The sequence below is a fragment of the Hyperoodon ampullatus genome (genome assembly GCF_949752795.1).
Source record: "Hyperoodon ampullatus genome assembly, chromosome: 3".
Taxonomy (NCBI): domain Eukaryota; kingdom Metazoa; phylum Chordata; class Mammalia; order Artiodactyla; family Ziphiidae; genus Hyperoodon; species Hyperoodon ampullatus.
This window is the reverse complement of record NC_136916.1, coordinates 63,730,710-63,791,657: the sequence shown is the minus strand read 5'-3', so window position 1 is coordinate 63,791,657 and position 60,948 is coordinate 63,730,710. Positions and strand designations below refer to the sequence as shown.

General features: G+C 47.4%; 1 protein-coding gene across 2 annotated transcripts; it reads right to left on the bottom strand.

Annotated features, from left to right (window-relative positions):
- Positions 1–8,007: 8,007 nt before the first annotated feature.
- On the bottom strand, positions 8,008–56,652 carry ARID3B (AT-rich interaction domain 3B; the record flags this gene model as incomplete). Of its 2 annotated transcripts, none has more annotated exons than XM_079701153.1 (8): positions 8,008–8,171; positions 10,877–10,978; positions 12,387–12,641; positions 12,760–13,040; positions 14,291–14,474; positions 27,131–27,203; positions 27,411–27,482; positions 56,083–56,652. In XM_079701153.1, the coding sequence occupies 8 exons, from the start codon at positions 56,650–56,652 to the stop codon at positions 8,008–8,010; spliced, it is 1,701 nt and encodes a 566-aa protein (XP_079557279.1). The 2 variants fall into 2 exon arrangements, with proteins under 2 accessions (XP_079557279.1, XP_079557278.1); XM_079701152.1 differs by having other exon boundaries at positions 10,877–10,975.
- Between the last annotated feature and the right edge of the window lie 4,296 nt (positions 56,653–60,948).

Here is a 60,948-nt window from a genome sequence, read left to right as displayed (position 1 = left end):
GGGGGCACAGGGAGTCAGGATGTCTGGGTTCCTGGGCCTGGCGTCAGAGATTGAAGGAGAGTGGCCTTCAGAGCTGAAAAGTCCTGTGCTCGAGTCAGCTTCTCCACCAACCAACTAGGTGAGCATGAGCAAGTCTGCCTTCTCTAAGCCTCAGTTTCCTCATCTGAAAAATGGGGGTACTGACAGTACCTTCCTCAAAGGAAGATGTGAGGATTACACGAGACAGTGCATGGAGCACAGTGCCTGTTTCCAGTCCCCCTAAGCTTCCTGATACCTGGGGTCCAGTTTGGGTGAGTCAGTATTAAAGCCATAAAACCAGAGAGATGTGCCCAAGACCAACTGTGTATGGGGCTTCAGTCACAAAGTCTATCCATTGTTCCACCAACAAGGCATTGTCTGCACTTCTTATTAAGTTCAGGAAACAATTTGATTTAATGTGCAGCCACCAATGATAGACAGTGTAGCAATGCCCACGACCAGGAGCTTGAATACTTAGTGCTTGGATCCTATTTCACTCTGACCAAGGGCCTCATGTTTATGACCCTGCGTGGAGGAGTTGGATGGGGTGGGGGATCCTGTCTTTTGCCTCAGCTGCTCTCTGGGGATCCCGAGGGAAGGGGGGCAGATCCATCAGTGGACCCTCAGGCTGGGAACTGTGTCCACAGGGAACAGGAGCGGGTGCAGCTCCGAGCATCAAGGGCTCCAGTGCCGGGAGGACAGAAGCCTCCATCTGCCTCTCAACTCCTGAAGGTAGCATTTGGGGATTCTCCAGAGGGACAGGCAGAGTGACCCCTGCCTCCCTGTGGGACCAAGTCCCAGTTTCTCTCTCTGCCTTCGTCTCCCCATCCGCAAGTTGGAGGGGGAAACAGAGGCTCAAAGGGTCCCTCCAGCTTGGACCTTTGCTGGTTCTCCTGGATTCCTCAGCTGCCCACCCTTCCCTGGCAGAGCTGGAGCTACCGCATATCTGGTACCTGTCCTGCCTCTGCGCCCTCTGTGGGGGTCAGCCTCTGCCTCATCTGCTTCCAGATCGTAGCCACAGCCCTGGAACCAGAGGAGAGGAGCATCTGAGAAGCAGCCAGGGGCAGTGCCCAGGCTGGGGAAGAAAGGTGGCGTGGAGACTGAGGCCCAGAGCCACGAGGGAACAGATTCACAGCCTCGCTCTGCAGCACAAGAGATTGAGGTCAGCCCCTGGCCCAGCCCCGGGGAGCCGGGCAGTCCTGGCACAGAGGGCCTGGATCGATAGGCCTCAGGAAACCAAGCGGGGACAAAGACTCTTGGGGAGAGGGGAGGCCCCTGTAGCTATGCCTTTAGCCCCCAAGGCCAAAGTCTCTGTCAGGTCTATTGTAGGTGGCTGCAGTAAGAGGCTGTCCTTGTCCCCCACCTGCCACGGGGCCTGAAATGCTCACGCCGGCACAAGGTTCCTGATTCTCAGTGGTTGAGGCCACCTGGCTCTTTCCCAGGGGGACCCTGTGGCTCAGAGTAGAGCTGGGCAGGGAGTGGCCAAGTGGGGATGCTGGGGTCCTTGTGGGGCTTGGTTGGCCCAGTCATTGCCCCAGTGCCAGCAGAGTGATGGCTGGGACCCTCTGTCTTACTGGTGAAGGCCTGAGGCACTGGGCTTCAGGCTTTTCAAAGTGAGTTTTCATTTACTTGCGCTTCATTCAAATCATTCTACAGTTTCCATTTCACAGACAGGAAACTGCCCAGAGAAGGGGAGTAACTTGCCCTAGGTCACACAGCAAAACAGCAGCTAAGCCCCCTGGTTCCCTAACCTGTCCCAGAAAGGTGGTTTCTCATTTCACACTGCCTATTCTGAGCTTGATAGCAGGACCATCTTCAATGGCCACAGGCCAGGCCGGCTTAGGGTTGACATCCCCCTCAAGGTCAACTGGCCATTTTTCTTTTTCTGAACTTCCCTCCCCACCCTCTTCTGTGCTTCCTTCCCCTACAGAGCTCTGTCAGCTGGGCCACATCCCCCCAGAACCATCCTCGATGCTGTCACTGAACGCTCCCCCCATCTACTGCCTTAAGTGAAGCAGGGTTTTGCAGAGGGGGACTCTGGCAGGGTGATGGGACAGAACATCTTTGGGATTGTTTCTCCAGCATCGTCCTCCACAAAATGTTCTCTGCCCTCCCTCCCATATACAGGCTACTGTGGGGGCTGCCAAGTTCTCAACTGATTGGTCCAGCACTGGGTGCTGAACCCAACTGAACCAATGGTCTCCTTCCTGGGGTCACTGGACTTCAGACAAAAGAGTAATCTTCCCAGGGCTGAAAACTGGACACATAAAACTGGGGAGCTGTCAACTGCCCTGCTTTTCCTCTGAGGAAAAAGGTGTATTTCACTAACAGCAAATGGAGCTGACGATTCCCAGAAAGTGAAATTGGGATGGAGAGATTTTGGTTCAGCCCAGGGGGTCTCATGCATGCAGAAGACATAAACTTGACCTTTGGGATGGTCATCTCACCTTGCTCTGTAGCTCAGGCATCAGGCTGAGCTGGTCTTCAGGAGGGGAGGAATACCTTCCACGGGCAGGGATTCTGGGTTCCAGACCCTTCCTGAGGCCAGCCCCAGGTCCCATTGCCCTTGGGCTCCTCCACATACCCTGGTGTCGGAGAATAAATACCCCTCCTGTCTGCTCATATGGGCCTGAGCGACTTGGGTCCCTTACGAGGGAATGCCTCCAAACCAGATGGCTGCCCCCCCTGTCCCAAAGGCTCTCCCGGTAGGCAGAGCATTGCCCTCCACTGGCTTATCTCAGACCCGGCTCCGGTTTGTTCCCCTGGCACAGAAGGCCACCCCACCACCCCTTTGCCTTCTTGTGTGTCCCTGTGTCCCAGCTGCTGACAGGGTTTGTACTCACTGTCTCCAAGCGCAGCGGGGGCTCCCACTCTTCCCAGTCCTGCTGGTCTGGTCGGTTCCTTCTCCCCTTCCTTCCGGTGGTGATTACAAACCTTCTCTTTCATTAAGTCCCAAGCCACCAACTCCCCCTCCTTTCCGGGCAGTAACCGGCACATTTCACAGGGAGGCGGGCAGAGACGCTGTCGGCGCCAGACCGACCCTCCAAGCGCCGCTCGGCCCCAGGCCCTTCCCAGCCGCCCCCCCACCCCACGCTCGCCCCATTGGCTGCGCGGAGGGCACATGCCTAGCCCTGGCCAATGAGGTGGGGGAAGCTGCGGCTCGTGGCTGGGAAAGCTGGTCCCGGAGATGCTCAGGTCCCTCAGATGACCTCCACTGCTGTGCGAGGCTTGGGGGGTCGGGTGGGGCAAGAGCCGAGACGTGGGATAATCAGACTCCCCTCCCCGCGTCCTCTGCTTCCCTCTCGTAACCGCGCTGGGTTACCCCTGCCCTAACTGAAAAGAGGCATCTGCGGGAGCAGTTGGACAGCTGCGTTAGAGTCCGTTCCCAGCCCTGCCATTCACTACGTATGTGACCTCGTGCACATTTCTGCTCTTCAGTTTCTTCATCTGTAAAATGAACAAAGTCACTGCCTCACAGGTCTATGGGTGCAGTGTTAAATGAGACACTGAGCACAGAGTGCTTTGCCTCGCTCGTGGTTAGGGCAGATTCTGGACTCCGTAGCCACCGACTGCTCTTCTCACAGCTCTGGGACCTCATGCTAGTTACTCAACCTCTCTGCGCCTCCAAACTCATATAAATGTGTAGAGGAGCAAACGAGTTAATTAATGCAAAGAACTTAAACCACACCTGGCATACACGTGTTCAGTAATTGGTAATTTTCACAGCCTCCTTATTACCATCAGTGCCATCCCATGTCCTGGGGCACACGTTCAGAGTTCCTCTGGGGTACAAACCTGGGAGCAGAATTGCTGGGCCCCAGGGCATGGGCACGTTCCACTTTACTAGGTACAGCCAAAGTGTTTTCCAGAGTTAGGCTAATTTACACTCCCCTCAGCAATCTGTGAGAGTTCCCATTGCTCCCTATCCTCGCCAAGGCCTGGTATTTTAAGAATACAGTTTGTGCCAATCTGATGGTGTGGAATGGATTTTTGTGCATTTCCCTGATTACTAATGAGGACCATTTTATTTCCTCTTCTGCAAAACACCTGTTCATGACTTTGCCCTCTCTCCTCAATCCTTCTTTTTGCTTTTGTCTTAACAATAAGCATTTTTTAAAAAAAGAAATTCTGACTAGTTGTGTGTTACAAGCATCTCCTCCCAGTTTGTCTTATCTTATGGTATCTTTTGATGAACTTTTTTCGGAGGGTCTAGTTTGAGGAATTCTTCCTTTTCTCGAGGTCTCAGATATTCTCCTATATTTTTTTCTATTAATTTAGAGTGGGATGGAATTGCAGTGGCTCAGTGCCTTGTTCTTCGCAGATTCTCCACCTCTATCAGGAGGCTTATTCAGCTGCCACTTCTCCCTCAGCGTCCCCTCACATCCACTCCATACTTCTATCTCAAATGTCTCTGGACCCTGCTTCTCCTCATCTCTGGGCCTCCTCCTATACCAGGCCCACTGAATCTCCATGGGGCAGCCCCCTGGTGAGTCGCAGGCGGTTGTGACATGTGATCCCAACTATTGGTTAGTAATTAAAGTACTAAAGGGTTGGTTATTTCTTTCAAAAGATTTTAAAAAGTCAGTGAGAGGTTCGACTGTCCCAGTGTCACCCTCAATTTCTAGCACTTCAAAATGGCAGAGAGAACCCCCCCACCCATGCCTCAGAGGTTGCAGACAAGTGAGGTGTATATTGTTATGGATGGAGGGGGGCAATCACAAACCCACCCAGTGCTTTACCTCTCTGCCCATTTCTTTTGGTTTTGCCAAAACCAGGTTGTGCCCCTACGATGCGCATCATGGCAGAGAAAAAGGCTGAGCAGTCTGGGTATAGGCCTGTTTCAGTGGCAGTGTCCCAGGGTGTCCATGCCTAGAATGTCTCCCAGCTCCAGATCACCCTTCTAGAAAAGCCTCTTTCTAAGCCTATGTCCTCCTTAAAACATGTCAGCAGGGTCCCGATGCTCAGAGGATGGTGCCCAAATTCCTTAGCCTGGGCTCCATCCTGGCCCCAGCCACACTTTTTTCCAGCACCCCCCCAACCCTAGGCACTGCCCACAGTTCCCCAATGCCAGGTCCTTTGATGCCACCGAGCTTCCACATGTATCACTTCCTCTGCTCTTCCTCACATCTCCAGTTGGCCACCTCATTCTTCTAGCTGAAATGTCCGCCACTGGGAAGCCTTCCAGATTCCCTAGTGAGCTGTTCCAGCATTTATCTACCCCACTGGTCCCAGTCATGCTGTATTCTAAAGACTCGTTTTTTGTCTACAGTCGTGTGTGCCTCCCAGACAAGAGTGTGAGCTCTGTGAGCGTGGGTACTGTACTTATTCAGCAGGAGCTCAAAGAGGGCTTGCTCATGTAGGAGACCCCTGGCCCTGTGCCTGCTGGGACCCTGACGTGACACCAGGGGAGTCCGTTTTGGTGATCATGCAATATCAGCGGTGCCCGGCTAATACAGAAGACAGGCTGAGAGTAAGCGCTTTGGGAAAACGATGGGTGAGCAGCGAAGAAGAGAAGGGTTAGGAAAAGTCAAGGGATCAGAGGAGTAATTCACTTAGCCCCTTTTATTCTGAAGGTCCTCGCCTCTTCCCTAGTACCGTCAAATGAGTCACTGAAAGCGCCCGCGAGACCTGCTTGTGTGAAGAGGTAGAGGTTTATTGAAATATAAACATTCGAGAACATGTAAGATAGAAAATGACCACAACATATACAGACACTTGCTGCAAGAGGACTTCTGAGGTATTTATCCACTGCCTAGGCTACCCATGTGCTATCACATTTTTTCCTGGTTAAATACAAGTAAGATGGGGAGGGGGAGGGGACGGAGTGGCCCTGGCCAATGGCTGCCATGTGACCTCAGGGCCGCACCGTCAGGAGAGCTCCTCTTGGCCCAGGCCCCCATTCTGGGGGCACCTGCCGGCGCTCCCACCCTCGGGCTTTCAGGCTGAGACCCTGCTGTTGCCCTTGAGGGCAGCGAGAGCTTGCTGAGAGGGCAAGCTGGGCAAGCTGCCTGAGGAAAGGGAGAGGATCCAACAACCAGGAAGACACAGTGCACCACCCCTGTGTCCTCCAGGTGGGAAGAGTCCATCCTTTGTGACCAAAGCCCTGAGAAAGACACACTGGCCAAATGTCTGCGACGCCTTCAAGTGGGCCCAGCGCCAGCCAACTGGGCTCCTCCCTGACACAGACCTCAGATGCCCTTCTCTGCCAGGCCCTGCGCCGGCCTGGTGAGGCCAGGAGAGGGTCAGCCCCCAATGGATGGGGCTGTGTATGTGAGTATGTGTGAGTGTGAGACAGTGTGGAGGGCTAGGGAAGGGAGAGAAGATGCAGTCAGTGCAGCTGCACCTCACTGGGCTGAGGTATGTGTTTTGTGCTCAAGCGTATGATTTCCCTTTCCTTTCCTAGACGGACTGAACGTTAGTTGTGTATGGGCTTGTGCCACCATGGTCTCCCACCGCCACAGCACGATGATGTCACAGCGGGTGGAGTTCCACTGAACACTGCAGAGCTTACTCGATTGAGAGGCGAGCCTTGTGTGAGAATCACCTCTTCTTTATGACACAGGAACAGCCCACTCCACCCCAGGGTCCAAGAGGAGAGACAGAGCTCTTTCAGCATCTCCTCACCCTCTGGGGCAGCTCGACTTCTCTAAGGCCCATGGCCTCCACAGCCCACTCCTGCCCTGAGGTGGGAATGTTGAGTGAGGGAAGATGCCGTGCCCCCACCCTGGCGAGCTGGGCGCTGGGGTTTGGGACTGCCCTGCTCTGGTGGGAAATGGGTCAAGGGCCATCTCGAGAACCGGTGTGGTTTCACGATCCAACCTGTGTGACAGCGGGCCTCTCCGTTCCACCTCCTGCCACTGTGATCCCTGAGTCATCTCTCCTGCTGCCTCGCTCGCACCCTCACTGGGGTCTTAGGGAAGGGCCGGAGGGGCTGGGGTACCAAATCATTTGCTCGGCTTTGGGGGTGATCTGCTTTCATTTCTTTGGTGCTACAATAACAACAATAAAAATTTTAAAGTAAAAAAAAAACACAAAAGTCAGCAAACACATATAAAAAAGATTTCAGAGATGCAAATACTTCCTGAAGAATCAAACATCAACAGTTACAAATCTGAGGTATTTCAATGAACCTGACATTGGCAGGTTTGGGCCCCACGAGAAGAAGAGGGGCCCAAGGGACAAGTGGGCTGTTTCCTGGGAGAGCTGGCCAACAGGGATGAGTGGGGGCATGAGGTCTGGCAGGGTCAGAAAAGGGTCAGTGGAGTGGGTGCCAGGGCCTGCCTGGGCAGCCCCTGAGGCTCTGCCTCTCCCTCAGCAGATGCCCAGCAGGCCCTGGGTCCTGAGGACTGCCCTCATGATCCCTGTCTTGGGACCATTAAAAGGGGGATATGGGGCCCTGAGGACTGCTTCAAGACTTGAATTTGAGAGACCCACACCCCAAGAACCAAACATGGGAGGCAAGGTGGGTTGGGAGGACCCCATGCCATGCTCAGCAGAGAAGGGCCACAAAGACATGCTCTTGGCTCCTAGCAGCCCCACACTGGAGTCAAAGATTGGGGGACTGAGCAGGGGAAGAGACCAGTGACCCTGGGGTCATGGCAGAAGGCAGGGGAAGGGAAATAAATTAAAGGGGAAGGGATGTGGAGGGCCTCCAGCCCTGTGTCAGCTTACAGATTGTCAATACACTGTGCCCGGGGTTGGGAGGTGGCCTGGGAGCCCTGGAGGAAGCTGGACGCCCACAGACCCCGCCCAGTTCTCCAGGACAATCCCTGATTGGACAACGCTGCCCTGTCAGGCCCCTCCAGCCTCTCCTTGCCTCTAGAGTACAGCAGGACCTGATGGAGCCTGGACAGACGGACAGGTCCAAACTCTCAACACCTGGCCAAATGGTGTTTGATGTGGGCTCCATGAGATGAGGTAAATTCTGTGCATCAGCTTCCTCCACTCTCGATGGGAGGGTGGAGGGAGTTGGGAGCTGGGTCCTGCCCCTCAGAGGGACCAGCTGGTGGAGGGCTCTGCACTTGGGGTGCCCCGGGACGAGGTAGGACTTGGCGAGCAGTGAGAACTGCTGCTGCTGCTGGCGCTGCTGCCGATGCTCTGGGGAGCGGATCCTGCGATGAGGTGGACCACAGGTTTCTGGGCAAACAGCACACCTGAGCAAGTGGGGGCGGGGAGAAGGAAGTGTGAGCACATGGGAAGAGGAAGGACAGGTTCAGGGGTTCAGTTCATCCCACTGTATCTATTGCCGCCCAACTCTGGGCGAGGAGGCTCCACGCTGGACGCTGCGCTAGGTGCCGACACTGCCCTGCCTGCAGGTGCTTACAGGCTGGTGAGGGGGACAGACAGAGTCATTTTGCTGAAATGTCACAAAGGCTCTAAGTGAAGTGTACCCAGTGTGTTGTGGGGGAAAAAGGTGGCTTTGGAGGGCAGGGGAAAGTGGGTCAGGAGAAGCTCCGGCGGGAGAGCATGCCTGGACTTTTTAGAAAAAGTGGCCACATGACGAGGAGGAGACGGTGTGGCAGGCAGAGGCAATCTGAGAGAACAAAGAACAGAGAGAGGTGGCGAACGTGCTGGAGGCTGGTGCAGCAATGTGGTAGGCCCGGGGGGAGCTGAAGGCAGGCACGCGGCACAGGTGGCTGGAGAGGTGGCAGGGCGAGGAAATGGAGGCCTGCGTGTCTCTAGGCTGCCGGGGTCTTACCCTGTGGGGCTTGTGAAGCCCCTGAAGTTTTAAGAAGGGGAAGAAGGGGACGGACATCACGAGACGGGCATTTCCGAGCTCTCTGTGGGCTGGGAGGATGTGGGTGGATGGAAGCCTGGAAGTCAGAGCTACTCTAACAGGGGAGAAGAGAGGTCTGAACCAGGGCCATGCAGCAGGGATGCAGCAGAGCAGTGGCGACTGCTGAGCTCTGGGGGGTGATGGGCTTGAGGGGCTCTCAGGAGTGACTTCCAGGCTCCGGGCCTGGGTGACTGCACAGCCACTGAGAAAGGACACAGGTGGGACAGGATTGAGGCAGGTGAGGTTTGGGGAGCCTTCAACTCTCTTCTGACTGCTCCCCATGCTGAGGGAGAGGAGGCATATCCTCCTCTCTCCTGAGGGAGGATGAGAGGAGATGGAGAGCCAGGCACTGATCTCCCTCTTCCCTGCTTTCCGCACAGACCCACTCCCAACCCCCAAACCTCCTCGACCACACGGCACCACCAGAAGTCAAAGGGCATCCAGGCCCTACCCGCCGGCTCGCCCAATCTCCTTGAGGGCTCTGTGTTAGGCAGAGACCTTTGAACGTGGCATGGTCTCTGAAGCGCTGACTCTGTGGTGAGTGGCTCGGCAGCTTGGCGTCCCTGCTTCTCTGCAGGCTGCTTCCAGGAACTCTGCCCCTTCCCTGGCCCCAAGCATGATGCCCCCAGCAAGTAGCCCGGCAGAGATCCAGAGTGGCCCTGGCCCCAGTCCCCAGAGCAGGAGCACTCAAAGCATGCCCTGTGGAAATGCCCCCGGTTTCGATAGAAGGTGCAGCTCTAACCCCCCTCCACTGGGCACCTCCCCATGCCCTCTCTAAAACAGGTGGTTGATGCCCAGGCTCCCAGCAGGAGGCCACTGGCCAGTGTGCCCGTGCTCTGGGGCCCCCACTCATCAAGCTGTGCTTAACAAGAGTCAGCTGGAGGGACCTGCTTGGTGGTACAGTGGTCAAGAATCCGCCTGCCAATGCAGGGGACACAGGTTCAATCCCTACTCCGGGAAGATCCCACATACCGCGGAGCAACTAAGCCCATGCACCACAACTACTGAAGCCTGTGTGCTGCAACTACTGAAGCCCGCGCGCTGCAACTAGAGCCTGTGCTCCGCAACAAGAGAAGCCACCGCAATGAGAAGCCCGCGCACTGCAACGAAGAGTAGCCCCCGCTCGCTGCAACTAGAGAAAGCCCGTGTGCAGCAACAAAGACCCAATGCAGCCAAAAAAAACACAAACCAGTCAGCTGGCTTTATCCCCAAACTCATCTCTACACTAACGAAATGGGAGTGGGAAACGGATTGCTGTTTCTATGAAAACTACGTTGAACACCTTGGAAAGTCTTCGTAAAGGTGCTAAACCAACCAACCAACAAAAAACTGTTGCCAAATTAGATTTAGGAAGAGACAATTGTAAAAGACTGGGGGGAAAATCATGAAAATATAGGCTGATTCTGCTGCACTCAAGATTCCTTTGCCCGTGTCAGTTCTTGGACCATGACAGATGATGTTCAGGAAGAGAAGAGCTGAACCAGTCAAAGAAAGGAGACCCATGCATTGAAAGACTGGAATGGTGGACACTGATTTAACTTATAATACAACGTTAAAGGTGTGAATAGTTGATTATGATTCTTTACGTTAAATGACTTTTTCAAATAACGAGCCAACCATTGGTCGAAAAAGGGTTAGACAAGGGGTCTCCATCAAAGGTGGTGGTGGTGGGGCTTCCCTGGTGGTGCAGTGGTTGAGAGTCCACCTGCCGATGCAGGGGACAGGGGTTTGTGCCCCGGTCCAGGAGGACCCCACATGCCGCGGAGCGGCTGGGCCCATGAGCCATGGACACTGAGTCTGCGCATCCGGAGCCTGTGCTCCGCAACGGGAGAGGCCACAACAGTGAGAGGCCCGTGTACCGCAAAAAAAAAAAAAAAAAAAAAATGGTGGAGGGGGATCTGTCATCCTATTAGCAATCCTCAGCCCTCCTTGTCCGGAAGAACTACTTTACCTTTGGAACCCTGAAAGGAAGCCACCCCTGGGAAGGGGTTCAGACAGGAGGGTGACAAGGGGGTCTTGCAGGGAGCTGTACTAAGGCTGGCTGCCACCCTGCCGCCTCCTTCAGAGTGCCAAGAGCCTCACCTGCATAAGTGGTGCCGTCGATGTCCACAGACATGTTGATGCTCCCAATGCTGCTCGTGGTCAGGTTCACTGCTGCAGCCGAGGCCTCTGCTCTGTCCTCTGCTGGGGACAAGGGAGATAGCAGGTCCGGTCAAGCCCTCCAGCATTTCTGTCGTTCCCTCCAAGGCTCTTCCACCCTCCCGGCCTGGCCACAGCAGGCTGAGGCCTCCCAGAGTTAGAAAGCACCTGGATAACATTCTGCCGAGTGTAAGGTGTGGCAGGAGAACCAGGCTGGTAAACGTCCTACGGCTTGCTTTCTCCACTGAACCACTTCATCTTCCCAACTCCCTCTGCTCTCAGAGAAGAGGCATCACATAGGCAAGGAGGCTGACCTCAGCTCGCAGTTGCGCACTGATGCTTTCAACACGATTCAGCAAACCCTGAGCACCCACTATTCACCGGGTGGGGCGTCAGAGGTCACTAAGACCCAGCCCCTTCCTCTGAGGATTCACCTTGCCTCCTCCACCCCTTAACCAGGCTGGCAGGTCCTCAAGGAGAGGGCCTACCTGCCCAGCACCTGGCACTCCCTCTCAATCTGAGCCCTCCGTGGTTTGTGGAAGGCTGCAGGCGCTGGCACACAGGGCCTCTGCCTGGCTCACCTGAGACTCTGCCCTTTCAGGATGTTGAGAGCCAAGAATTCTTCCAGATGAGCTGCCTCATCTATTAGCCTCTGGCTTGTGCAGGGCCAGGGGCACCTGGCCTGAGTGGGTAAAGAGGGCAGAGCCCTGCTGTCCGGGCTGTCACCTCCAGTTCCCTTCGGCTCCTCGCCAGGGGGGAGTGGGACAGGGAGGGGCTGCCTGGGAACACGCACAGCTCTCTTCACACCTGATTTCTTCCCAACACGAGCCTGCTCGTGTTTGTTCTGAGATAGAGTCAAGAATGGCAAAGAAGAAAGGGGAGCAAGGGGAACAAGGGATGTGGAGTGTGTGGTTGGCGGGGGGCGGGGAGAAGGTGGGGCGCCTGAAAAATGTGGCGGGGAAGGGAAAAGATGCCAGTTATGCTGCCGAACTTGTATTTCCTCCTCCCCTCTCTCCCGGGGGCCACTGGCAGCCTGGCCTGAGGCAGCTCTGGCCCCTCACTGAGCCTCCGGAAAGGAGGTGCTGTCTTTCTCCCAGACGGTGAGGCACTGGGGTGAAGGGTGAGCCCTTTAATTGAGACAGATCAAAAGGCAGGAGGGGACAGGGAAGATGCGGCAGCTGTCCCTCAAGGCCTCCTGCTCCTCCTTGAACAACTGCTTTTCCTCTGCTAGAGAACAGGGCACGCCTGAGGCAACTGCAGGTCCCCTGCAAAATGCCTTCAGCTTTGGTGAACTGAGACCTCTGTGGCCACCAAAGCCTCAGGTGGCTCTTTGGCCTCTAGATCCTTCTGGGGGCCAGGGGGGGCAGAACCTGGAGGGGCTCCACCCCAGTCCCCGGGATGTAAACGGGCCCTCGAATGGAGCCGGGGTTTGGCGCCTGGGCCCGGCGCTCACCCCTGCCGTTGATCCTGATCTTCATGGGCAGCTGCCGTGCCATGCTGAAGAAGTTGCGCTGGAAGGCCTGCTGCACCAGGCGCTGCTCCTCCTCTGACAGCCTGGACGCCTTCTTCTCAGGGGGCTCCCCCGACTCCAGCCGCTCCCGCAGCTGCTCCAGCGTGGCCGTCCGGGTACCGGCCTGCTGGCTGGCCAAGGTCACGGGCACAGCCAGGCGATTTGGCACGGGCATGGTTGTCACTGGGACTCCATCACCTGACAAAGGCACCAGAGCTGGACCCAACCCATAACCCACCCTCCCACCTGGGTCTTGGACCCAGGGAACTTGGCGCCCTTCCTCCCTGCCCTTCCTCCTCACAAGGGCCCTGCAGACCTTTCCTGAGAGTGGTTGCGGGGGATATCCGAGGGCCACTGGCATTGGTGCCACTGCTGGAGCCCAGCCCGAGGATGGGGAAGCGGATCTTGGCTGGGGAGAGGAGGGCAGGGGCCCCAGTGGCAGCGGCAGAGGCAGCAGCGGGCGAGTAGCCAAAGAGGGAGGAGCTGTAGCTGGGCCGGCGGCCCTCCCTCCGGTTGCCGTCAATGGCTGCCTGGAGCTCGGCCGGGGAGCTCAAGGCTTTCTTCTCGCACTCATAGGCATAGAGATACTTCATATACCTGGAGGGAAGGAAGGAAGGAAGCCAGAGTCATCCAAAATGTGGCACAAGGACTGCCCAGTTTAAGTCGATGGGCCTCTGGAAGCGGGATCTGTGGGGCAGGCTCTGTCCTCTAGGACAAAGGAGCACAACCCGGTGCACCTGATGGAAGAGGAACCTCCCGGACAGTGATGCCCCACCCCAGGCCCTCTAACTGCTACCCAATTCTAAACGCAGCTTGAAGTGGAGGCACGGTTCATTAGGGAAAGAGATATTTTCGCTAACATTTCATGTTTGTGTGGCGCCTTTCTAGTGCCCTGGGAGAAATGAGAAATGCCATGTTTTGCAATGTCTTTCTGGCTCCTTGATCTCCTAACCGTTCTGAGTCAGGCTGGTCAGACAGGAGCAATTCTTCCCACTGTGTGTGGACCTAGAAGTGCTGTCCCTCTTTGTGTCAGATGTCCCAAGAAGCAATTCGCTACCCAAGAACCTTGGGAGAAGGACTGCTACGCTGGCTACTGCTCTGTTCCCAACTTCTCCTGAAACAGTTTCACTAGATAAAACCCTTCTACTTTTCAACAAGGCCTTAACATGCCACCTAACCTATACATGGCTGATCTTTCCGTATTTTTCACAGAACGACGTCCAGAGTTCCGAAAGAACAGATTCCCCTCTGGCCCTCATTTGCCAGTGCTCCTCCTGTTCTCACTGCTTCTATCACCCTTATAATTAACTCAAATGGGTAGAAAAACAGGTCGCCGATCCCAGTGGGGCCAGCCTGCCTGCCTTCCTCTGGGTCCGCTGTTGCTGGGCAAGTTCAGTGTCAGGTAGGAAGGGCCAGGCTTAGGGTAGGGGCACTGTGTAGGAGATGATGTCCTGGAAAAAGTGTGGATTTCAGAGACAGAAGCCCAGGCGTGACTCTTCAGCCTGACCACTTACTAGCTGGTATGGCTCTGACCAAATGATCTAACCTCTGAGACTTAGTTCTTGTTGTCTGGGAAACAGGGACAGAAACCTTCTTGACAGGGTTGCTGGTGAGGTTTGAATGAAACAGAACAGTGAAGCAGCAGCACACAGGAGATGCTTGGGAAGGGGCGCTCTCAGGATTACTTAGGTTAGGGAGGGATACATCTCAGAAAGCTCCTGGCCCTTTCAGGAATTCCGCCCATCTTGTTCACTATACAGTGGAATTTCCTTCCTTCCTCTCCTCTAGGTTAAAGCATCCCCTTTCTCCAGTCTTAGCTTCCTTTCCCCGAGGCTCTGGCCACTCACTGGGTCCGCAGGGTAAAGGCGGCGCTGGTGATGGACGTGGGCAGGTTCAGGCCTTTGGTGATCTCCCTCCAGATCTTCTTGTTGATGATCTCCACCAGGCCCCCCTTCTCCGTCACCAGCTTATACAGCATATACAGGTCCAGGATCTGCTTGGCCATGATGGGGATTCGGTTGATGGGGGTCCCTGTGATTGTGCAAAGAGAGAAACAGAGGGTTGTGTCGTTACCATGCAGAGAAAGAAGACATCTGTGGATGCCCACCTTTTGCTGAGTTGGAAATATGTTCATAAATCTGCTTAGAAGTATAATTTGACTCAAACTCTCAAAGCCTGGAAGCTATCAGACTAGCTGCCAGTTCTCCTTGGGAAGAACAGAAAGATAGGTCCAACTCACAGGCTGTGTGGCCTTGGGTAAAACACACAGCCTCTCTGGGTCTGTTTCCCATCTGTAAATAAGAGGGCCAGACTAAATGACTTCAAAGATTTTCTTTTTTTTTTTGCTAGCAGTATGATTCCAGATTCTTTCCTAATGATTTGGCAACTCAGTCCTCTGGAGCCTTCAGAAGCTGTTCAGCTGCCTCCTCAGGGAAGTCTTTCCCTGACTCCCAAGACAGGTGAGGTCCTGCCCCATTGTCCACCTGGAGAGCTTCCTCGGCTTCTCTTCTGCAGCTCTCAGTACAGTTTATAACCGTGTTTTTATTTGCATACTGCCTGTTTTTTCTTCATCTCTTCTCCTGCTGCAGGACAGAGAAATGGTTTTTTCTCTCCTGTGTACCCACCATGTCAAAGGAGCTGCTGGGCACACAGGTCTCCAGGGGGATGAAAACCCACTCAACAATTCTCTCCCCGCTAATCACTCCAACCCCTCCCTGGCCTCTGAAAGAGGGAGGGTCAGAGCCGCTTCCGCCCACTGGCCCCGAAGGGAAGTGAGAGGAGCCAGGGACTTGATTAGGAAACCTGGCACCGAGCAGGAAGGCCCACTAATGAGCACCGGGGGACGGCAGGGAGGGCGGGGCCAGGCTCTTTTCTCCGGCGGCTGGGATGCTCGTCAGGAGGCGTGATGGATGACTGTCATTTGGCAGCCTCGGGATTAATGATCTGGAGGTCAGAGGGGAGAATTCCAGCAGGAAGGGTCACCGTCCAGGGCAGGGTATGAGACTTGTTGCCTTTTGATGGCAAGTCCTTTTACTGTACGTAGGCTGCTCCTCCTGTGCCGGAGCACCCACCCCCCATCCCCAGGCTTGTTGAGGTCTCACTGACTGCCTGGTGGAGTTACGCCAGCTTGATTAGAGAAGGGCTGTTTGTTTCAGCTCCTCCTGCTTCTTTCCCCTCAAGGAATGGCATTTTCTTCTCAGCTCTAGAACACTGGCCTCACCAACTCTTTTATAGGGTAATTCAAGCCAGAGTGGAGTGAAGGGTCCCACGTTTATGAGGAGGAAGTAGCGTGAGCACAAACACGTGGCACTGCTATGGTGGGACCCGGCCTCTTTTCTCAGTGTGGGGAGGGAGCTAGAGGTCTTGAAGACCTTTATATTGACCAGCTGGTCTTTGGAGGGTCAAGGACAAAGGGGCCATAGAGTTAAGCTCAAAGATTCATTGGTAAAATATCAGAGGACTGCTGGCACGACAGCTCGCATGTTGGTTAACTACTTCTCCCTGTGCTGTTCTGGACAGTAGACCTTATTCCTGTCATAAGCACAAGTCTCATGCAGCAGAACTGGTCTCCTGGCAGGACAAGGCTAAGGTCTCCCTTCTTTGCAGGCCTGTCTGCCTGAGAACACTCATGGCCTTGGCGAGTTCATACCCTCAGGGCATCACCTGGAGAGTCTGGGAGGACCACTCCCAAGGCCCCCTCACACAAGACCCCGAAGCTCTCAATTCCAGAAGCTTCCAGAACATCTTTACACATGTGACCTGTTCACTTCCAGGTCAGATGTTCACAGTGAGCTCACCTTCATCCCCTAGGCCAGCTCCCTTTTCCCATCACTTCCTCTTCTTCCAGCAGCACCATCATTCTTTGAGGTCTTGGGTAGGAACCTCCGAGGCAGCAATGGCTCCTCTCCCTCCTCTCTCACCCACCTTTAGGCTGTCGGGAGGCTCACCGATTACTGCTTTGAGGCCCCTCTCAAAACCATCTTCCTCTCCGGCCCTCAGCCACCACCCTGGGCCAGGCCCTCGCTGGCTCTCCATCAGATGCCCCCAGCAGCTTTGAATCCACGCGCTCAACCTGCACGCTGCTGTCAGACCATCTAATGAAAACACCACTTCCACGCCATTCCTCGCTTCCTACTTTAAAAACCCACAATGACTCTTATTGCCAACCCAGCCCACCTCACATGTTCAATCTCATGACTCGGGTTCCCCAACACTCCTTAGAAGATTACGTACGATGTATTTTAAGCATGTCCCAACAACTCACTCTCGCTCCAATCAGTTGGGTCTTCTCACCCTCACCCCTAAAGCCAAGCTCCTCTCTCCTCTACTTTTTGTTTTTACTCTCCCTCATCATCAAGCCTAAAATGACCTGTCTGTGCTCAAATCCTCTCTACACTGGCCTTCAACATTCACTCCCTCCAGGAAGAATTTTCCAACTACCCCAGTTCACATGGATTTCTTTCCTCTCAGAATTTCTATTATAACCACTACAAGTTCAGCAAATAGTTACACTTGTTTCACATATGTTCGTCTGGTATCCCAGGAGGACTGTAAGCTCAGTGAAGGCAGGGACTGTTTTTCCTTCATCATGTCTTGAATATTATAATGTTTAATAGGCTAAACTACCATGCAGATTAAACCAACCAACCAACCAACCTGCTTCTCAGAGTCAAAGCAACCAGCTCTGTGTTAACCCAACTGGGAATATTAAACACATTTCCTTCCTGCTGTGGTGTGCCCACCAGGGTCTGTCACTAACTCGAAGTGTCTAATTGCTGACAGCCCTGAACAGAAGTCACCCTCTCCTCTCAGGTCCTGGCAGGTTCATTAGGGGGTCACGACCCTTATTAAACAGACTGGGGAACCGAGGCCCAGAGTGGTTAAGCCCTTTGTGTCTGAGTCCTACAGTAAGAGGACTGGCAGCACAGAAATGGATGGAGAGCTGGGGATTTTGAGAAGGTAAAGAAACCATGACTTCATTCAGTGGGGCCAAAGAGAAGGGGAGACGGGTGTTAAAGAGGGCACGGGGGCTGGGTTTGTGATGCCCACAGAACAGGCGTGGCTGAGTGCGTGACCGCGAAGCAGGGCATGCCCAGCCGAGGGAGTGCTGTCCTTCAGAACTCTCACCTTGGAGAGCCAGCTACAGCTCCGTTTGTGAAGAGCTTTCAGAGTTTACACTATTTTCATTTGATTCTCTCCAAGGGCGGTAAATCTTCACATGTAAAGGGTGTATTTTACTTTTAGAAATGGTCATTCATGGAAACAAGCCAGAAAAATAGGATGAAGTAACCAGGCTGTTTATACTGATTTTGTGTGAAGATGAGGTGTGGCCATAAACCATGACAGATTATCTAGTGTGGCTCAAACTGCCTCTGAAGGCAACTCCCCAGAGAGGAATTATAGATTTGCTCGGAGTAGTCACTAGACTAAATGGCTAGTCATTTGAGATGGCTTCTTTCAAAGACAACAATATCATAGATGTAGAAATTTCATTAAAAATTAGCCTTTTTTATAGTCACACAGAGAGTGACTGCATTAGGCTGGGAACTGCTCAGGGGCAAGGGAAACAGGTAGATACCGGACCTGAGAAGACAAGGAAGGAGCAAAGTGGCATTTCAAGTCCCCAGAGTGACCTCTTCCCAGCACCACTGGAGAGGAAACACAGGCCAGGGCTGCTCTGCAACCCAGCCCCACTCTGGGCATGTGGGGGTCATAACTTCTCTCACCAGGGCCCCTATGGCCTGGCCAGGCACCCCGGTTCCAGGATCAGTGGGTAAAGGGAATGGGCATTTTCTTCCTCATGGTTGGCCCTCCATGAAACTGCTAAAAGTAGCTCCCAGTGCAGGCGGGCCCCTCAGTACCGTCAGAAACAAAGCTGAAGCTATTCTGAGACCCAGCTCTAGATGACATCATGGTTTTCTCACATTATGCAGCCAATCCAGACACAAAACCTGCCCTGGCTTCCATTCGTTCGACAACTAAGAGAGAGGCAGGGTCCTCAGGCTGGTCTCTCTCTGCAGTCTGCTCTGTGCTTAGTGGGCCCGGTAGCCACCTCCCTTGTCCCAAGGAGACTCAACTATGAAGAGAAGGGGAGAAGGCCTTTTAGCTGAGTTTCCCTACCTAAACAAGAAAGAAAACCAATACATCACGCTGGGGGTGGGGATGGGGGGGATCGAAAATATTCAGGCCTCAGTGTCTCTGTCAGTGTGAAGCAAGGAATTTGCTTCCAGATGACTTCCAGTTCTAAAGTCCTATGAGTCTATGAATAAAAACTTAAAAACAAAAATTGATAGTTTGGGTGGGGTGGGGGTGGTGGTGGTGTGATGAATTGGGAGACTGGGATCGACATATATACACCAGTATGTATAAAATGGACAACTAATAAGAACCTGCTGTATAAAAAAATTAAATTGAAAAAAATTGATAGTTGTGACTATTACCAAGGGAGGTAACTTGATTTTAGGAGCTTGCCTGAATTATGAAATAATGTTGCCAGGTGACCTTGAGATGGATGGTTTGGGATCTTCTCCAATGAAGGGCGCCTGTGTGGCTTAGGACCAGGTCTGTGAAGTTCAAGTCCATAAGCAATGGCTCTTTCTCTAGCCTTGTGGGGAAGTGGGGGAGTCTCTGGCCTATTCTCTGGGCTGGATTACATCTTCCTCTAAAGAGGCTCTTCACCTGAGAGGGGACAGGCCTCAGTCCACAATAAATGCAAATGTAACCTGCAGAGAACCAGGAAGGAGGCCAGCAGCCACTGCAGGGAGCTCTTGGTGGGTCACCAGTGTTGGCCCTGCAGGAGGCCGAATCTCCGCCCCCATCACACCTCCCAGAAGGGGCGGGAGCACCTGATGGGGAAGCCTGTGGACTGTCAGTCACTGCTATCAAAGCAGGAGCTAGGATTGAGGGTAATTAATCATGCTCCCTCTGACAGCAATCCAGGGCCTTATCTGTACCCCAAGAAATGCCGCTGGTCTCCAGTTCCCTCCTCAATAAAGGAGACTGACAGTTCCAACAAAGAGGCCCCTTATCAGATTTCAGCAGGGGAGCCTGAGGCAGCCCGAGGGAGATGTGGAAAAGGCTTTTATGAGGCCGGGACCCAGCGAAGCTGTGGGGGCTCCTGGGGCTTTAACCCTTGGAGGTGGGAGTGCCGCTGGGCACTGGCGCTCGCAGACCAAAGCCGTGATCCAGGCCAAAGCCCTGATCGGGAGCTTTCAGCGAAGATGGAGCTGAACAAAAGCTGCTCCCTGGCACTTGGCTCGTCTTCGTCTTCCCAGCACTCAGACGGTGGAGGCAGAGCTTAGTGGGGGTGAGGGCAGAGCGGGGAGATGGCCTCCTCTGGCACTAGAGACAGAGATGGGAGATGGCAGGAATGTTGGGGGGAGGGCCACTTCCTCCCCACCACAGAGAATGGGCACATTCCAGTCAAGACCAGAAGCAATCAGGGGGCAGGGACCCAAGACAGAGTCGCATGGCTGCCTTCCTGCCTACTGGTCAGGGGTGAGGGCCCGGGACCCAGGGCGTGGCCCTGCCAAGGACCCTCGCTGCTTTTTCCTGACTTTGAACAAGATCATTAATCATTTCCATAGCCTGTCAAGAGAGCTGGGCAGCTGACCAGGGAGCCTAGAAGAGTCAAGTCCCATGTTAAGCAGGGAATGTGCACAGGCAGACAGGCAGGCAGGCCTCCTGCTTATTCCTCTGCATATTAATTGCCGCCCTGCTCTAGTCCTGCTCCCCAGCAACAAGCAGAGGAATGACTGGTGATTTTTTTCCCCGACTTGTTCGTGTAGAAAATACCTCCCACCAGGAAACTGGGCAGCAGGCTCTGGTGGTGTGCCATGCAGTGAGTAGATGACTGTTCCACAGGTCAGGGCAGAGGCAAGGATGCGCAAATATCCTAATACCAACATGTATGCTTCAGCCCTCTACCTCCGATTTCCCACTGAGGGGGCTGTCTAACTGACATAGAGCCTAGTGCACTAATCTTAAGTATACAGCCTACCAGATCTTTACTGCTGTGCATACCCCTGTATCCATTCCTCAGATCAAAATACAGAACATTTCCAGCACCCCAGAAAACTCTTCCATTACCATTCCCAATCAATATGCATGCCCTACCCACCCCCCAGGAGGTAACTATTATCCTGACATGTATCACTATAGGTGACTTTCTTGAACTTTACATAAATGGAAGATCGCAGTATATAGTCTTCTGTGTCTGGCTTCTTTTGTTCCACATTAGGCCTGTGAGAGTCATCCCAGTTGGGTATAGCAACAATTCATTCTTTGTTGTCGCTGTGTGGTATTCCACTACAGGACTATGCCAACATTTAGTCATCCATTCTACTACCAATAGAAATTTGAGTTCTTTCCACTCTTTGTCTATAATGAATGGTGTTGCTACGAAAATTCTAGCATGTGTCTTTCAGTGAACATAAGCTCTCATTTCTACTGGGGATACACCTAGAAGTGAAATTGCTGGGTAATAGGGTTGGCATATGTTTAGCTTTAGTAAACATTACCAAACAGATTTCCAGTGGTTATGCCCATTTATATTCCCACCAGCAATGCATGGGAGTTCTGGAGGTACCAAACCTGAGAGGCTAATTTTTAAACCCATTAGCCTTCTTGATACTCTAGTTCAGACTAATTGCTGTAGGTGAAGTTCAACAGTATGTGCAGTGTTGTACTCTACAACAGTAAAATTATGGTTATGGCTGTGCTGTTTCCTTCCATAAAAACTACATTCAGAGAAGTAGGCTAAGGAGTTAGAAGGAGGTGGACCGTCGGGTCATCTCTGCTTTGCCTGCTTCTGGTCAACAGACCTGGCCCGAGTCTCCAGGAGTGGGGGTGGAAGGCTGGCCGGGGAGAGGTCCAACAACTCAGGGGTGTTCTGGCCTGAGCAGCGCAGGGCTGTCTGAGCTTCCATTGCCAATCCATGCCCCTCCCTCTCAAGACCTAGTAGATTTTCCCACAGTGTAACTGGGTCAAACTCTCCCTTCAAACTTTCCCTACGCCAACCTTAGGACGATTTATTGAATATTGGCTCATCTTGGAAAAAAGGAGGCAAAACTATCAACCCCATTTTACCAAGTGCTAAAAGTACCAATAAATGATCTTGAAGGGGAAGAGGTTGAATTTAAAGACAAAAGTGAGCTATTCAAATTAATCACGACTTTCAAAAACCGGGGTCTCTTCTCATTATCATGGATAACTGGGTAGTTATAAGGTATTTAAATGACTATTAAAAGTGGGGGGAAAAAAACCCCAGTACTTGAACAGCGGTTGGATCACCTGGGGAGAGAAAAAGATCTGGCCTAAGACAAAGATTTGCATTTTGGACTTTCATTTGTGGGTAAAGTTAGAATATGAAGCCCCAAAGCCTATTTTATCTGACAAAGACAAACATATTTTAGTCTATCAGGAAGAGTGGCCATGGCACAGACCATTTACAGCAAGATACAAAGAATATACAAGAAACTCCCTCCACCAAAAGGCAAAGCAATATATGTCACGAACATTTCCTTGCCTGAGATGGATAGATAAGCACACAACAGAAGGAAAAACACTCAAATTGCACTTCGAGGCAGACCAAGCCCTTTTCCCACAGTAAATTCTTTGTATATACACATCAAAAACAGATCCAACAATCCATTTGGGAAAACCAAGGTCAGTTTGCAGCCCTGAACAGAACTGGTGGGGGAGGGACGGCAGTTCTCCAGTGAGGTCTTGACAAAACTTGTCTTCCACATGACCAAGCAGGTCCTTAGCCTGGTGTGCCGAGCTGGGACGGGGGCTGGAGGGGAGATCCTTGCTTGTGGGCACTCCGGGTGCGCGCAAGATGCTACCGTTAGGGCTTCTGTCTCCCGTGCCCCCAACCCCAACCTGCCTTGACAGATGGCAGCTTCTGTGCCAGCCACTGTGAATTGTCACATCTGCCCTTCCCTGAGAGATAAGCTGCCTTACCCTGAGATGAAGACTCTTCTTGCATGAAGAGTTCTACCTCGTGTTAATCAGTTAGATGCTGTCAGACCCTACCGGAGACCGACCTGTGGAGGCAGGCCACTGTCTCTGTGGCTCAGAAGGCTGAAGGAGAGATGAGGCTTGTCCACTGTCCCAGTGGGAAGTGATGGAGCTGCTGGTGCCAGGGGCCAAGTTTCTCAAGGGCAGTGCAGGCGAGGAGAAAAAGTCCTGGCCTGGGGATTAGGAGACCAAGTGCTAAATTGGCTCTGTGGCCTCAGGTGAGTCATTTAACGTGGGAGCTGATCCTTCATGGCTAAGGTGATAACCTTTGCTCTCTCCACCCCACAGAGCTGGAGCTGTGGGGAGCAGCAGATCAGATAATGGGTTGAAAGGGTTCTGTAAAGTACATGGGGTAACAATAATAAAATTAACAGCAAAATCATCTCCCTCCTCTTTGATGAAACCACACTTCTGTTTCACTGCCTGGGGAACAAGAGAACAAGCTCTTCTTCCTTAGTGATGAAGGAAGAATGGAATTGTTTACAAGCCTTTGCTTATGAGACTTCCAAACTAGCACCGCCCCCTCTCCGTACCCACTGGAAAATCTACCAGGGAATGATACTTCAGGAATCACCCCCTGTGAGTTAAATTAGACAGAGAATTTATTTACAAATGTTTGGCTTTTTTTTTTGGACAAAGAAATGTGTGTGTGTGTGTGTGTGTGTGTTTTACACACACACACAAAAACGTGTACGTATGTGTGTGCACGTGCACATGGCAAAAGGTGAGGAAAAAGAGGCATGGGTGTTCTGAGATCTAACCCATCTTTCTACAGAAACATTTGTGGGGGAAGCACAATCAAAGGAAACTTGTTTAATTCAGTTTGGCTTCAGTCAGCAAAAGAAACACATGATTCACCAAGGAAAGGAGTGAGGCATTTGGTTTTGGGGGTCCCTGGTGTAGTTTTTACACAACTATTTTGATAGAAAATTGCTCAAGGGGCTTTTCTTCTATTTTGGTTATCGAGGGTGGCTCATTATCTGTTCTGTAGCTCAACAGACACAATCAGGGACACATAACACAGAACAGAGAACTTGGAAGAAACTTCCAGATTGACTCTAACTGAACCTGCACATTTTATAGATAAGGAAACTGTGGCCCCCAGAAGAGGAAGGATTTGCTCAGGATCGTGGAGAAGGGTGGGATGTTAGCACTGGTTTCACACTCCTCAGTCCAGAGCTCTATCCCCCTCCACATGCCTCCCGACAGGCTGCAGCAGCCGTTCCTGAGGCAGGCAGGACACAGGGAGCCCGACTGGGCACTGCCTCGGCCTCTTCTCAGGGGCCTTCTGGGCCGGGTTGTTCTGCTGGTGGGGGAGGGGTCGCGAGGTGCAAGTCACCCGGTCTGGCCTAGAAACCAAGGTGCCTCGAGCTGAAAGGCCCATCTGCTGCAGTCAATTCACCCAAACGTGTTAACAAGCCAGAGAGACCCAGCACAAAGCAGCGGTTACGGCTGGGCCCCTCTCCCGCTGGACAGCTGTTTTATCACCTGCAGCTGCAGTCATTTGGGGCCGCCTGCTGTGTCCTGCCACCCTTGGAGCCCGGTCCACTTCCTCTGCAGCGGAGCCTTCCACGTCAAAGCTGCCCGGCCCACTCACGGCCCAGGTGGGTGTCACCGGGCCTTTCAAACTCAGGTTGCTTTCAGTGGTTCCTTTGAAATCTACTGCTTATCCTTCATATTAGCTCTGGAGGATGAGTTGCTGACCCACTGCCAGGGTCTATGAGGCTTTTCCTTGCACCCAGCCAGCTAACAGGATTGGGCTCCTAAGTGCCCCAGACACTCCAATTTGGGAGTGACAAATAAGTCACAAATGTCTGGGGGCCCTTGGTCTCACCATTCTGTGAAGAGTAAAGACAGCAAGCTTCACATGGTTAGAAGCGTAAACTGCTCCCAGTCCCCTTGAACTGCCCATTCTAATTTAGACCATCAACCATGAGCTTTCCAGGGAGGAGAACACTGATTTTAAAGGGAACAACCTCCACAGTCTCCCTGCCTCAGCCTTCCTTCCCTCTTCAGCCCAACTATACACTGTTTGCCACAGCAAACCTCCTGAAAGCATAGCTCTGGCGATACTTCTCATATGTTAACTTCAATAACTCAGCTATGTCACAGACAGGAGTGCTAACTTCTTGGCCAAATACGGCTCTTCACAGTCTGGTGCCAGCTGATTCATTCAGGCCACAGACAAGGGTTCTTTCAGCCGTGCCTGGACCACGTACACCACGCATGCCCCGCGTTTCTGCCTCCACTCTCCCTATGCTGGAGCTACAGCAACTCTCAGGTCCCTACACTCCAGCCGAGGATGGGGCCCCAGCACCCATTCCTTTGGCACTCAGCCACGGATGGGGAGTTCATCCTGTTGCCCGACCGCCCTCAGGCATTGCTACCTGAGTGGAGACAAGATGATTACCCTGAAGAGTTTCTCTGCAGAGGAAATTTTTGATCTTCACCTTCTTTCCTATCCTTCTATGGCAGTGGTTCTCAACAGGGGGACATTTACGTCCCCCAGGGGACATTTACAATATCTGCAGACATTTTTGGTTATCAAGACTTGGGGGTGCCCCCCCCAACAAAGGACTATCCAATCCCCAAAGTCAATATGCTGAAGCTGAGAAACCTTATACTAGAGTAATTAACAAGTAGCAAAACTGACTTGACTGTCTCCCTTCTACTGCTGATGCCAGCAAATAGTGAAATACCTAACATAAGTGCTGAAGACAGAAAAAAGATTTACTCAGGGCCTGAATAACCATAAATTGACATGATCAAAGAGAGTTTCTTACTCCTGCTTTGGGTGGAATAGACTAGATGGCAGTCTGGTAGCCCCAGCGCTGTGCAATAGCGGGACACTCAGCACACACTGCTCTCTACTGCTGACCTCCAATCAAGGGCCGCTGTCTAATTGTGGGTGGGAGTGAGGTGGGGGAGGGGAAGCTCGGCTTCCCTGCGTGGGGCAGCTGAGTTAGGAAAACCAACAGGACTGCTCCTACAGCAAACACGTCCTAAGCAGCACCGGCCTCCAGGTCTGGCCCTGTGCTAGCACTGGGGACTTGGAGAAATGACAAAGCGGCTGTCCTCAAGGAGCACCTCGTCTAGTGGGGACATATAGAAGTAAACAAACAATTACTGATCTTCACTCTTGGCTAGGCTGATATAACTAAAAATCCTTTTGGGAAGGGAGAAAAACAATAAAGTATCAATAGACTATAAAGCAGTGGAGCCACACTGCTGATTAAAATCTATATTGTTATAGCAGCCCCTCTGAGATGAGATCAGCTCCCGGGTTTGCACCAGCTGGGCTTGTGGAGCTTGTAAATAATTAAAAGGTAATTGGAGGGGGAGACCAAAGTATTAAGTGGATTTCTCTCTCTCAGGGCAACCAGGGAGTTTCATTGCTGCCAGTCACATTATCTTTCGGGATTATATTCTTGTTTTTTACTGACACATGCAGCTCCAGATAACAGTTGGAGGAGTAAACTAATTAGAGCTGCTTAGACTGCTTTGATAGGCTTCGAGATGGGGGGAAACCGAGACTCAAAACTTTCGATTGCCTTTGTAAGCAAACCAGCAGTAATAGGCGTGCTACTAAGAAGGCAATTTGGAAGGTAAAGGAAGGGGAAGGAGGGGGAGAGAAAGAGGGATGGGGCTGGTGGGGAGAAGAAGAGGGAGGGAGAGGAGTTAACTCAGAATATTTAGTTGCTGGGGGCTGTCATTATAGCTCAGCCCAGGATAAAGAGGAGGATTTCATTCCTAGGTCTCAATAAAGGAGCTGACACAGAAACCAAGGGATACATGATCAGGCAGGATCCCAGGGAACATGCTGGCAGGAGCAGCTCTCCCTTACAGCTTTGTCCTGAGGTGAAGAAGATGGAGCTACACAGGTTGCAGAGGATCATCTCCTAGAGAGGCTGGGGTTCTGACCATGTTTCCTGAGGGCTGACCCAGCTGGTGAACCCACTGCTGTGACAGGATACAAAGCCAGGAAGTTGAGTCACTGGGCTCAAGACTCAGACATACCATCGTCCAAAGTGGAGATGGTTGGGGGTGGGTGGGCGGGTAAGAGTGAGAAGGAGAGAAGGACAGGGAAGTGGGAAGGTGCATTTTAAGGCAGATGCCCATGTGCCCTACACTTAAAACTGCAGGAACACCCCAACCAAGCCAGTGAATGCAAAAATCAAAGAGCCAATGTATAAGAAAAAAAGAGTTAGCTTTTCCTTTTCGTGGATCATTTCAGATCCTCCCAACAAATCCTGAAGGGCCTCTATTTTTTCACTGGCCCTTCTAAGTCTCTGTTAAGCTAGATGCACCAGCAGGAAGCCCCATATACCAGTTTAAGTGATGTCCAGGACTGCTATAAGGCTAAGAAAAAAGTATAATTGAATTTGAAATGACTCCAGAGACCAGTCAATCAGAACAGTGACAAAAATAAAGCAGGACGAAATCTGGATGATCATTCCATTCATTTTCTACCCAGGCCCTCTTTGTCCCCTTCAACCTGGTTGTCAATTATTCTGATAAGTATGGGACCAACTGGCAGTAAATGGCTCCCGTCCTCCTGGGCTAAGATGCTGGCACTCCGCAGGGAGGATGGCTAACAGTGACCTGCACACAGTAGGCACTCAATAAATATTCAGTGAATTGAAATGATGAGTAGACTGAACACTCACCTCTCTTCTGCATAAAGACGAAGAGGTCATCCAGGAACTCTTTCCTTTCTGGATCACTGTCCAGTTCATACAGCTGCAATCCCAAACCCCCAGGGGAGAAAAAAACACCACAATGAAAAATTCCATCTTATGAAGGAAGTCTTACACCAGTGATACACAACCATCTGACTGACTACAAATGTGACTCACAGGCCACTTCTATCCTTATTCCTTGGGGATCAGATACAACAACCCACTGCAGAACTGCCCCTTTCGCCATCACAAAGGAAACATTACAGACCTTGGCAAAATCACGGGAGATCTCTCTTCCCCGGCCTCCATCCGCATCATCACTCCAGGCCAAACCACCATTCTAAAGGGGAACAAAGCACAGCGTTCAGAAGGGAGTAGGAAGAGAGTGAGAGAGGGAAAGGCAATCGTTCAGGGTGCAGATGAGGACCCTTAGCAACTGTGCCCTCCTGGCTCACACTGAAAGACTGACGGCTTGAGTAACTGCCCCTGCCACCCTAACAGGGACATCTTGTTTTTATGCTTTCAATTATGGTTCCAGAACCAGAGGGAGTCACGTGGAAGAATCATCTCCATTTGTTGGAGGGGGGTGGGTGTTACTTATCCCTGATAACCCTGGAGAAGGAGGACACAAAGGCCCAAGTTTCTGAGAACCTGCTCATCCTTAGCTCATCTTCTGGAAGCCATCACTCTGAGATGTACCACTTTCCTGCAGGTTCTATATGGCATATGTTTGTATGTTTTATGATGTGTTTGTATATTATATGGTATGTTGTGAGGATACCTAGCCTGGCCTCCCACACAACACTCTAAGTGGAAGATAAAGGGTCAAAGGGAGCAAGACAAAGATCTCGAAGATCTCAAAGATCTTGTGGTCTCTCAGCCAAGCCTCACCACCAGAAGCCCTAACTCTAGTGATGAGAACTGCCTAGTGATTATAAGGGCCCTCAGGGCCTGAGATTATTCCCAAGGCACAGAGACTCTGTGCCACTAGGGTGAAGTTCATTTTCATTAGAGAAGTAATGAAAACCTAAACCTAATTCAATTGATTAGGTCAAACCAACGCCATTCAACTGAACAGGAGGAAATGGCAAATATGCTTTTGTTTATGTTCTTGAAATCTGCTTCCCACTTTTATTCAGTTGGGTAACTCTTATTTCTCAAATCAGGCATCATCTTCTATGGGAAGCCTTCCCTTCACACCCAGCTGCACAAGTACTCTGGAAGCACTCTGTATACATTTCAAGCTTAGAATTCCACATATTATTTTGGAATTATTTGTCATCCCCACATACTGTAGCCTCCTTGAGAGCAGTGTCTTATTCATCTTTGTACCTTTAGCATGCAGCACACTGCCTGACACTTATAAGGCTCCAGTGAATACCTGATGAACTATAATCACTGTTAAAAGGCATTAACTGTTTTTTTGAACCAACTGAGCAGCTCTTCAAAAAATATACAGACATATATACCATACAGAAGAGTCCAAAAGGCCCCCTGCTAGTGGGGAGTATGAAATGTCAGAGCAGAAGTCGCCTGTTCACCTCATCCCACCTGTCAGTGGAGGACCCAGGGATGGGGATGGGAATGGACACATTGAGACCATCACTCTCTCATTTCTCCTCCAGGACCAAAGGTGCCCATAGGCACAAGCACACACGTGTGCCACCCAGCTGGCTGGGGTGTGTAAGTGGCTGGGGAGAGACATCTGGGGTTGGGGGGCAGGTTTCTCGGGAGGACATTCTTTGGATTGCTTAGGGATCTCGTAAAATCATGCCAGTAAATGAAAGCATGCTCTAATTCCATTCTCTCTCTTTAGTAAAGCTTGCCTGAAAGCAGGAGGTTATTCAGGTTATTCAGTTAAATTCTGGGGCCATACTTTGCTTCCCCTACTCAAAGTGGGCTCTGAGATGTAGACCCACTTTCTGAGAGCAGCAATTTAGCGCACACGGAGGTAAGTATAACCAAGAAGAAGTGACACCCTGTCAGTTGACATGAAACAGGCTACATCAAATTGTTTCCCTGCTTATCTAGTAAAAGACGTGTGTACGGAAGTGCTCAGGAAATGCTATCTGACTGTGCACACATCATCTCCCCAGGCAGATGCTGTAGAAATCTTCCTATAGCACCTTCAGCTCAGGGAAGCCAACAACCAAGCAGGAGGAACACTATTTAAAAAAAAAAAAAAAAAAAAAAGCTAAAACCCACCCCCACATTGTAATTACAGTCAACAGAAATCTGGTGTCATCTGCTGGCAACTAGCACAATGAATAATCAAGATGAATTATGCCTGTCAGCTCAGCAAAACCAGACAGAGTTACAGTCCCCTTTCAAAGGCTGCAGTAGGTCACCCTAATGCCCAGTGATTTTGTTTGAGCCAGTAATTCCTGCTGGAAAGTCAATTATCCCTGGGGCCCCTATCAGCTGAAAGACATTTAATGGGGGATCATTGCTGCTTCTGTTATGTCAGCTGTTTACTGTGGCAGCTCAATTCCCAACTCTCTAGCTGGAGATCTGAAGCTGATTCTGTTCACAGGAGGATTCTTTACCCGTCACCAAGAGGGATGAAAACACAGTTTTCTGCTAATCACAGTAACTTCTAGGCACTCTGAATGCTCACTCAAAAACTATTTAACACTCAGTTGGGTGGGGAGGATGGAATCCACAGCCTAGAATCTCAGACAGGGCTTTCCACAGCAGTAAGGGAGTGTAAAAACAAGCACGCCAGTGCCAGTGCCACCACGGGTATGACTACTTGTGAAAATAAACACCCGAGTGTGAGGGCTCAGCTCCGGAACGGAGGAGAATGCCTTGTAGGATGGGGATGGGGGTCGTTGTGGCCCCGTGGCTTTCACCAGCTCTGCCCAAATCTCAGCAGAGTCCGAGCAATGGGATGGTCAGACCGTGCACTAGCCACGGCCCACTAAGTAAGAACCACTCAGATTCAAAATCTGCTTAGAGACGGGATTTTAGCTTGACACGCACTAGGTCGGTGACCACAGAGGACAGGGAGACAGACTTGTCAGAACAGGACGGAAATAGGACACTACATTCTTTGAGCAATCCCACTGTTTGACCCATTACACAGATAGGAGTGTCAGCTACTATTTAAAGAAAACACAGGAAAAGAGCTGCCCAGGGGTGGAGGTGTTTTCTTTTGTCCAAGGCAAAATTGGGCCATTATACAATTTAAAACATTCAGATGGGCTGGATGGGGAAATGTCCACTCTCTCTGCATTACTTTGTTTTGAGGCAATTAAACTTCAACCCTGATTCACAGGATTTTCTGGCTGAGGTGAGAGTAATTCCTAAGCCCTGCCCACCCTTCACCGTCTAGCTGGAATGCTGTTTCCTCCGTGCAGCCTCTCTGCCCACCAGTGTCTTTCTCCTCTGGGCTGTGTCACCTCATGTTCTGGTTATTGTGCCCCTGCTTGTGTCCCCAGTCTGTAAGCATCCTGTCAGGGTATCCCCAGCCCCCAGCACACAAAAAGCACTGACACATCTGCTCAGAGACAGGGATGGGCTCCCCCATGGGACCTCCAACCCCACAACTCCTATCTTCCCCTCCTCCTTTCATTGGGAGGATTACAGGCTTCAGCAGTTATTTTCTTGGTTCTTAACTCTGATCAACTGCTGTAAAACACAGCTCACTTATGCACTTCAAGTTTATGTGCAGGTTTCTTGGCCTATCAGCGGGGTGTGGGTGTGCCTGCTAGAAAGTTATCAGCTCAGAAATGATTGAATTTCTTGAATGTAGAATGTGCCTGATTGAGACTGTAGTGGTGGAGGAAAGGAGGGAGTGGTAGAAGCAAGTGTGGGGAAAACGCACCCCACTCAACAGTTTAGAGATCAAGAGGGGTCCCCGAGAAAAGCGTTTCAGTTGAAGGGTCGCCACATGCAAGTCCACCAGCCGGGGGAAGAGGCTTTGTTCCCTGTGGGCAGCAGGCAGCAGCATTCAACAGCCGAGAAATGTGTGGGATCAACAGTAGCCAGAGCGGCCGCTCACTGCCATTTACGACCTTCTCAGCCTCTCCTACTTGAGAGCTCGCTTTAACGGCTTTGATCTCACCAGGAGCTCACAGGAAACTGACAGTTTGTTCCCAAATACCCACCCAAGGCTAGCTTTGGCTAGCATACCCACATTCAGCTCATTTTCCCCAGGGAGGCCACCGGGTGTTTTGCCTGTAAATCTCTCAAAATTGGTAGTGAAAGAAGGCTGGGGAAAGAAGAAAGCAGAACAGGAAGCTAGTGTTTGTGCATCTTCTGTGTAACAAAGACTAGACTGGGAGCTTACCAAGCATTTTCTCCCTTAATTCTACAATGTAGAGGTGCTTATTTGGAGATGGGAAAACAATGGCTCAAAGAGTAGGTTAGTTACCTTTCCTACAGTCTCAGAGCTCCCAAATGGTAGCGTCAGCGTTAAAACCCAGGTCTGCCTGGCTCTCTGTTACACCACCCTGCCTCGTGGGTGGAAAGAACAGTAGAGTGTTCTGGGTGGGGACATCAGGAAGGGAGAAAGGGAGGAAAAGAAGAATAATGTCCTCTGTACACAGAATGTCTACAAATGCCAAGTCTTGGCCTTGGGCGGCTCTATCAATGGGAGATTCTTTTGCTCCTTGATTTTTCTCACTGGCTTCATCTGGGGCTACTGGGGGTATTGGAATAAGAACTGCTAACCTTTGGGCTTCCCTGGTGGCGTAGTGGTTCAGAGTCTGCCTGCCGATGCAGGGGACACGGGTTCGTGCCCCGGTCCGGGAAGATCCCACATGCTGCGAAGCGGCTGGGCCCATGAGCCATGGCCGCTGAGCCTGCGTGTCCGGAGCCTGTGCTCCGCAACGGGAGAGGCCACAACAGTGAGAGGCCCGCGTGCCGCAAAAAAAAAAAACCAAAAAAAACCCTGCTAACCTTTTACCACTACCTCCAAAACAGAACATTCTGGCTAAGAGGAGCCCCCCCATTCCTTTCAGAAGAGAGACAGAGAGACAGACAGACAGACAAGTGGGTTATGCCTCTGAGGGGACTAGAAGAATATGGCACCTAGCACGGCCAGCATGCAAATAAAAGGCCTTGAAAAAACAACAAATCAAAGTCTAATCTGACTGCTACTCAAAATTTAAATAGTGCTTCCTCAACACCTCAACCCTGGAAGGGGAAATGTAGTCACTATCCTTGAAAATCTAAAAGGCTGCCTTGTGGAAGAGGAAGCAGGGTTGTCTTTTTTTTTTTTTCCCCTTTTCCTTTTTTCTCTAAAGCCCCAGAGGGCAGAACTAGAGTCACTGAGCAAAAGTTAACAGGGAGAAGATTTCAGGTCGATTAGAAGAAAGACTTCTAACAATCAGAACTGCCCAATAATGGAGTGGGACTTCGCAGGAGGTGGGCAGCTTCCTGTCCCTAGATGACCATCTGTCTGGGATGTCATGGTGTGGATTCCAACATGAGATAGGGCTGGATGAGAGGGCCCCTAGGGGCCCTTTCTGTCCTGAGAAGCAAAGAGCCTAGGACAAATTCATTCAACGCTGATTTCCTGAGAACCCACCCCAGTTAGAGCATTGTGCAAGCTGCTGAGAAGAATTACCCACTCCTCGCAAAAAGTGGTTCCCACCACCAGGAGTTTTACCACAGAGTTGGAAAAACAAGCTGAACACACACAGCATTTAACAGATAGAGCAAGTCAAAGTACCAAAACACAAAGTGCCCAGGAGGTGGAAGAAAGGAGGCGGCTCAGAGGTGGAGATGAAGCTGGCCTGGAAGAATGGGCTGAGAGATTTACAGTCTCAATGAGCATGGAGTGGGGGATAAACAAGGCATGTTTTGGCAGGGAGGATGCAAGTCTGAATAGTTAACGTGGAAACGGGCTGTGAAATGCCTTGAATACCAGGAGGAAATTTAAACTCTGAACTGTGAAGAGGGGGGAGGCGGTGGATGTTTTCTGAACAGAAAAATAAATGATTAAATCAGTGTTTTAGATGATTTTAATGACCCATTTTTGTTGGAAAATATATAATATACACATACAAATGTATATAGGCACCTAATTGGATTGGAATCATGGGGGATTTTCACTTTTCAATTTTTTCATTACATTCATTCACATACAAACATCTGATCACTAGGATATACTAGATACTGAGAAAGGTTCTGAGGGAAAAAGAACAAGACAGATAAGAACCTCTGACTTCTTGGAAGTTACAGTCTAATGGAGAGGGAGAGAGAGACAATTTAAAAAACTGTTTATTTTTTCTAGATTAACGTCTGAATCATTTGTCAAGACCCATCACTTGCTTCCTCCCCACCCCCCGCAACAAAGAAAATTTGGACTGCACTGAAATTACAGAATAATTTAGTGAACTGACACAATCACAATATAAGAGAGCAATATGACTCTTCATTTAATTAAATATATTTTTAATGCTCCTCAGTAATGATTTACAACGTTAACATATTACTTTTGTAAACGGTATGGAAGATTTGAGAGGGAAAGCCAGAACTGGGGCTGGCCAGCTATGCAGTAGCCCACGCTGATAATCTGGGTTGGGGGTGGGGAAAGCAGTAGAACCAGGGAGAAATGACTGTCTTAAGAAGCAGTCAAGTCAGAGAATCAACCGGATCTAGACTGAGGGGATGAAAGAGAAAGAGAAGGATGAATCTGAATCTTATCGTGAGAAAGGTATGTTCTGATGAAAATGGAGAGACGCTGGGCAGGGGATCAAGCAGGAGGTCTTTGAGCACTAATGAAAATAGACCACTGTCTCCGGGGTTGCATCGGGGGTGACAAGAACAATCCCACAGCCCTGGAGGACGCCAGGTTATGGCAACTGGCAGCAGCAAGGGCCAAAGGCTTACTGCCAAACTTCCAGTGAGAAGAGAGACATTTAACCAGCATCTCCTGACCCAAGAAACGTACCTTGGGTTTTTTTTTACTGGGATTTGAAAAAAAAGCCCAACCAGACCACGCCTCTAAGATCTTAGGAGCCAGTACTGCATTCCTTAGAGCTGTACCTCCCCAGAGACAGGAGCGCCTGACTTTAAAAGCAATTAAGTATCTAGGCTATTTTAGGATTACTCCTTGACCACCTGGAATATCTTATTAAAGCACAGCTCAGATGTCCAAAGCAATTTTAGTTCCCATTCCTCACTCCTCCCCAAGGCAAGCGTTAACCCCTTCCTTCAGGTTTAAAGCGCAGAGGCTAAGCTACTAACTCTTCACTTGAGCTCCCCATATTCTGAAACCTCTCAGAAACTGCCCCATCCTTAGAACACCATCACATACACCACAACTTTTATAGAGATTCTTGAGTGTTCTCTGAAGACACAAACATTCATGTGTTTCCTTTCCGTCTACCCTCTATAATCTAATAGATTCTGAATCCCACCCAAGGTTCGGATCTGGGCAAATTCCTGGGACTTGAACCTCAAAGTAGTCATTAGCTAAATCACTAGACTTCAAAGGGCTGATCCCAAGGTTCATGGATATCAGTTAATAACTTTGAAATACGAAGTGTAACAAAAGTATTCGGGCTGAATAGTGCTGTTGTTAGTATTGTTATTATTTTTTTAATAAGCAACACATAAACTAACTTTTCTTTGGCTACACCTGTGGCTCTGTAGGTATTATCTATACCACACTTGTGACTATCCTACTACTGGACGGGTTGATGATGTTGTAATGTTAAAAGTCCAATTCCCAGATCTCAGGAGGAAGAAAAGAAAAACATCTCTGCCCTCCCCCCAGTTTTAACTGATCCCAGGAGGTAATGAGACATGCACAAGGGGGTAATGGGCAGGATTATAGGAGAATCCTAAAAGGAGAGGGGAGCCCCAGGAAGTAAAACAGATACTGTTATAAGCAACACTGTTGGACTACAAAAACCCTCCTGATAAGATCAGGATTACTGCTCTTAGCTCAATCGCTCAGGCCTTGGAAGCACTAGAGTTATAATTATCAGATGCACACCTTCCGCTGTCAGGTAACTTTAGCAGGAACCAGAAAGTGCCTCCCCACCTCTTACAAGCAACAAAGATCAATTCAGACTCGGTGGCTTGGAAAGAGCCAAGGGACACTTTTCTGATTAAGCAGTAGAAAGGAGGAAGGGTGGGGGAGGGGAGAGAGGGTGGCAGTCCTACCTTTCCATCTAGGCATATAATCACTCTATGCAATAATCAAGAAGACTGCCCAGAAATGGGGTGTTTCTACAAAAGGAGGAAGAAAAGCTAAAATGCACTGTTGGTGATGAGGACACCTCTATGCCAAAGAGTGAAGTGGCCCAGCCAAGTCTGTCTGAGCGCCACAGAGGAAAGTCCCAGATCCTTTTCTCTGCAGAATTCGAGCTGGCAGCACTGCTTATTCCAGCCCGTGAACTACCTACCACCTGAACGTCCATAATGGTTGCTGACATCACTTCACACCACAGAGCTCAGAAAGCCAGAGCTGGAGAGCTCAGCTCAGCCAGAGCTGAGCTGAGTGGGAGAACACCTCATCTGACCTTCGTCTGAGAACAGGAGAAGTCAAGAAACCTGCCCGAAGTTGGTGCTTCAGAAAAGTGTCATCAAACTTTTTTCTTCAAACTACATATTTTAAATGTATAGGAAGAACACTTTTTTTTTTTTTTTTTGTGGTACGCGGGCCTCTCACTGTTGTGGCCTCTCCCGTTGCGGAGCACAGGCTCCGGACACGCAAGCTCAGCGGCCATGGCTCACGGGCCCAGCCGCTCTGCGGCATGTGGGATCTTCCCGGACCGGGGCACGAACCCGTGTCCCCTGCATTGGCAGGTGGACTCTCAACCACTGCGCCACTAGGGAAGCCCGGAAGAACACCTTTTTAAAAAATGCTATGATGAATTATTTTATAAAGTAAAAAAAATTTTTCAAGTGTGGGATTCCACAGAGAAGGTCTCCTCAGGCAGAACACACAGGTGCACTTTGTGTTTCAAGTCAGCCCCGTTTACAACTTTGAGAGCATCTCCTAGGGCTTCTCCCAACCTCACGGCCCCACACCCTGGGGGACAGCACTACGGTATACACATTCCAACTTTGAGGCCAGCTGCCCCTGTGCTGCCCGCTGCCTCGCCCAGGCTAAGTCTCTCTCATACAGAGACAGTAACTTACTCCTCTGTGAGGCTTGTGCACCTGGCACAGGGCCTGGCAGATGGTAGGGGCTCAAATAAATATCAGTACCTGAAGAACAAGCCACAGGAATGAACTTAGGAGAACTGCTGTGGGCTAACTGATGAATTCTGGGGGGAAAAAAAATCACATACTGAAAAGCAGGTGGACTTCAAGTTCTAAAATACAACTCCATAAAAGGGATCTAGAAGGCAATATAAGCCATTTCCTAAAGAAAACAGTTTAATTTTGAGGTTCAAAAGGATACACAGAGGAGAGTGCACCCCCTCTCCCAGGCTGGCAAAGAAGGAGCCCGTTATTCATACGTAAAATTAGAAAAGCTTTAAAAAAATGACAATATTCAATGATAACAAGGATTGGGGCAATGGGATCTCCTATATTCCCATAGGGAAATATTAAAATACCATGACCTTTTCTGAAAGTCACTTGCCTTAAAATACCCATCACAATAAAAACAACAATAGCAGCAACAACCAATAATAATTGAATACTTACCACATGCCAGGACCTATCCCATGTTTTACGTGCATTAAACAGTTAAAACCTCAGCACAATGCTCTGAGGTGGGTACTATTATTACCCTCATTTTTCAGATGAGAAAACCAAGGAACAAGGAAGACACAAGGAAGTGACTTGAAGAAGGCTGCAAAGTGATCCAAGAGTGTCAAGTTGAGAATCAAATGCAGGCAGTGCACCTTCAAGTCCCTGCTTGTAACTGCCTTACTTTCTTAGTCTCCTCCTGATCTTGTAATTCTGTTCTATGAATCTACCTGAAAGAAGCAACTAGAAATATAGTACGATTGTATTTTTAATAGCAAAAAATTACAATAGCCTAAAGGTGTGACAATAAGGGCACAGGCAACACATTAAGGTGCTATCCACATGACAGAACACTGTGCAGCCATTTAACACTGCCTTTTAAAAGAGTTTGGGGCTTCCCTTGTGGTGCAGTGGTTGAGAGTCCGCCTGCCGATGCAGGGGACACGGGTTCGTGCCCCAGTCCGGGAAGATCCCACATGCTGCGGAGCGGCTGGGCCTGTGAGCCATGGCCGCTGAGCCTGCGCGTCCGGAGACTGTGTTCCGCAACGGGAGAGGCCACAACAGTGAGAGGCCCGCGTACCACAAAAAAAAAAAAAAAAAAAAAAAGAGTTTGATCCCTACTTCACATCCTTCCCATTAATTCAAGATGGAGTTAATATCTACATATAAAAAATACAACCATAAAATAATAACTATATATATTTTATAATATTGGGGATGGGAGGGCCTTTTTAAGTATGACAGAAACCATCAAGGGAAAAAATCAATAGATTTAGCAACATCAAAAATTTAAACTACCTGATGAAAGAACTACAATCAAGCTGAAAGACCAACAAGTGCGAAAAATACTTGAAACACAAAGACAAGGATCTATGCAAAAGAGCTACTACATATCAATAAGAAAAAGATAACAATAGAAAGCCGGGTAAAGGCAACAAAAACACAACATACCAAAACTCATGGAATGCAGCAAAAGCAGTATTAGGAGGGAAGTTTATAGTAGTAATAAAAGTCTACATTAAAAAACAAGAAAGATGTCAAATAAACAATCTAACTATACTTCAAGGAACTAGAAAAAGAAGAACAAACTAAGCCCAAAGTTAGCAGAAGGAAGGAAATAATAAAGATTAGAGCAGAAATAAACAAAACAGAGAACAGAAAAACATCAACGAAACTAACAGTTGGTTTTTTGAAAAGATGAACAAAATTGACAAACCTTTAGCTAAACTAAAAAAAAAAGAGAAGACAAATTCAGAAATGAAAGAGGAAACATTACAACAATGCCACAGAAATAAAAAGGATTATAAGAGACTACTGTGAACAATTATATGCAAGCAAACTGGATAGTCTAGAAGAAATGGATAATTCTCAGAAACTTACAACCTACCAAGACCGAATCATGAAGAAACAGAAAATCGGAAGAGACCTATAACTAGTAAGGAGACTGAATCAGTAATCAAAAACCCCACAACAAAGAAAAGCCCTAGAACAGATGGCTTCACAAGTAAATTCTACCAAACATTTAAAGAATTAAAACACCAATCCTTCCCAAACTCTTCCCAAAAATTGAAGAGGAGGGAATACTTCTAAACTTATTTTATGAGGCCAGCACTACCCTGATACCAAAGCCAAAAAATGCCACTACAAGAAAACTACCTGATGAATACAGATGTAAAATCCTTAATAAACTATTAGCAAACCACATTTGAGAGCACATTAAAAGGATCATATACCATGACCAAGCAGGATTGATCCCTAGGATGCAAGGATGATACAACATACCAAAATCAATCAATGTGCTATACCACATTAACAGAACAAAGGATAAAAATCACGATTATCTCAATAGATGCAGAAAAAGAATCTGACAAAATTTAACAGTCTTCCATGATAAAAATACTCAACAAACTAGGAAAAGAATGCATGGCCTCAACATTTTAAAGGCCATATATGAAAAGTCTTCAGCTAACATCATACTCAATGGTGAAAAACTAAAAGCGCTTCCTCTAAGAACTGGAACAAGGCAAGGATGCCTACTCTTACCACTTCTATTCAACATAGTACTGGAAGCCCTAGCTAGAGCAATTAGGCAAAAAAAGAAGTAAAAAGGCATCCAAACTGGAAAGGAAAAAATAAAATTACCTCTGTTGGCAGATGACATGCACTTATATGTAGAAAACTCTAAAGATTACACACACACAACATACACACAAACTGTTAGATCTAATAAACGAATTCCAGAAAGTTATAGGATACAAAATCAACATACAAAAATCAGTTTTGTTTCTGTACATTAACAACAAACAACCTGAGAAGGAGATTAGGAAAAACAATCCCATTTACAATAGAATCAAATAGAACAAAATACCTAGGAATAAATCTAACTTAGGAAATGAAAGATTTGTACACTGAAAACTACAAAACATTACTGAAAGAAAACAAAGAAGATACAGATAAATGGAAAGACATCCTGTGTTCATGGATTGGAAGAACTGAATATTGTTAGAATGTCCATGCTACCCAAAAGTGATCTATAGATTCAATGCAATCCCTATCAAAATCCCAAGGGCACTTCTTAACAGAAAGAGAAAAAACAATTCTAAAATTCTTATGGAACCATAAAGGACCCCCAATAGCTAAAACAATCTTGAGAAAGATGAACAAATCTGAGGCCTCACACTTCCTGGTTTCAAAACATATTACAAAGCTACAGTAATCAAAACAGTATGGTACTAGCATAAAGACAGAAAAATAGACCAATGGAACAGCATACAGAGCCCAGCAATAAACCCACGTACATACAGTCAACTGATCTTCGACAGGATGCCAAAAATACACAATGGGGAAATGACAGTCTCTTCAACAAATGGTGTTGGGAAGACTGGATATCCACATGCAAAGAATGAAAATGGATCCTATTTTACACCACACATTAAAAAATCAAGTCAAAATGATTAAAGACTTGGGACTTTCCTGGCAGTCCAGTGGTTAAGACCTTGCCTTCCAATGCATGGGGTGTGGCTTTCATCCCTGGTCGGGGAGCTAAGATCCCACATGCCTCACAGCCAAAAAACCAACATATAAAACAGAAGCAATATTGTAACAAATTCAATAAAAACTTTTAAAAATGGTCCACATAAAAAAATCTTAAGAAAAAAAAAAAAAAAGATTAAAGACTTAAACGTAAAACCTGAAACTGTAAAGCTCCTGGAAGAAAATATAGGATGAAAGCTTCATGACATTAGTTTTGGTAATGATCTCTTAGATATGACACCAAAAGTACAGCCAACAAAAGCAAAAATAGACAAATGGGACTACATCAAAGTAAAGAGTTTTTGCACAGTAAAGGAGATAAAGGAGATAGAGTGAAAAGGAAACCTAGAGAGTGGGATAAAATATCTGCAAACCATACATCTGATAAGGGATTAATATCCAAAAGATATAAGGAACTCCTACAACTTGACAGCAAAAAACCAATAACCCAATTAAAAAGTGGGCAAAAGACTTGAATAGATATTTGTCCAAAGAAGACAAATAGCCAATATGTATATGAAAAGATGCTTAACATCACTAATCATCAGGGAAATGCAAATTGAAAGCACAAGATATCACCTTGCATCTGCTAGGATGGCCATTATAAAAAACAAACAAACAAAAAGCCAGAAATTAACAAGTATTGAAGAGGATGTGGAGAAACTGGAATCCTTGTACACTGTTGGTGGGAAAGAGTATAGAGATTTCTGAAAAAATTAAAAATAGAACTACCATATGATACAGCAATATTCACTTCTGGGTATTTAATCAAAAGAACTGGAGTCAGGATCTTGAAGAGATATCTGTACTCTCATGCTCATTGCAGCACCGTTCACAATAATCAAGATATAGAATCAACCTAAGTGTCCATCAATGGATGAATGGATAAAGAAAATGTGGTTTATACACACTATGGAATATTATTCAGTCACAAAAAAGGACATTCTGCAATATGTGATAACATGGATGAACCTGGAGGGCATTATGCTAAATAATGTAAACATGTCAATAAAAATTTAAATAAATGTAAATAAAGTGAAATAAGCCACTCCCATTTATATGAAGTATCTAAAGTAGTTAAACTCATTGAAGCAGTAAGTATAATGGTGGTTGCCAGGGGCTGAGGGGAGAAGGATGGGAAATGGGAAGCTGCTGTTCAATGGGTATAATAAGTTTCAGTCATGCAAAATGGAAAAGTTCTAAAGATCTGCTGTACAACATTATGCTTACCGTTAATAATGTGAATTATACACTTAAAAATTTGTTAGAATAAATCTCATGTGCTTTTCAGAGTTAAAAAAAGAAAGAAAAATAGGCAAAGGCTAAAAGCAGGGTAAGTCACAGAGCAAATACAAAAGGCAAATAAACATATGAAAAGATAGTAATATACATATACCCTCTGATACAGCAAATTCAACTTCTAGAATAATCTATCCTACCACAGAAATACAGACAGAAGGGCAAAGGGTCAAACGGCATCTACAAAGATAGTTTGTATTTATACTAAACACACAGACTCTCACACATTCTGTGACTACACATTAAATAGGTAAATATACAGAAACAGCCACAGAAGCTGATTCATGCCTAACTGTGGCCTCCTCTGGGATGGGAGGGAGAAGAGTAGGCAACAGAACACTACAATATGTTTTAAAACTATAAGTTTTCACTCTGTATTTTCCTATATTGTTTCAATTTTTCATGAGCATCTATTTACATTACTTATATAATTTTGAGATATGATTATAAAAACATTAATAAATAAATCTTTATAAACATGCATCAAAGTACAGTCATAATACTGAGTAAAAAAGTTGTAAAACTCCCGAATAAAAAAGTAAGTTGTTAAAAACAAGCAAATGTATTTGTGAAGAGAAAAAGCTCTGAAAAGGTATAGGCCAAACTGTTAACAACAATGATCTGTGGAAAGTAAGGCCGACGTTTACTTTACACATTTCTGTACTTAAATTATGAGTCAATATAACTTTGGTAATATGTTTTTTAAAAATTAAACTATTTTAAAATAACACTTTAAAATAATAAACACTTTATAAAAATTGCTCATGGGCTGTTAGGTAATAAAGGTTGGGCACAAAAATAAAACCAAAAAAAAAATGTCTGTAATAGGCATTTAAAACAAAACACAAAGGAAATAGAAGAAAATGTTTACATTTATACCTAAGTTATATGGTTGTGGTGATTATATTTTCTTCTTTACAAATTTTTATATTCTCTAAAATGAGTCTGAATTACTTGGAAAATCAGAAAAGATAAAGTTACTTTTAGAGTAATGAAACCACTGAGGAAAGATTATCCTTGCCCTGCTCTCTCTGGAATAGGAAGAGGAGAGGCATGGAGGCAGAAGTCGGACCACCTGTGTTCATAGCCCAGCTTCCCAACTCTGAGACCAAAAGCAGCCCATTTCACCCTTCTTTCATCATCTGTAAAATAAAACAAACATGTAAAGGGGGGATAATATCAGGGCTTACTTCACACAACTCATTGAAATAAGGCAAATACCCAGCACAGGAGAGATAAAAAAAAAGTCCAAGCTATTAAAAATCAAAAACAAACCAGCAAAAAACCAAAATAGCAAACAGAATCATGAGCGAGGATAGTCTGATGTGGACCAACTCTACCACCTCCCCGTCTCCAAAGAAAACCTCACTAGACATGCTAGATAAAATTTAATACTCCACACCCCTTACACACATAGCTAAGCTTGAAACCAAGAGCCCACAGTGCCAGAAACAAAAAGGAAGGAATCAGGGAGCAGTGAGCAGGCACCGAAGCTGAAGGGCTCAAGGGAAAAGGGACCTAGATATAGTTTTTAACAGCTGAGGGCTGAGGACTGGGGATTTAATCACCCCTATGGGAGAAGAGTCCAGGCTGCAGGCCTCCTGCATGCCAGGAACCAGAGCTGAGATAAATGCATAAAGCCAGAGGCTAGGAAGGACTACGCTTCCACCCTCCCGTGAACTAGGGCCTAAAAAACTGCCCACCAACCTGGAGAAGAAGTGATGAACATTGCCATCTGCTAGGGTCCACATGGAAAAAGAGGGTCCATAAGAAATGGAAACCCAGGCTCTCACCAGGTACAAATGTAAACTCCAAATTCATACCCCAAACCAATGACAACCAGCTAAACTTGTAGGGCCCCAGCAGGGGAGAAAACAAAGCTCCCTTAGGAATGCTTCCATAATCCAAAACACATGGGACTCCCATGGAAACAAATCCCAACTCAAAATAGGATTACACTGAAAAACAAAAACAAACCACTGCAAGAGGAAACAAACCATCAAAGGGGAGAGTAACATGACACAAGAAGAACTTGCACCCCAAGAATTAGAGATAATAATAAAATAACCGAAAAGCACCTTTAATTTTTTTTATCGAAGTATAGTTGATTTACAATGTTGTGCCAATCTCTACTGTACAGCAAAGTGACTCAGTTATACACATACAGACATTCTAAAAGCATCTTTAAGACAAGCATGTTGGGGCTTCCCTGGTGGCGCAGTGGTTGAGAGTCCGCCTGCCGATGCAGGGGACACAGGTTCGTGCCCTGGTCCGGCAAGATCCCACATGCCATGGAGCAACTAAGTCCATGTGCCACAACTACAGAGCCTGTGCTCTAGAGCCCGCAAGCCATAACTACTGAGCCCGCATGCTACAACTACCGAAGCCCATGCACCTAGAGCCCGTGCTCTGCAACAAGAGAAGCCACCGCAACAAGAAGCCTGTGCACTGCAACAAAGAGTAGCCCCTGCTCGCCGCAACTAGAGAAAGCCCACGTGCAGCAACAAAGACCCAACACAGCCAAAAATAAATAAATAAAATAAATAAATTTTAAAAAACCAAAAACAAGCATGTTTAAACAATGGCAGAATGTTGGTTGGTAACTGCTAAAAGCTGGGCGAAGGACACAGGTGGTTCATTACCATTCTCTTCTTTTGTATATATGAAATCCCCATAATAAAGAGTTTTAACAAGTCCATATAAAGTTTTTTAAAAGTTAAAGATGCTCAAAGAGCTAAAGGAAGAAATAGAAACCATATGGTAAGAAGAGGCAGATTTTTTTTTTTTTTTTTTTTTTTTTGTGGTACGCGGGCCTCTCACTGTTGTGGCCTCTCCCGTTGCGGAGCACAGGCTCCGGATGCGCAGGCTCAGCAGCCATGGCTCACGGGCCCAGCCGCTCCGCGGCATATGGGATCCTCCCAGACCGGGGCACGAACCCGTATCCCCTGCATCGGCAGGCGGACTCTCAACCACTGCGCCACCAGGGAGGCCCGAGGCAGATTTTTTAAAACCAAAAAAGAACAGATATTAAAACAGAATATTAAGATAAACTTTTTAAAAAGTGATTAAGTAGTACAGACAGAGCTGAAGAGAGAATTAGAAACTGGAAAACAGAATGTGAAAATATTCCAGAATGCAGGAGAAAGACATAAAGAGATAAGGTTATAAAAGAAAGGATACAAAGAAGGCTAAATGAGAAGGTTCAAATACCTCTATTACAATAGTCGTCAAGGGACTTCCCTGGTGGTCCAGTGGTTAAGAGTCCGCCTTCCAGTGCAGGGGACATGGGTTTGATCCCTGGTCAGGGAACTAAGATCCCACATGCTGCGGGACAACTAAGCCCACAGGGTGCAACTACTGAACCCACGCACTCTGGAGCCCGCACACACCACAACTAGAGAGAGGCCTGTGCGCTGCAACAAAGAGCCTGTGTGCTGCAACTAAGACCCAACACAGCCACATAAATTTTTTTTTTTTTTTTGCGGTACACAGGCCTCTAACTGTTGTGGCCTCTCCCGTTGCGGAGCACAGGCTCTGGATGCGCAGGCTCAGCTACCATGGCTCCCAGGCCAAGCCGCTCTGCGGCATGTGGGATCTTCCCGGACCAGGGCACGAACCTGTGTCCCCTGCATCGGCAGGCGGACTCTCAACCACTGTGCCACCAGGGAAGCCCAAATAAATATTTTTTAAAAAGAAAAAAAAAAGGAATAGGGGTCAAGGAAAAATAGCAGCCGAGAAAAAAAAATGACACAAATCAGGTTGAAGGAGCAGATCAAGGCCCAAGTGGGGTAAATAAAAATATGTTCAAACCCAGAACACTAATACAAGTGCAAAATAGCAGAGTCAGTAAAAATTTTAAAGCCACGAAAGAGGAAAAAAAGATCCACAACAGTGACAATTAAACTGATAACAGACTTCTCAACAGCAAAAATAGTTGCTAGAAGACAAATGGGATCATATCCTCAAAGCGTTAAGATGTATAATGGTCAATCTAGAATCTAAAGCTATGAACAATCGTACAAGAATAAGGGCAAGATAAAGAAAGACGTACATTTATTTTATTTTTTATTAATTTTATTAATTTACGTATTGGCTGCATTGGGTCTTTGTTGCTGCTAACGAGCTTTCTCTAGTTGTGGCGAGCGGGGGCTACTCTTCATTGTGGTGCGCGGGCTTCTCATTGCAGTGGCTTCTGCTGTTGCAGAGCACGGGCTCTAGGCATGTGGACTTCAGTAATTGCGGCACGTGGCCTCAGGAGTTGTGGCTCGCAGGCTCTAGAGCACAGGCTCAGTAGTTGTGGCACACGGCCTAAGTTGCTCCGCTACATGTGGGATCTTCCCGGACAAGGGATTGAACCTGTGTCCCCTGCACTGGCAGGCAGATTCTTAACCATTGCACCACCAGGGAAGTCCCAAGAAAGACATACATTTAAAAAAATTTTTTCAGGCATACCAAGACTGAGTTTACTATATACAAATCTCTGCTAAAAGAGTTACTAAAAAAGGAAGACTGAACCCAAAGGGAAAGAATGGGATATAAGAAGTAATGGTGAAAAAAAAGATGGATAAACTTGTTGGGAAGTTTAAATAACTATTGACTGGTAGGGGGAAAAAAAAACCCTAATTTGGGGGTGGGGGTAAAACAAATTGGAATATTGGATGATGGAAATAGAGAGGCACAAGCTACATTAGAATTTCTGAGATCCTAATATTGTTTAAAAGTAGCGTAGGGGATTTCCCTGGTGGTCCAGTGGTTAAAACTCCACGCTCCTAATGCAGGGGGCCTGGGTTCAATCCCTGGTCAGGGAACTAGATCCTACGTGCCGCAACTAAAGATTCCACATGCTGTAACGAAGATCCCGCACACAGCAACAAAGAACCCAAGTGACACACTTAAGACCCAGTGCAGCCAAATAAATTAATTAATTAATAAAAAAGAAAGCAGTATAAAAAGTCAGTAATGAAAGTCTAAATCTAATCAACAAAAGAATAGAAACAGAAAGCATAACTTCTAAGCCAGTAAAGGAGAAAAGGACAGTGGTTAAGAATCCGCCTGCCAATGCAGGGGACATGGGTTCGAGCCCTGGTTCGGGAGGATCCCACATGCTGTGGAACAACTAAGCCTGCTGCACTACAACAACTGAGCCTGCACTCTAGAGTCTGCGAGCCACAACTACTGAGCCTGCGTGCCACAACTACTGAAGCCCATGCACCTAGAGCCCGTGCTCTGCAACAAGAGAAGCCACCACAGTGAGAAGCCTGTGCACCACAAAGAAGAGTAGTCCCCGCTCGCCCCAACTAGAGAAAGCCTGCGCACAGCAACGAAGACCCGACACAGCCAAAAATAAATAAATTAATTAATTTTTTTTAAAAAAAGAAAAGAATATTCAATCAAACGAACAAAAGACAGGAAAGGAGAAAACAAGAAGCAAAGAAAAAGTATGGTTAAACTGGAAATCCAAAGTTAGAGGGCAGAAATAGGTCCAAATGTATCACCAGTTCTAGTAACTACATGGATTAAATTAACCTAATAAAAAAGACAGATTATAGGTCTTTTGTATGTGGTCTCAATATATAAAGACTGGAATGTACAAGGAAAAAATGCACTAATACTAATCAAAAGAAGGCCAATCATGGGCTTCCCTGGTGGAGCAGTGGTTGAAAGTCCGCCTGCCAATGCAGGGGACACAGGTTCGTGCCCCAGTCCGGGAAGATCCCACATGCCGCGGAGCGGCTGGGCCCATGAGCCATGGCCGCTGAGCCTGTGCATCCAGAGCCTGTGCTCTGCAACGGGAGAGGCCACAACAGTGAGAGGCCCGGGTACCGCAAAAAAAAAAAAAAAAAAAAAGAAAAGAAAAGAAAGCCAGTCTTACACCGGAATATTTTAATTCACCTCTTTCTGAAAGTGATCACACAAACTTAGTAGGGATAAGGAAGATCTGAATAACACAATTAAAAAGCTTGATCCAACATACAGATATACAACCCCACCTCTATTAAATATAGAATATACATTCTTTCCAAGCACATATGGAGAATTTATAGAAACTGATCATACACAAGGCCAACACAAAGGATATCACAACAAATTCCAGAAAACTGATAACGCACCAGTTCTCTAACAACGATGGTTAGAGCTTAATTATAAGTTATAATATTTTTTAAAAAGATAAAACCCACATATTCGAAAACTAAAAAATACTTTTGAACAACTCATGGGTTAAAGAATCAATCACAACTGAAATTTTGAAACGTTTAGTACTAACCAATGGAAGCACTGCATATCAAAACTTGTGGGATATAGCAAAAGAGCAACTTTGAGAGAAATCTGCAGCTTCAGATGCATTTGTTAAGTAAAAAGAATTTCAGATGTCTTAAACATACAACTAAATAGGCTTAAAAACAGGACAGACACACAGAGTACAAGTAAAACTTAGGAAATCTAAATAAGATCAGTGGATCATATCAATGTCAATATCCAGGCTGTCACAGTATACTACAGTTTTATGAAATGTTACCATTGGGGGAAACTGGACAAAGTGTACAGGAATCTCTCTAAATTATTTCTTAGAACTACACGTGAATATACAATTATCTCAATGAAAATTCAATTTAAACAAAATGACCAAAATCCCCAACACTAACACCACGACATGCTGGCAAGGATGTGGAGTAACAGGAACTCTCATTCATTGTTGGTAGGAATGCAAAATGGTACAGCCACTCTGGAAGACAGTTTGGCAGTTTCTTATAAAACTAAACATACTCTTTGAATACAATCCAGAAATCATGTCCCTTGTTATTTACACAAACGGGTTCAAAACTTATGTCTAACAAAAACCTGTACACAGATGTTTATAGTAGCTTTATTCATACATGCCAAAACTTAGAAGCAACCAAAATGTCCTTCAGTAGCTGAATGGATAAACAGACTGTGGCACATCAAGACAATGGAATATTATTTGGTGCTAAAAAGAAATGAGCTATCAAGCCATGAAAAGACATGGAGGAAACTGAAATGCATATTACTAAGTGAAAGAAGCCAATATGAAAAGGTTGGTATGAATAGCTGGAGCACAGAGGATTTTTAGGGCAACCAAACTGCTCTGTATGTTACTATAATGGTAGATTCATGTCATTATACATTTGTCAAAACCCACAGAATGAACAACAAGAGTGAACTCCAATGTAAACTATGGACTTTGGGTGATAATGATGGTTCAGTGTTGGTTCATCGACTATAACAAATGCAGCACTCTGGTACAGATTTTGATAGGGGGGAGGCGGTGCATGCGTGGGGGCAGAGAGTATATGGGAAATCACTGTAGTTTCTGCTCAATTTTGCTGTGACCTAAAACTGCTCTTTAAAAAAAAAGCATTTCTTTAAAGAAATGAAATGGTGCTCTTTACATTAAAAAAAAAAAAAAAACAGGGCAAATTAAAAGAAAGCAGAAGAAACAAATATTTATGCAGCGCCTATTATCTGACATTATTCTGCTGGGTGCTGGGACACAATGATAAACAAAACAGACAAGGTCCCTGTCCTCTTAGAGCTTACCATCTAGTACAGGACTCATATCAAACAAATAAACCACACAAAGTATAATGTTCAGTGACAACATATACAGGCATACCTCATTTTATTGTGCTTTGCTTTACTGCGCTTTGCAGGTACTCCATTGTTTTTAGAAACTGAACGTTTGTGATAACCCTGCGTTGAGCACACCAATTTTTAAAATTTTTATCTTTATTGGAGTATACTTGCTTTACAATGTTGTGTTAGTTTCTGCTGTACAACAAAGTGAATCAGCTATAAGTATACATACATCCGCACATCCCCTCCCTCCTGAGCCTCCCTCCCACCCTCCCTGTCCCACCCCTCTAGGTCGTCACAAAGCACCGAGCCGACCTCCCTGGAGCACACCTATTGGTGCTATTTTTCCAGTAGCATCTGCTCACTTTCATGTCTCTGTGTCACATTTTGGTAATTCTCGAAATATTTCAAACTTTTTCATTATTATTATATTTGTTATGGTGATCTGTGATCAGTGATCTTTGATGTTACTATCACAAAAAGATTACAGTTTGCTGAAGGCTCAGATAATGGTTAGTATGCTTTATCAATAAAGCATTTTTTAATTAAGGTATGTACACTGTTTTTCTAGATATAACACTATTGCACACTTACTACAGTATAATGTAAACATAACTTTTTTTTTTTTTTTTTTTTTGCGGTACGCGGGCCTCTCACTGCCGTGGCCTCCCCCTTGCGGAGCACAGGCTCCGGACGTGCAGGCTCAGCGGCCATGGCTCACGGGCCAGCCACTCCGCGGCATGTGGGATCTTCCCCGACCGGGGCACGAACCCGTGTCCCCTGCATCGGCAGGCGGACTCTCAACCACTGCGCCACCAGGGAAGCCCTAAACATAACTTTTATATGCACTGGGAAACCAATAAATTCATGTGACTTACTTTATTGTGATATACACAACCGAATCCGCCATATCTCCAAGTTACGCCTGTAACATGACCTACACTAAAGGTGAAGACAGTGCCTCTAAGAAAGTGATGTTTAAGGTGAAAACGGAAGCTGGGGTAAGAGCCTGAAGGAGTGTTTTAGGCAGAACGACTAGCACTGCAAAGGCCAGGATGACTGGAGTACAGTGATAGGTCAGGATACTGGCAAAAATAAGGCTGGAGAAGCAGGCAGGGATCAGATTATGCTGATTTGGGGTTTTACAATTAGAGCAACTGATGACAAACTTCGAGGACATTAAAGTAGTGACATAATCTGATTTGGTTTTTAGAAGATCACTCTAGCTGCTGTGTGGAGAATGAGAATGGAGGAGGGAAGACACAGAAACTTGTTGATAGTTACAACAGTAGGTAAGAAGCGTGGATTAAGTAGGTGATGGTGGAGAAGGGAAGTGGCAGGATTCTAGATATTTAGATGGGAGAACTGATAAGAATTGGTGATGAACTGGACATTACCAGATGGAGTGACAGAGTAGGAGGTATACAAAGATAGTCAGCTCTAAGGTTTCTGATATGAATGACGAAGTGGGTAGAAATGTCCTTTACAGAGAAGGAAAATAGAGGAAATAATTGCATGGGAGTAGGTTGGAAATTAAGCGTTACATGTATTAAACGTGAGGTGCCAGTAAAACATCTAAGTAAAACATCCCAAGAAGGTAGTTGGGAATATATCCATTGAACTCAGAATGGAAACATGGGCTCAAACAATGCACATTGAGTCAGTGGCTTGTGGATAGTATTTAAAGCCATGAAAGTAAAAGAAATTGCCCAGGGAAAGCATATAAAGAAGAGGGTTTAAAACTGAGCCCTGGGGAACCTGGAGTTCTAGAGGTTAGATAGAAGAAGAGAAAGAGGTTAAAGAAAATAAGCCAATGGAGGGGCTACAGAAAGGAAGAAAAGGAAATGTTTCAAGGAGAGGAGTCTACTGAATTCAATACTGCAGAGAAATCAAATGAGGTGGGAGCAGGTGGGGCTTGGAAACATGGTGATCACTAGGAGGACTTACCAAGAGGAACTTCAAGGATATGGAAGAGAGAGAGGCCAGACTGAAGTGTGTTGAGGGTGAGTAGAAGGTGACAAAGTGAAGGTACAGAGTGCAAACGATTTCCGAGAGGCTTTGTTGTGGGAAGTGCATGGATAGTCAGGACTACAGAACATGTTGGAAAGAGATGTGCAGTCAAGGGAAAGTTTTTAAAAAGTGATTTCTCGGGAATTTCCTGGCAGTCCAGTGGTTAGGGCTCCACACTTTCACTGCAGAAGGTCCGGGTTTGATCCCTGGTCAGGGAACTAAGATCCCACAAGCCAAGTGTCGTGGCCAAAAAAAATAAAATTAAAATTAAAAAAATAAAAAGTGACTTCTCATTTCCTGGTAGCAATCAAATCAGACAGATTTACTGATTAAAAGGAGACTTTTTTTTTTAATTTGGGGATAGTAGAACATGTGTTAGTGTGTAATAAACTTCAGAAGAGAGTCCCAAGAGTCAGGGAAATGGGTTCACTGATGAAGCAGGCCCCTGAAAATTAGGAGGGGATGGGATCTGGGACACACATGGAGGGATTAGTCTTTGCTAAGAAAGATAAAGACCCAAGTTAAGTCCTTAATCATGTATTTATAAGAATTCAACATAAACAAAGCTTACTTCTACCTAAAGGAGAAATATCCCTATTTTAATATGGAAAGAAGCAGCTTCAGGAGTGCAATGGCTTTAACTCACATAATCCTGAAATGCTTCAGGGAACCCTAGAATACTAGAGTTCGGTCACAGCTCTAGAAAATTTGAAAAGGAGTTGCTTTAGAGCACTAAGATTTATGGAACATCTTACCCTACAAAGATAGTAAAAATTGAAAAATTACAGCTTCAAAAAGTATTTAGGTGCTAATGACAATTCAACCTAATCTTTGCCTAATGGTATAAATTTTACAAAGATCTTTCACACTCATTTTCTTCTTCCATCTTTGTAATATCTTTAAAATTGCTCCCTGAGGATGGCAAGAGAGGATTATCATCCTCTGGGAGAAATGTATGCATGGGTTCAGAAAGGTAGGGTAGGACATCTGTGCCAAGCACTATAGCAAGCAAGTGGTGGAGTTAGGATCTAAATCCACATCTTTTGGCTCCAAAACCAATGCTGACTTAATAATTACATCTTTTACTACATAACAAGTTTGCTGAGTATTTATGCCTTGACCTTTTGGGGTTAAAGTCTAGAAGGGCGAAGGAGCACTCTCACAAATCACCATTGACATCTTAGATATCATGGAACACTGGGCTGAAGAACCACTGACAGAGCCAAATAAGAGAGCGCAAGTTCTAGGTCCCAATCCTCCCCCAAGTGATGGACAGTCTGCTCACCCAGATGATGATAGAAGACACAAACTCAACACGGATACTGAAAACAGAAGTGAAGAAAACTCAAGGTTGCCAAACACTTCAGTTACCAGGACCAAAACACAAAGGAAGAGTCTAGGGCAGTGTCTGAAAGCACAGCATATGTTCTCGTTCTAATTACACAGTCTAAAGCAGGGTTTCTCAACCTTGGCGCTACTGACATTTGGGGGCCAGATAATTCTTTGTTGTGGGGGACTGTCCTGTGCATTGCAGGACGTTTAGTAGTATCCCTGGCCTCCATCCACGCGATGTCAGCAGCACAGCCCCACCTGCCCCAGTCATGACAACTAAACATATCTCTTGATTTTGCCAAACATCCCTTGGGAGAAGGAGGGGTTGCGGAGATCACCTCCAATTGAGAAACACTGATCTAGATGGATTCCACTATGAATATCGGAGCTTAGGCCATGCAAAGTAGACCTACAAAGAAAGTGGAGAAAGCTCATGATCTTATTTATTTTCAGGTAATAGTCTGCACAATCTTTACTAAAAGCATCAAATGTTCCAAAGACATGCAGTACGTACCCAGAAAAGTAGGCCTAGCCCGAGAGACCACACCTCACTACTTAGAGGAACTCTTGGTAATGGATTCTGGAGATCAAGCAGTCAGTCAGCCTTCCTCCTTCTCACACTCAGTAATCCAAGAGACTGCCAAAGTATACAGAAAACCAGACACACTCTCTGGCTCTCATATGCCCATTAAGCCATCATTCATCTTCCTACCCTATGGGAAGGAGTCTATGCCCTTCTGGAAAACTGGCTCCATTAATGGGCTCAAGACAGACAAAGCCTGCACTGCCTGAACTGCTCTCTTTCCAGAAGGACAGAAGACCACCCCTAACAGGCCAGCAACACCCCTAGCTGGTTGTATGTTGACAGGCTTCTACTGATCTCCCATGAGAGAAGGGACACTCAGCTCTCTGTTGTCTTGTTTTACAATTATTTACTCTGCCCATTGAAATTTGATGGGTTTTAGAAGCTTGGCTCAACGGCATTATCCATCTTCCCATCGCTCTGGTGTCAGAGGATGCCAAACTCTTTCTAACAATCCAGGCCTTGAGAAGCAAGTTACCTTCTAAGAGTTTCTTCAAGGAGAAAACATGAAATAATTTTGACTTTACATGTTATAAGAATGTGATTTCAGAAACAAAAGATAATCTGTGGAGCCCTTAAGCGTTCCAAATTTTGCTTTGCAGTTGGCAGATGCCCGCTGAGGCCCCCACACCAGCCCCAAATCTTGTAAATACTTTTGAGTATTTTTGTTGATTTACCAAGCTATGTTAGCTATGCTGTAGACAAAATCAACTTTATCTTGGTGTATGAATATATGAAACAGAACTGTTTTAAAATATCTGCAGCATAGCTCAGGCTGGACAGTTGGGCTTTAAATGAGTCAGGACAGAGTAAAATTGTTGCAACCCAACACTCAGTCCCCCTTGAGTTCCCACACTGCCTCTGCTAAACCTAGCTGGTGAGCTCTTCAAGGGAGACGCATGCCTTAGCCCCTGGAGCAGAGGCCTGGCCTAAAGAAGCCTCTGTAAAAGTTTGTTATGTAAAAGAACAAAATGGACACTGTCACCCATTAATAAGATCTTTTTCCGCTCTCTGGAAGCTAACTGCATAAGAAACAAAAGACTTTGAATAATTTTTAAGAAAAGCTAGTCTCACAGTTTGTAGTAGTTTCTAAAGGCTCTCCATTAGGATATTATTTTTTTTAGTCCCCCTTCCATAGCACAACTAAAACATTTTAAAAATCCCAAGGAACATTATTTACCACTGTTAGGAGAAGGATTAGATAAAGGAGGAGGGCACAGACCAAATCAATCTTGAAAAATTAAATTCAAAAGGAGAAAAAGAGGTACACATCAAAGGTTTAAAGTCATCATTACCCAGTGACCCCCTAACCCAGCTCTTGATCTCCACATCCAGGGGGAGGGTAAATTTAGGGTGCGAGATGAGGCCTCAGTTACGCTGGCATTTAAAAACATTCTGGCAGGTGCTCTGCCAGGCAGTCTATAATTAGTGAGTATGCCTCGGAAACTTAAAATGAACTCAAAGGGTTTCAGAAGCCAAAAGCCAGCCTCCCAAGCACTGAGCTGTGCAGCCATGGGGCTGATGCTGTCTAGAACCAGTGTTGGGTGCCTGCATGGCGCACACGTGTGTGCACGCACACGCCACTTCTGCAGAGTGTCTTTTTTCAAAGCTCTAATGGCTTGACCTCAACACCTGCTGCACTTCCTGAAGACAGACAGGCTCTGGAGCTCCACTTGTTCCTCGCACGAGGCTGTACTTTCTAGGAACGACCGCACACACGCAGAGGCTGGCCAGCTGCCAAGGCGGGGGCAGCCCAGCCACCTCGGGCCTGAACTTTCCCAGTGCTGTCAGGGCGGGATCCCACTAGGAGCTGACTCAGCGGCCAGCATGGAACTCTGCCAACCACACAGCAGTGCGGGGGCTGCCGGCAAGTCACAGATGTTTTGCTAAACCAAAGCAATCAGCCGGGAGGCGGATCTGGGCTGGCGGCCAGGCTGCTGCTGTCGGGGAAGCTGGCATTCTCTGATCCTAGTCCGAGCTCTGCCACTACCTCCCTGGTGATCTGAGGGAAAACCTCTGTGCATCTCAGCGTCTCCCCTGCTTCCGAGCATGTCTGTGTGGATGCAGCAGAGGATGGCACTGTTTGCATGAAAGAGCACCTGGAGCACTACTACCCACCACATGCTGGTTCTGTTAATCCTCACAACAGCCTTGGAGGTAGGCTTCGTTATTTTGATTTCAGAGGGCTCAAAGGAATTGAGCCCTACCAAAGGATCACAAGGGTAATAGATGGGATTTGAACCCCACTTTGCTGGCTCTGGGATCTACTACAAACACTGCTACTAGATCAACTGCATAGGCAGGGCGCCTTGATAGAAAGATGCTGAGTTTTCAGTTTGCAAAGGACCTTTCTCATATGACTTCTCGGATGCCCTGTGTAAATCCATAGCCCTTCACAACTAATTTCTAAACAGCATCACTGGACCACATGGAGTGTATGTGCTTATGGGGAGTACCCAAATATTACCCAAATATTACGGCTTTATTATGAACTCCCTGCCTAATCACCAACAGGTCACTTAGCCTGGAAGAACTGATCATCACTCCCATTCTTCAGGTGAAGAAAAGCGGCATGGCAAGTCAGAAAGACAAGAAGAATTAGAAGGCAAAGAGCACAGATTCCTTAGGCTCTACCCCCTAGGATAATTCATTAGGACCCTGGAATCTATATTTTTAAAAACTCCCTAGATGACTCTGATGCTCTGCCATGTTTGGGAATCACTGAAGCTTGCCTTGGCTCAAAAGGGAATTGTGAGGGATTCCCTGGAGGTCTAGTGGTTAGGAGTCCGCACTTTCACTGCCATGGCCTGGGTTCAATCCCTGGTCAGGGAACTAAGATCCTGCAAGCCGCACAGCCCAGCAAAAAAAATAAAAAGGGAATTGTGAGGTCTACCCTGCCCTGTTTCAAAGGAGGTGATATAAGGGTGAAATGAAATCATGTCTAAAGGCTCTTTGCTGGAAAATATACACAATGCAAAAGGTTCTCATCAGCTATGTTTAGCAGCAAAACAACAAAACTGACCTTAAAAAGCATGATCCTGGGTTAGCCTGGAGCTAAGACACTGTGTTAGGCAAGACTGTTCTCTTATCAAATTACTACTAGAAAAACTGAAATTAGCCACACATCTCATTTTTAGATATCCCTCATAACTCTGTTGCAACCTCATTCTTCCTTTAAAAAAAAAAAAAGACTGTACTTAGTCTTTCATATTAAACTTGGAACAATCTATATTAGGAGTAACTTACACATTTCACTGCTCTAATCAAGAAAACAACTATGAGGAAAAAACTCAGTCTATTCATGTCTAGGCTGCTGGTCGCTGAAGTAGGCTGAGAAGGCACAGACTGGCACAGACCCTGGAAGTCCAGTACCTCTCCCTGGCTACCCTTTAGGGAGAACAAATAATGCCCCCATACCAGAAAGACTGACCTGCTTGAGCTGCTCATCCAGATTCCAGCCCGGCTGCCCTGCTGTGGAGACTGAAGCTGAGGCCTTAGGAGCATCTTTGGTATGGTCTTCTTTAGCTTGCTGTCCATGTGGTGGGAGCCCTGGCGCTGGAAGCAGACCAGATACGGGTGCTGCTCTGGGGTCTTGGCGAGCCACCTTCTGCACGTGAAAATATTTTGAAGCAGCCTGGGTCTCTTTCTCAGCCACCTCTGCAACTTCATCATCCCCATCCTCATCTTCCAAACCTCCTTCCTCCTCCTCAGGCTCTGAGTTCACCTTGCTCCGTTCAAACACTCGGGCCACTGCTGGGGCTGGTGGAACTCTGGCTAAGGGACCCAGGGCAGGGCTGCCAGAAGGCCTCCCAGGTGTGGCAGAAAGGTGAGTCTGCTGTGTGACCAGCTTCTGGGCATACAAGAACGGGGTTTCTCTCATCTGCTGAGCCTGCTTCTCTCTGGCGTCCATCTGCAGAGGAGCCAGGTGTGGTGGCTGTGGCGGCGGCGGTGGCTGCTGCTGCGGCGGCTGCTGCTTCTGCTGAGGCTGCAGTGGCTCCATCACTGCCTCAAGCTTCACCCACCGATTGGCATGGCTCTGAACCTGGGCACAGCCCGGCAGGCACACTGGGTGTAAACCTCTAAGTGATTAATAGAAACCACAAAGAAGGAGAAAAGAAAAAGGAAAAAAAAAAAAAAACCAACAATGTAAAGCAGGTATAAAAAGGTTTTCTTTTCTCCAGTAAAGGGCATGAGTTCTGAGCATTAAACATATGCCCGTAAACCTGAGTTTTAAGATGAGTAAGTGGTGGGAGTTTGAGGTGGGGTAGGGCAGGGTAGGGGGTGGTAGGAGTTGGGTAAGGAAAAGTATGCAGAAGAGGAACAGGATTTAAGAGGAGAAATACAGGATGAATCTCAGCTGCGGTGGACTACTGTGGGTTTAAAGTGAAGTAAATCCAGATGACATTGAGTCTGCAAACATCTGTGTTCAAATCTCTCTTCCTCAACATTATCAAACATTAATCTGTTTATTACTGAAAAAGCAACTGGGTTTGCACTGTACAGAGGTTGCGAGTATGAAAACCACAATTAAAAAAAAGGGAAAGAAGGGCCTGCCTACAAGAAAGAGAATATTGCTTAGGTTCCCAGGCCCATCAGAGAAAGATATTACCATCTAAGCAAGACACAGAGCTATCAGGCAGACGGCAAGATTTCTCTCATAGAAAAGCAGAACCTAGCAAACTGCACTTAGGTTTAAACTTTTAAAATTTCCCAGATCAAATTGCCAAGCCTGCTTTTTGAGTGGGCTGAGCCAATGCTAACCAGACATTATAGCCTCAAAAAGAATCCAATTTCAACAACATGAGAGAAAGAAACACGCAAGCAGGCAAGAGTTTCAAATTGCAATTGGCACTCAAAAAACAAACAGGGGGGAATTCCTCTGGAGATTTTTAAGGTAATTAATTGGAAACAGGTATCAATATTGTCTAAACGAGGCAAAGCTTCTTTTTTATAAACAGCCTAGTAAATCTCTTCACATCCCCTTTCTTTCTGATTCACTTCTATGACATTCTATGACGAACACAAAACGAAAAGGCTTTCAGGCCAAAAGTATTCTGGGGGCAGGTTTATCAGCATTCTTACCAATCAGTCTCCAAACACACACCCCTTTCACACCCTCTCCTCCTCTAACCAACCCCCCTTCCCTTCCTCCTTTCCAGGCCCCCATCCCCAGCAAACCTCACTTGAGTTATGCTTCCTCAGCAAGTCTCCATAACTGAATGGATTACTATGCATGGGCAAATTTTAGGTTAACAGGACTTGCAACATGGCGTACAATGTTGTCATCACATGAAAGAAGAAGCTGCACTGCACAGGTTGGGACTTGATATTTGCGTTGTTCCACTGTTTTAGGACTGGGTAGAAAGATTAAAAAAAAAAACCCCAAAACTTAAATATTTAGGTATCTTCAAAAATTCATGGGGAAGTAATCACACTCCTAGCAATAAAAACTGTTTGGATTTAGGCATTTTTAAAAAACCGGGTTAGAGAAAAAAGTTAGGCAAAAAAGTAGAAATTTTAAAATTCTCATTTTCTGTTTAATCTTAGAAGCACTGCTTTTGTCTGTTGCATTCTGTGAAAGATTCAAATTCCAATTTGCCTCTTACTCCCTTTACTTCCTCTCTTGGCACTTTAGAAAGTGTGAGTTATGCCGGAAGCAATACTTTCATTCTGCTATAGCCCTTTTTATGGTGTAACAAAGCATGAAAAGATTTACACCCACATTAAATCCAGTTGCCAAAAGTGTTCATTTAAAATAAAAACAGTTTGCATCAAAGAAAAGTAAACCAAAGAATAAAGAAAATAATTCGGTGGTCATTTTAATTCTCCTTACAACATTATAACATCAATCAATCACAAGCGGGATAATTTTTCATGCAAGTCCTGCCAGTCATTGAACAACTGCTTCTCATCTTGTGGCACCATCTTCTCTGTATGCTGTCCCCAGCAGAGGGGGTGGTGTCTCACAGCCTCTTTAGTTAAGACTGAGATGACTCAGTTCTACAACTCGATACACACACCCTCCCCCAAAGAGCCTATCTTTCCCCGTCCCTAAGCAGCTAGTTGATCCAAACAACAATACCTCCTGCCTACTTTTAGAAAACTTAGGTCTCAGAAATCTAAACCACTCCATCCCTTCACACGGCTCCCTCCCCCATTTCCCCTAAAGTTCCCGAACCTCTAAGCCCGGCGCAACGGACTCCTTGCAGCTTTGAAGCCGGCCTCGCCCACCATTCCCTCTACCTTCGCTGCCGGATCCCTCTGGCCTCAGCCCCCTTTAAGCCCCACACCTCCACCCCCCGCTATTCTTTATACCCCCACAACCCAACTCTATCACTTTTACCTCTACTGAGCCCTCCCAGCCAATCCGCCGGCTCTTCTTAGATTGTCCCAACCCCACCTATTCTAGCCCTCTCAGTTCCCAGGGGACCCTCACTATTCCCATCCCTTTATCTCATATCACTCTAATGGGCGAGGGCGCCTCCAGGCTCCTCCCAGCGCTCTCACTTTTCCTCCTTGGCCCCCGTGCTCCGCTGGCCCGCGTTTTCACGTCTTCCCCTACACACCTGCCTCTCCTCCTACTCCGCCGTCCCCTCCACCTGCCACAGCCCTCGCTCCCGCCGAGGCTGAGGGAGCTGGGACCCGCGCGGCTTACCTGTACGGGGCGCTCCGGGTCCGCCGGCGGTGGAAGACGCAGCCACTCAGGCCCCGGCGCGGCACTTGCGTTTCGGACTTCTCCGCAGCCGGGGGCCACAGCCGGGGCGGGGCCCGCACCGGAAGCGGCGCCGCGGGGCCGGGTTGCCGGCCCGGGGCGGGAAGGGGGCGGGGTCACACGGTATGGGGCGGGGCCTGAGGCCGGAAACGGCCAAAAAGGGAACGAGGGGCGGGGTCGGGCGGAAGTGACTTCTAGGGAAAGCCCCGCCCAACTGAGTCGTGGGCGGAAGTGAGTAGAAGCTGGCGGAAGCTTCCGCCAATGGGGAAGCGCAGACATGGAGGAGTTCCGGTATGAGTACATCCGCGGGGAGTTGAAAAGAGCCGGTCTGCTTACACTCTTTTCTGAGTGTTTTCTAGTTGTGGAGGTTGGTGTAGCGTTGGCGGGCGGTAGGTTAGGAGGAAGGTAAATAAAGGACAAGGAGTGTCAGGGTTTTCTGCTGCTTCGGTCCCCTCCCCAGGCTCCTACCTTCAAACCGATCTTCCTCTGAGATTCCCGCTTCCAGATCAGCTTTTCTCTGTTCTCTGAGGATGCTGCGTCCCCTGGAGCTCCCTCACATGGGTTAGTATTCTCGCTTCCCAGGTTCCAAAAGTGGGGGCAAGGTGCCATATACTGTCACCTCTTGTAAAAACCCTTGCTTCTCTGACGCTTACTTGTAAGACTTTGCCGCCCATTTAACCGCCTCTGTAGAGATGATCTGCTAATATGTGCATCCAGGTCCTTGTCTTACTTTCTCTTCTCTAACCATCTTCCATCTTGATAAATTCAGAGTCACTGTGGACAACTCATTTAACATGCAGGCCTCATCCCTTGCATCAACCTCCCAATCCCAGTCAAAAACCTGGACCTTGTCACTAGAAACCCTATCTTGTTATGAATCAGTAGTTCGAACATCCCTCTGTCCAACCACAGCCTGATAACCATTAGCTTGACTGCTTAAGAACTTCACCATAACTGTCTTTTTTACTTTATCAGAACCTCCAATCTGTTGAAAGCTTCTACTTAATTCTCGTTCTTCAGTTCCCTCCTTATCCATCTTAGATTCAATGGTATATCATTACAATCCCCCTCTTACTTACTCTTAAGCCTGCCCCAACACTCCTCTTTTCCCCAACTAAGTCCTCCACCCCGGGTGGACTAACATGCTTCTCAATGCCTGTACCTTGTCATAGTAAATTGTACTGCTGAACAGATTGGCATCACTAAATATAATAATGTCAGCCTTAAATGCGCTTTGAACAGTGTCTGGAAATTTCATTATAGTTTTCTAGTTAACCTGCTCTCCACTCTTGGCAAGTCTCTAATCCCCTATGCTTCCCGTACCCCTTCCCCTGATTATCTTACTGTATAAGTAATAGGAAATGTAGAATGCCCTAAAATCTAGAAATCTACATATGTTCCCATCTGTCCTTCCCTCCTATAAGTTACTCAATCAAAACTATTCATTGAGGGACTTCGCTGGCAGTCCAGTGGTTAAGAATCCATGCTTCCACTGCAGAGGACACGAGTTCCATCCCTGGTCGGGGAACTAAGATCCTTCATGCTGTGCGGTGCGGCCAAAAAAAAAAAAAAAATTAATTGAAG